The following is a 72,089-nucleotide window of genomic DNA, read 5'->3' as shown; positions in this document are numbered from 1 at the left end:
GATGGGAAAAATTTAACAGAAGTCGGGGGTTAGAGCAAACAAGAAGATAACACATGGTGTGTTGCAAGATATGGTACTGACCCCATTAGTTTGCAAGCAGCTCTGGATTGGGCCTGTGGCCCTGGTTATGCAGATTGTGGCCCTATACAACCTAGTGGGTCTTGCTATGTGCCCAATACTTTATTCGCCCATTCCTCATTTGCATTCAACAGGTATTAGCAAAAAAACATGAAGGCACCGGGGTCTTGTGATTTCCAGGGTGCTGCAATGCTAATAGATGTCAGCCCAAGTAAGCCCAATAATATTAATATTCCCCCTTCCCCAATCTGAAACTCCAATGTAAAAAAATGGAATGTATGTTCATTTTATTGTATAGTTTGTTTATTGTTTGAGCAGTTGATTTTTCTGCAGGCTTCTTCTAAAATGCTTGTGCTTCTGTCACTGGCCACGCAGGTTATCCTGACTGCTTCTACGCATTCAGGTAAATTCCCACGCTCAAGTTTTATTGATATAAACCATTTAGCGTTCTCTGTCAAGGTACAGAGTACTTCACTGGAACGGCTCCTGTAATTCTGCATGCATGACAGTATATTTTGCAACCCAAGAACAACTGGTTTTAGGGTGCAAAATAATGTGTTCGGTATTTTCTTGTGTTTTTCAAGGTCTGGAGGGCCAAAAAAGAAATCCTGCACTTCTGCGCTCGCGCTGCCTTTGTTTCTATGGTTGTCTCTTATTATCACTCTTCTTGTGCCTTAAGAGACTAGACTTCCATGAATGCAACTTGGTTGCAGATTTTATGCTAAATTTGTTAAAAGCAGTTGGCAAAACAACCTGGTTGAAGATGTTATGGTAAATCTGTTTGCTAGCAAGTGTGGTATTTTGGAAATACTGGCTTGCTCAAATTTTGATTGTGATTATCAGGCTATTATACCAATGAGGTGATAAAATTTGGAAGGAAATGAATATTGTAAAATATTAGGCTTGATTTTCTTCTTGTAGTATGGCCTATATGAGAGTCAAGCATGCCCAAGGCTTCAAATTCAAATGAATTCGACTGTAACTTTAATCATTAAATATTGTACTTTTTCCTTCCTTTCACCTCTACAACTTTTGATGTCTTTTAAATGATAGTAGCAGTTCTCTGTTCTCATCAACTTTGCAAAATTATAAATCACTCATAATTCAAAATGGTTTTAGAAGACAATGCAAACAACAATATTCTGGGCACATTATGAATTTAATTTTTGTGAGCACCTATCCTTATGAAAGAGAAGGGCCTTGAATCAGGGATCAGTGCAAAATATTTACACTGGGTTTCAGGAAATGATATCTCATTTTTCACAACTTTTAAGAACTAGGGATATATTATTGTTATCCTATAATTTTAATACCAGGTAAGAAATGGTGAGCCAAAATCTTATGTGAGGTGAGCCAAAAAGTTATTGAAGTGTTATGAATTTTTTCCTATGTTGTTGTGAATAATATAAAATTGCAATGAATTGATAAATATGTTTGAATGGGAGAGATGCATCTCAATGGTTATAACCTATTGGTACGTTGCCTGTAAAAGGTGCAAGGCCTATACACAAACCCTTAGACTGGGAATGAGTTGATCACTTCACTAATTGGTTTTAAAAAGCAATTCAACTTTTTTATTTGGACTGGGAATGAGTTGATCACTTCACTAATTGGTTTTAAAAAGCAATTCAACTTTTTTACTTGGACTGGGAATGAGTTGATCACTTCACTTTTTGGTTTTAAAAAGCAATTCAACTTTTCTTCCTTGTCAAGTAAAAAGTAAAAGATAAAAGATTCTGCATAGATGTTATTAGAAGTATGGATAAATGTTGTTAAGAGCATAGACATGGTGTATCAAAACTTTTAATAGGATATAACTTTTAATACTTTTAATATATGGCTCTTAAATTTTATTATTATTATGCCAAGCTTTTATTAAAAATGAATTATAGGTTGCATTTTTTTTATATTTTATTAATAAAATTCATATTAAAAAAAAAAATGTTTTTCATGACATTGTTTTCAATTATATATATATTATATATATATATATATATATATATATATATATATATATATAATTTTATTTAATTTATTTTTTATTATGTAAAAAATTAATTTAAAAATAAGCTATATATTATTACTATTATAAATTAAATCCCTTCGCTAATTAGTTTTGAAAACAATTTAACCTTTATATTATTTTTAATTAATTTTTTAATATTTGTGATATTATTTTTAATTAATTTTTTTAAAAGTTGTGTGTTTAGTTTGGAGGAGATATACATATTAGTTTTGAAAAGCAATTTAATCTTTGTATTATTTTTAATTAAATTTTTTAATATCTCTGTGTTCTGTGTTTAGTTTGGAGGAGATATAATATTTATAAATAAAACAATAGTTTGGAAGAGATATAGTATTTGTAAAATGAAACAATGTTATTTTGGTTTGAAATGTGTAGGCTTAAATTTATCAATGTGATTTCTTCCAAAATTGTTTTCAAACATTATTAAAAAATTAAATTAAAAAACTATAAAACATATTAGAAAAAGTTCTTGGGTATTTAAAAAAATGTGAAATTTTATTATTAAGGTTTAAAAAATTAAAAATAAGAATGTTTTGTATTATCAAGATTTAATATATATTCAAATGTGAAATTTATATAAATATAAATAATATTATTAAAAATTAATATAGATTTATTTAAACTTTAGAGTTCCAATTGTTTGGAGGAATCAAATGTCTCTAAATAAAAACCTTTCTACAAGTTTTGCATTCAAAAAAGGTTAGTGACCATAAAATATTTTATAATACACTATTGAATAGATATTATAGTAACAATAAAATGGAGTATCAAATAAATAAAAATAATAAAACATAATGTCAACACAATTAAAAATTAATAACAAGTAAAAGTAGCAGTAATAATAAATTGATTGAACTCAATTTGTTATATTGTAATCTTGTTTTTATTAATAAAATTAAAACAATTTTTCACAATACATATCATTGTAAAATAAACTTAAATAATAATGATTCATACAAAACATATAATCAATAAACATATAAAAACTTAATAAATTTAACTGATATAATTAGAAATAAAATTATTTTTAAATATCTAATTGTGAAATATATAAATATAAATAATAGTTATAAATTAATATCCATTTTATCATATAAATTAAAATAATTATCCATATTCACTTTAATGGAGTGTTGGAGCATATATATAAAGAGGAAGGAGTGAAGAATTCTCACTTAGCTGCCATCTGAGGCATTAAATAGGGAGCTAATTATCCCATGCAATCACATATTTTTATTATTATGACTATATAAAACATTAAACTAGAAATTTATCCCTAATATTGTTAGAGTTGCCTTATTGTTTTCTAAAGACTAAGAGTTTCCCTATTGTTTTCTAAAGACTTCATTACAACCTACTTGTGGGATATTTCTTACGTTGCATCCCCAATTGTGTTATGCTTGTGAAGGCCTAAGCCCCCTTGGTCGAGATTTCCAATGTTCTTCCATTACAGTTGATTGGATTCTTTGCATAGTTCAAATGCCCATGAGTGTGAATGTGGTTGGTAAGAGCAATGGTTGGTGGGAGGGCCGACACTAAGATTCCATTGTGGTCTTCTGGAATGCATTTACACCAACACTGTTTGTAAATTTGTTAAATTTCTAATACTCTTTAGTATTATTATTACAATGTTATGGTTTTGGTTTAGGAAATTGGTCTTGTTATCCTAGTTAGAGGCTTCTTTCATATGTTGTTGTTTGTGGGGAGAGTATTTGGTTCTTCTTTAGTTTAAGAAGGACCTCTGCCAAATGCAGTTCCCTATCCATTTTCACATTTTTTATAAACTTTATAGAGCTTAAGAATATGTACTTATTCATAAGAGGTTATTGTTCAAATTTAGAGGGGGTAGAATATGGACACCTCCACTGAAATCCTTGCAATTTGGTGTTTGTTGTAACTTTAATATTAGATTATTATTATTATTTATAAAATTTTGAAATATATATTTTTTCTTATTATATCCAAAAAATAGCTCAATCACATAATCAATACAATAATTAAATTAATTAAAAAATATTTTATATTAAAATAGATTTGTTACTTAAAACTTACAATAATATTATTTAAGTAAATACATCTTATACACCACCGATTTGGTGTGCATCCTTGCAACTTTAAAATATGATTATACTCTTTTACCTGGTTTTAAATCTTGGGGTCCCTATTGAGTGACATCTTTATTCTGTGTGATAAGGCTCAAAGAGTAAGCTCTCGTGCGAGTCTAGACTTTTGCTAAGTCATAAATTCCTAATATATTTAGCTTACAGTTATTGGATATACTCTAGCATTATAGTGACAATTTCTAAATTTAGCATTTATTTTTTATAATTAACAAGTATGAAACTCAACTCATTTAATTGATATTTTTATATTCATTTTTTTTTATCTTTTTTCATTTGAGTACTTTTTTGCTTTTGCCATATAATGAGACACATTAACATGCTTTTACTTTTAAAACATGTTTCTTCTTTTCTAAGTAAGAATAGTCAAATGTTGACTTGGAAAAATGCACGGCTTACAGTGTAAGGGCATCTTTCCGGTATGAGATCATCTCATTCTTTTTATCTTATTAATATTATTTTTAACATGTTTCTTCCTTTCTAGGTAAGAATAGCCAAATGTTGACTTGGAAAAATGCACGGCTTACAGTGTAAGGGCATCTTTCCGGTATGATGTCCCAATTAGACTTACACCGTCTCATTTTGGATGGGATTCTAGTCCCAAACAATGTGAAGTCCAATTGGGACATCATATTTTTTTAGTATGATGTTCCAATTAGACATTACATCGTCCCATTCCGAAGGGGACTCTAGTCCCAAATAGTGTGAAGTCTAATTGGGACATCATATTTTTCGAGTATGATGTCCCAATTAGACTTCACACTGTTTGGGACTAAAGTCCCATCCGAAATGGGACAGTGTCCCATTTCGGATGGGACTTTAGTCCCAAACAGTGTGAAGTCTAATTAGGACATCATACCAGAGAGATCCCCTTAGACTGTAAGCAGTGTATTTCACCTAGTCAACACCAACTGACAAGGATTTTCTCTTGGTTAGAAGAAGTAACTCACATGGGTTGATATATGAAAATGTAAGATGGGAACAATCAAGAAATCATAGGATGAATGGTTATGTGAGTGTGTAGAAATAGGAGGTAAAAAACAAAAAGCACTTTCTCATGCAATATGTGACATACTTAGAAAGGTGCATATTAAAGACTATGACTCAATATTTTGGAAGAAACTAGTAATGGGAATGGGGGAAAGTACCATTTTTGAAACACTTGGAAGACCCAAATTTGAAAAAATAAAAATAAAAAAAATTAGCATGTGTGCATGGGGAGAGGGCAAGAGGAGAGAGACTTTGGGTACATAATTTTGTAAATACAAGAAGGACAACCAATTTAGATACCCAATGGAATCCTATGTGAAATTCATCCAAGAAATTGCAATTGGGCCCTGAATGGAAATATCTGTAAACATGTATTGAAAGTTGAGATGTTAGTGAGTAACACTATTTTGGGTGAAAATGTAGCACCTAGTGTCAGTGATCCCACTACAGAAAGGCCTAGAATTTTATTTGATTTGAATGAAACACCTATATTGGGCCCAGAAATCCAAACAGAGATTTCGCCATGCTTTGATTCTCCTCCCAATCTGAATTATCATAATGAAACAAGCATTGATAATTTAGAGAATTTCTCATATAATGTTGAATCAACCAATGTACGACAAGATAGTGCATTCTCTGAAGATGATGAGATGAAACGTGTTAACTCATCAACTCATGAGAAATTGAGATCCATAATACCTACAAATTTGGAACAGGCATATGCATTGAACAACTTGGTAGACAAAGCATGTCAAGAATACAACAAAATGTTTTTCAATACTATAACTCCATCCAAGATCACTACCAAGAGAAAACATAGTTTCTTGAGTCTAGTAAATAAAAAGAGGCGATGTGGTCGCAAGTCAAAATCAGGGACAGATAAACTACAATTTGAAAGGGTTGGACGAGTTCATGCAAGGAAAAAAAGAATGGATGAACAATTGGAGTCATCTTCTCAAAAACAAAGAAATGTGGACCACGCGCCTGAGATAATGCAAGATTCTATTATACCCAATATTGGTATGGAAATTTCATGCTATGCATTGTTTTACGTTAAATGCGATATATTATCATGTTCAACACATTTGCATAACTATATGAACTATTTTTATTGTTACAGCTGAGGGACCCACATCTCACAACATTCCAAATTGTCAAATTCGTTTATTTGATGAACATGCTATTGAAAAAAGATCTAGCATTGGGAACACTGCTTCAACCATTAACATCCCAATATCCTCCCCAAGGGTGCTCCCCCCTATTGTAGAACCAATTAGGATGTATCATCACCCACACCCACCACCTTTTTCCTTCATAAATTCTTCCATGCCTATAACCACCTCTGTAATACCTTCCCAATGCTCACCCCTACCCTTCAGTCATCCATCATTCTCATTTTTCAATCGTCCACCCTTAACATTCCAATTTCCCCCCTAGGTTAATTCCCCGGCCTACAGTGATTCCCACTATTGTACAACCGGTGGGGGTGTATCGTCGCCCACACCCACTACCTTTTCCCTATTTCACTTCCACCATGCCTTTATCCAGCACCCCTGAACCATGCCTATATCCGTCACCAAGTGCTCCACCATCTACCTAGGAAGGGTTGTCTTCTCCATTGCCTCAGATCCTCACGGTGAGAATGAGTATTTGATCAAAATATCATCATGAATTAATGAAATTGATTATATGCCTTTCAATTTTTACAACTAATTGATTATTGTAATTTTTGCAGAGATATCAATTTGGAAATCCACCTGGGAGTGCCAAGAGGGACGAGGGTGACTTATAGACCCATACTTTAGATCGAGCATGATGTTTTTTTTCCATTATGTCATTTATGGGCATGAGATTCCATTATCTATGTTGGAAATGAAGTTCTATTTTGTAAAAAAGAAACATGTATAGTTGGACCTATTTTGAATAAAAATACATAAATTTAGACTTGTGTTTATGACAACATCTTCATTGAATTTTAAATCCTTATGTGGATGCGATGTTATATTCTATCAATGTTACATTACTTTTGATGAATGTAGTTGTAATGGATTTTGCTTTTATTATTTACAAATTATCAAGTTTACAAGTTAAGTTACTTTTATATTTATATCTTATTTCTGTATATGCGCAATTTTTGTATATGGAAGTTGCGCATATACGGTAGATGCACATACATAAAAGACGTGCATACACGGAAAATATGCACATATAAGAAATTTACACATATACGGAAGATATGTGAATATACGGAAGTTGTCCATATATGGAAGATATGTGCATATGCGGAAGTTGCGCATATACGAAAGATATGCGCATATATTGCGTATATGCACAATTTCCGTATATGCATAATTTCCGTATATGGAATTTGCGCATATACGAAAGCTATGTATATACAGAAGATATGTGCATGTCTTCCGTATATGCACAATATCCGTATATGCGCAATTTCTGTATATGGAATTTGCACATATATGATGCAGATACATAAACGACGTGCATATATGGAAGATATGCACATATAAGAAAGTTAGGGATATACGGGAGATATGCGCATATCTTCCGTATACGCACAATTTCCGTATATGCGCAATTTCTGCATATGGAAATTGCGCATATATGGAAATTGTGCATATACGGAAGATATGTGCATATCTTCCGTATATACATAACTTTCTTATATGTGCACATTTCCGTATACGTGCAATTTCTGTATATGGAAGTTGCGCATATACTGTAGATTCACATATATAAAAGACATGCATATACGGCCAACTCCAGATCGTAGGTAGAGTAGCGTTGCTCATAATCCTTCAGTTTACGTGATTCATAAGCTATGACCTTCCCTTCCTGTGTTAATACTCCATCGACACCCTCCTTACTTGCATCTGTACATACTACAAAGGATTTTTCTAGATCTGCTACTTTTAGCACCAGGGCGGTAATAAGAAGTTGCTTTAGTTGCTCAAAACTTTGTTGACATTCCACTATCTAGTGGAAAGCAGGCCCCTTTTTCTGAAGTGAAGTCATTGGAAAAGCTATTTTTGAAAAGCCTTTAATAAATCGGCAATAATACCCTGCCAGGCCCAAGAAGGATCTTATGTCGACAACATTTTTCGGTGTGATCCATTCCATAATAGTTTTGATCTTTTCTTGATCCAAAATCTTTTGCTTATAGATGTGTTAAAGAATTACATGCATAAATTGTAGCTTAACATAGAAAACTTAATGTGCACATGAGACAAGAGGAGAAACACATAAAGCATGAAAGAAGACAACAAGACTTGATAACAGAGTTCGTCTGACTTGGATTACGTCTTCGGGCCTTGCTCAATCAATGGGGAGGCCTTTATTCATTAAGTGGCATGAGAAAGAAGAGTACAAGTATCAATTAGAAAAAGGAGTCTTATACCTCCATACTGAAAATGGCCAAAAAATGCATAACTCTGATGGAGAAACAAACAGTGCCATTGTGTTCGTGGCATCGAGAAGAGCTAAAACCATATAAAATTTGTCAAATTCTAACAAAGTGAAAATTCGGCCCTCCTGCAAAATTTTGCCTCGAACTGCGTGCACTTCCTCCTCTACCTAGGCACACTGACAAACTCCGTTTAAGTATAATATGGGTGGAATATTTCTCAATAATTCTATTGGTGGAGTTGGTTTGATATCTGTTTAATAAGGAGGAGGTCGGGCAGTCAAACCCTGCCTCCTCCTTTTTTAATACACCGAATCTCTTTAAAATTTTAAAAACCTTTTTTTTTTAAACTATGGATTGGTTCGGGCCCACCTTGGGCAGCCCACCCAGCTTACCCACCTTTGCCTTTGCAATAATTTTTAATGATCTATTGTTTTGTTTGTTCAGAGTGGGTGTGGTTGGGTCTATGCCCCAAGGATCGGCCCACCACCCGTTGTTGGTTACAGTGTCAAGGTGTGGGGTGGCGGGCTCATGGTTGCCCACCCCGTGTTAATTGTTGCATGCCGTGGGTTGTGGGGAGGGGTTGGGGGTCATGGCCCGCCCCTCCATATTTAACATTGCAGTTACGTTGGGGTGGCGGGGTTGGTGGCCTGCCACCCCCTTTTTTTAATTTTTTTTTTTGTTAAATAAAAACAAAATGGCATGTTTTTGAAAATTTGGTTTTGGACCGTATGAGTCTTTTTAACTAGGCCACGATTTCACTCAGAATCTAGCCGGAGTTGGTTGGATTCCATCTGCCAGAAAAGTGCAAATTGTGTCCTCGTTAAACCTGCCCAGTCATCAAAAGTCAACCCAACTTTGACTGCTTCTATCTCCTTCAGCCAGACTTGGATTGGAGTGTCGTTCACACTGTTGGAATCAGGGCAACAAGCACTTCGATTTGATGTCAAGTTCATCACCTTTCCACCACTTTGAATTTTGAGCTTTTCCCATGCCAATGTGTCTGAAGATCCACCTAGATCAATCCTCCCCATTGAGGAGCTTTTGGACTGCCAAAAGCTTTATCAGTCAACTGGCAAGTGAGGGAATTGTTCCCTCACTCTTTCTTTTTCCATCCATTTTTCCTTGCTAGGGTGCATCCCCTTGAGACCAACTCGAAGGTATTCCACGTCTCCCCGTCATGAAGTCCTAGTTCTTCTGTCAAGGGTGATGTCTTGAGGTAACTCATCGAGATACTCTGGTAAAAAGTCATCAACTGTAGGAACTGTGCCCACCTCTTCAATGTCCATAATCAATGGTGGCTCATACAGCTTTAAGTTCTCCACATTCACTATGGAGTACGTCTTCATATATATCGGCAAATCGAGATGAAAGGCATTATTTCCAATCTTCTCCAAGATGTTGAATGAACCATACTGGATTGATCGCAACTTCTTCCCTTCTCCCTTCATCCTATCCTTGCTGATGTGGAACCACACTTTGTCGTCCACTTGAAATTGATGGTCAACTCAGTGTTTGTCATGTCGAGCCTTGTAACGCGCTTGACTTTTCTCCAACTGCTCTTGTACTGCTTGGTGAATAAACTGGATCCGCTGGATGAACTACTGTGCTTTGTCCCTATCATTACATCCACTAGAGTCATCTTCCCTTCCAAATACCATATCAAAAGGGTCCTTTGGCAGGTAACCAAAACATGTCTCAAATGGTGAATGTTGCGTAGATGAGTGCACTGCTCGGTTGTAGGAATGTTGCACATATGGAAGATTCTCATCCCACAACTTAGGATGTTTTCCACAATAGCCTCGCAACAAGTGTACCACAGGGCGGTTGACAACCTTTGTCTGTCCGTCAGTCTGTGGATGGAATGTCGTGCTTCTTTTCAACTTGGTGTCCATCATCTTCCACAAGCTGGTCCAAAACTCTTCGAGAAAGCGAGAGTCCCGATCTGACACAATCGATGTGGGCAACCCAAAATGGACCCAAACATGCTGAAGGAAAAGATAAGCAGTTTGCTCTACAGTGATCTGCTTTTTACAAGGCATTAAAATACACATCTTACTAAAACGTTCAACGACAACATACAAATAGTCGTGACTTTTTCTAGACAAAGGCAAACCTCCTACAAAATCCATCGACACACTTTCCCATGGACGACTCAGAATAGGGAGTGGTGTGTAGAGCCCGAGTTTTCTATTAGAGGGATTTGAAACAGAACACATCACACACCCCTTTACATAGCGAGTCATAATGTTTTTCATATGAGGTCAAAAACAAAATCTTTGTACATGAAACAAATATTTTTCAATACCAAAATGACCAGACACAAGGGAGGTGTGGGCCTCCTGGATTACATGTACCCTTTCTCCTATGGGTATGCACAATTTTCCAATGTGAGACAAAAGTTTCTCCTGCAAGTGATAGTTCTCCGCCTATGAAGCATGGGTTAGTTTTGCATAAATCTCCTTAAAGTCATCATCGTTAGCATATTGTTCAACATAACTTTCAAAAGATAACGAAGCATTATGCAAAATAACATAAGCAGAAATAGGAGGGCGAGATAACATATCGACAACTTTGTTACTAGTGCCCTTCTTATACTTTATTACCATATAAAACTGCTGAAGAGAACCCATCCACCTGAAATGACGAGATCACTGCAACTTGGTTTGGGACTGAAGATATTGCAAGGGTTGATGATTCATATGGATGATGATCTCCTTACCGATCAGGTAGTGTTTCCACTTTTTCACACTCTGGACCAAGGCATATAATTCCTTGTCATAAGTGGGATAGTTTATCACAGCCTGAGATAACTTCTCTGAATGGTAACATATCGAATTCTTTTGCTGCATCAGTACAGTTCTGTTATAGACATTTTTGTGCCTTGCAACACAGAGCATGGAATGTCCATAAACCAAGGGCTCCTAAGTCCCTAAAAGTGTTGTTCCAACCCCTAAAGGAACAAGGTCAACAAATTACAGCTTCTCCCAGAAGTTCTCCACTAGAAAAAGCTCAGAATCAGTCAAATCAGGATCATTTCAGCTGCTCCACTGGCTAGCTACGTTGCATAGCACCTAAATACACTAGCTAGGTGCGTTGCAACGCACCTAAATGCACTATCAGGGTGCGTTGAGCGGGAAATGACAAATGGAAGTGCCATTCCGCGAGGTGGAAAGACAATGGAAGCTTCCAGAATCTTCTCCAATGACACTTGCCTCACTGAATTCGACCAAGGATGAGTAAGAGGCTCTCAGTCTCCAAGTGGAAGCAAGAACTGACAGAGAGAAGACACTAGTCAAATCATAAGTTGACTCATCCTCCTTGCATACATCTATATATGGATCCCTCATCCCAGAGATCCGGAGGCTGGAATTTTTTACATTGCAAAGAATTGCTGTTGGTTTTGAGATAGATATCAGAGTATTGGGTGATTTATGCTTTGTTGGAGGTGAAGAAGGGCCTTCTTTGCTGGGAGGTTGATGCTGGATCAGGAATCATCGGTTGTAACTCCTCCTGAATCTTCTTGTTATATCAATAAAACTATTTGAGTTTCTCCTACATGCTTGTGTATCATTGATGCTTGTTACATTTGTATGTTTAGCTTAAATCTGATCCTAAGCTTTTTATGAATATAGATCCATGTCTTTGTGTAGTTTTCTTCTTCTGTGATCTTACAGGAACTTGGTGAAGCTAGGCAAGTAAGGGAGCAGGTAGCTAGAAGCTGTCAAAGAAGAGAGGGATTGGATCAAAGGACTAGCGCAAGACACAGGTCGGTTCTTTCTATCCCCTTCTATCTTTAATTCATAAAGGAAATACAAAAGTAGTTTTCTCTGTTTGTTTCTAAGGCAGCTGTCACACCTTAGTGGGATAGAGAAGTTCTAAATAGACACTTTTCCCGGTAACAAAATGGCGACTCCACTGGGGACGATTGTCTAATTAGTTTGTTTGTGTATATTTTTGTTGTTTGTTTCATAAGCTTATAAGTAGCATTCGAACTGCATTTGCCATAACAAATGCAAAGTAGACATCTGCTACTTCAATCCATTCACTGGATCTGTTTATGATTTGAACAGCTGATTCACAAATGATCTGATTGCCCTTTGTGATAGCTCTTAGACCCTCCTTAGATCTACCCTCTGATTGTGCATTACTGATTGCTTTTACTCGGCCAAAAACCAAAGACTAAACTGTAAACCGTGACCCAGAACCTGGATAGAATTCTCGTTTCTGCCCCAGCGTAGGTACTGTGAAGAGTTCCTGCATTTCAGCACAGATCCCATGAGGGCAACCTGCGCTGCAATCCAGTTTCTCTGTGTTACAGGTGCGCTGATCAGACTAGCCCTGTGCAGCTGAGGTTCTTGTGCTTCATTCTTTCCAGTTTTGTCTCTGATTTTTGCAGCCTGTGATCAGTGTATGTGTCTGTTTAAAAACCCCTTTTCCTTGCTGTAATTCCGCCTCCTTTGTACAAAAGAACTGTAGATGTTTTTATGTGTTTGTTGAGTCATTTACAGTTTTCCATTGCAATAGTAGAATAGTCGTACTGTCGTCCTTTGATTTAGATCTTTTGCAAGTGTCCATTTCGATCATAGGAGAAAGTTTGATTGCTGATGATAGTTGACTATACTTTTACTTTTGCCTTTGGTCTGAATTTGTGATTTTCTAGTGTCAAAAACAAGTATTTATTTCTAAATCGTAAAACGTCGTAATCGTCTTTATCTTTTGATTTCGAAAAGAAGCTTGTTTGTGTTTGTCGCTTGAAAGCAAATTCAGATTTGTACATCAACTTTCCTTTTAGCATCAATATTAAGAAAGTCGAAAACAAATACATGCACATGTGCATTTGCATATTGACAGTCTGTTTGGCTTGATTTAGGAAAGTGCATTTACAGTGTGCTCTTTGCTCTTTGTGAAAAGATTGTGTCTTTCTTTTCCACTAGTGGCTAGGATTTTCATTGCTGAAAAGAGATAAAAGTTTGCTTATCATCTTTAGATTGCATTTTAGGAATTACATCTACATCTCGTGGTGAACCCAAAAGGCAAACTTCGTAACAAAGATCAACTTAAAATAAATTCAATGAATCTAACAACGCTTTGGAACTTAACGCACAACATTTAGAGGTCTAGGCTAGAGACGTATTCTGGTGTCGTAAAGCCTGGTAACTATTGTCCTCACTGATGGTTGGGTGATTCCTCCACTTTGAGACGATAAGTGCCAGTACGGACTTGTGCTCCCACGTACCGTCGAGTATATATTGGGAGACCCCTATAAGGTTAAATCCTTTATCCATAGGAAGCCGTGTTTGCCGCCCTATCGATCGCAATGCACTGAACACACCATTCGGGAAGATTGACTGTCGTACCGTAAAAAGTATTCTGCAGTTTTGCGATTGGTTTGGTACTCCCTCACCTAGATCTCCAGAGCAGTCCCTTTCGTTCCTTTTGAGACTCCTTAATGGAAAAGGTCCATCTGAGCACTTGTCACTTCAGGCTCATTAAAGATCGAAGGAGACTAGAGTCATCTTTTGTTTTTTCTCGACTCTTAAAAACTGAAAAAACAAGTTGTGTCAAAGCGTCTAAAATTTATTTTAAATGGAATAATCGTCACCATTCCCTCGCTGGTCTTCGAAGTTAGTCTCTTTTCATCACAAGTTCTTGTAGAATCGCTAGAAAATATTTTGGATAGACTACATATGTCTGAACAACCGTCGACATCCAGGACTGTGTCATCCGACGCAGTAGCAGCAGAGCCTCCTGCTGCTACTCCAACGATGTTCGCTGGTGTACCATATGTCCCGGCAAGTTATCAACAACAAGCCGGAGTCCAATTAGAGACTGTTTCGACGACATGGTCAGTTCCTATTTCTTCATCCAGATTATCATCTGGTATTTCTTATGTTGAAACTCAACAAATCGATCCAATGTGTCTTCAAAGGCCAATATACCCTTTAAGTACTGGATTTCCACCATATGGAGGGCAGTATGCCTTTTCATTGTTCCCTCCTGGAGAACAACTATATGGGAGTTTACAACAAAGTTAAGGTCAAATTGGAATTACATCCAGCGGTTGGGTACCAATACTGCCTCAGCAACCAAGGGTTGTATATTCAATGCAACCAGTCCACCCTGTGTCGAATATTCCCACTATACCTGCTATGGTGACTGCATTGCAAGTACAAGCGCTACCTGTTGTATGTCAAACCCAACAGCCTCAAGTTGCAATACAACAGCCTCTTGTCTCAACGACTCAATCACAACCTCAGGTTAGTGCCTCCTTATTTGGAGTGACTCAGGCTCAAACAAGTACTATGACTTCTCATCTTGGTCAATCATCCAGTACTGGACAACAGCCAATGGTCCAACAACCATGGCTGATTCAATCTCAACAACCGCCATTCCAACAATCATATCAAGGACCTGAGCAACAAGTCTTTGTAAGTAACGGGAAACCGCATTTCCAAAGCGGTTATCAACAACCATATTATAATTGTTATGCCCATCAACCTTGTCAAAGTTGCCAGCATCAAATACATTATGCTGGTATGCAAAGACCCACTGCTCAGGTGATTCCATCTTATCCTGGGTATGCTTCACCTAACCTGAATCAACAGTTGCCCTTTGTAGCAACTCTAGAATTACCAAATCTAAACCAGCTGACGAATGATCCAATTGCTTACGCCCCTTGGTGGCCGACGATTCCACATAAACTTCCGTCAGATATTCCTAAATTTAATGGAAATCCGGGTGAAGACCTGTCGAATCATGTGATGACATTTCATCTATGGTGCTCATCAAACACCCTAAATGATGATTCGATATGACTTCACCTCTTTCAGAAGACGTTAACGGGCCCGACGGCAAAATGGTACATCGAATTGCCTAGAGCTTCGTTCGACAACTTCAGTACCTTAGCCACAACCTTTTTAAATACATTTTCAATTACCGATAAGGTATGAAACGGGAACAGAACTTCTTACCAATTTCAAACAGACAACGGCCACTCACATATCTGATTATATACATGAGTGGCGACGTCGTCGTAGAATGGTAAAAACATATGCCCGATCAGCTTTTAGCTGAATGGTTTATCAAGTCATTACTACCTTCCATCACGGAAGATGTGGCAAAAGGGGGAGTCGTCACTGAAGAGCAAGATATTGCTCATGCACAATATCTAGACTTGATCTATACTCAGTCTGGCACGCTCTATGATAAAATACCTGATGCTCCTAGACCAGAATTTTCCGTTCCTCCTCTCCTAAATCAAACAATGAATCTCATGCCGACGATGGCGTGATTGGCACAACAGACACGAAATCGACAAAGGCTACATCTAAAAAGGTCTGTAAGATTTCCAGTCAAAATGCAAATGAGGAACTTCTTGCCTCGGAAGTAAATGTTGTGTCGACCGACAAGCGCAAACAACTGAAGCAACCAGCGGGCAAGAAGAAAAAGAAAGGGAGAAAAAAGAAGCAGGATGAGTCATCTCCTGAAAAACCTTCTACAAACCCTTTTGGGCAAAGGAAACCCCCTGCGGGGTGTCATATATGCGATGAGGACCATTGGACGAGAGATTGTCCACATAAAGCTGAAGTTAAGAAACTCTTTAAGAGTTCAAAAACCTCAACAGTATTGATTGATCCGTTTCCAAACCCGGGAACCAAACTGGTTGCTAATCAAAATGCTTCCCGATCCCAAGTGCTTATGTTGTCTATCTCAAAGCAGCAAAATGATGCTTTGACAAGGAATAAAGATTACGGGAATCTGCAGCTGTCGAATAACAAGGCTAATGAACAACCTAGTAGTTCGACAACAACTTTGACCGAAGTTGTGCCACCCATCATTCCTGAACAAATGATAAAGTTGCCAAAGGGAGTAGTACACAAATCGACATTTAATCCTCATGCAAAAGTAGCACAGAATTATAATATAATAGAGGACCTGGCCCAATCGCCGTCCGCTATGTCGACACTTGAGGTACCACAAAATTTCCCCTCCCAAAAGCAAGATTTATTATCAGCAATAGGTGGGATTGGCCCAATGGATTCCAATCTTGTGGCCTTTGATCATAAAGGATATGACCCTCAGTTACCAGCTCAACTAGCTTTCCTTATTCAAGTGAAAGCCCTCAACAAAACTGTTCATCGAACAATTATTGATGAGGGGGCATCTACATGTATTATGTCGATGAGTTGCTGGAAAAATTTAGGCTCACCACCCTTGTCGAGATTGTCAACGACGTTAAAAGCATTTGATGGACGATCATACACTCCATACGGGATTTTAAGTAACTTGCAAGTTGAACTGGGGGGCAAGACAGTAGAAATTGATGTTGAAGTAATCGACGGAAACCTCGATTACAACATCCTACTAGGAAGGCCCTGGATATATGCCATGGCCGCAGTTGTGTCGACCTACTTCAAGAAGATTGCATTTCCCTTTCAAGGAGGAATTACAATCGTCGACCAACAAACATTTCTCCCCAACAGTTCACAAGTTACGAGAAGCATTCCAATGATCCATGGAAGCAATCATACGCTTCAAAATATTGGAGTAGGCCTCCTAAAAGACCCTGCCTTAATGGGTACTTTTGCCCTACCGCCTCAAAGTAATCTGGCGGAAGTGGCCATAGTGGAAACCTACAATATGAAATCTTCTATATCTAATGGATTTAGAAGATTCCTAAACATTTTGTCAGCATGGATCATCGCCATTTTAGAAATATTCTAGCAATCAATTTTCTTGGCCTGGGGGTCAAACCCAAATCAACGCTCATCGAGTGTTTGGATAGATAGGTCTAAGGAATATGGCACCTCTTCAGATCCTTGGTCACATGTACATTCTACAGACAAAGGAATCATTCAGTCAATGATGTTAGGGGAGGCACCATGGGAAGATTACCACAATCGTTCCCATCTCCCGGATTACAATAAAGATTATTCCAATGACCTTATTCATCCTTTAGTTTTTGATTTTCTATCAAATACTATAAATACAGTGGATTCTGAGGATAGTTCTTTTACTGTGTCAACCTCATTAAAAAATGGAACAAATCCCCTTTCCAAATCTCAAAGGTAAGCCTTCATTCCAACCACCGAGTTGAATGCAACGAAGCTTGAGGGGCATGCACCTCGATTTGCGTTATTATGCTGGGGGCATACAAACTTATCTCGAGCAGTGTTTACCGCGAGGTTCAAGCTCGTTAAAAAATAAACTCGGACCGAGCAAATGTTTCCACCCGCATTTAAGCTCGTTAAAAAATGAACTATTCCCCAGTAAATAACCACCGTGAATGTAGTACTTCAGCCATTAAAGCCTTGGTCGTGTTTGCACCGTCACCTCCACTTTTCCATTGGCCGATCATTCACCTCCATTTGATTGTTTACCCATTTTGAGGAACAGTTGCGAAGAGTGATTTCACTAGCCATCCTTGTGACACTATCGTGATTGGAAAATTCCAAACCTTACCTGGAATCAGCTGCTACCCATTTTATCACTCGTTCCTCAAAAGACGAGTCTCCTTTAAGCTCTTTTCAACTAACTCGTAAAATATGAAAAGATTGCCGAGTCCTTGGCCTTCCAACTCGTTAAAGGGATAGGAAGTGCTATCCCTCCTCTGGATTTTAATCTTTTTGGACCTGAGGGATTATTGCACAAAAAGATCGAGCGCTTGTTTTCTTCGGCCCGTTAAAACTATCGAAAATTCATACCTTCTGTATTGTTTTATACTTTTTCGGACTTAAGGGATTAGATGACGAAAAAGGAATTTTGGAGTTACCTTTATGTACCTTTTCAGACTCTCTAAAAATGAAAATGACCGAGTTATCTTTGTCGTTAAACTCGTTAAAAAGATTAATAGCGACAAACTTGTGTTTAGACGAGAACGAGTTTCACTATCGCTAGGCTCGTTAAAACATAGCGATGGGTTTGCCCGAAGGGAAAATTATAGAACAAGCATATGTTATCCTCCTCAAGCTTGACAAAAATAAAGAGGTACTGGTCAGCAATGACTGGGGAAAAATTGGGAAGAAAAGTCAAAGAATCTTTATTAGTAGCAAGTCGCTCTTGAACATGACACTTCCACTCCGTGTCCAAGTCGGGTTGGGTTGTTTCATTCACCGGTCACATCACCATGGTCATGCCATACCATCCACATTTGGGGTAAATGCTACCAATCCATCACATAAGTGTCGCCGCCATGTTCAAGAGAAGTCATCCAGAGAGGTCACCTGTGTCCCATCCACTACCATACATTATACTTCATTCTTTCATGACCGCCATCCTGAACCGTATATCATCAGTTTGTTTTCACCTCCATCAAAATCATTTGCTCCGTTCCGTGTCATTGATGTGGGATTCATTAAGGCCCTCCTTTGACGGATCGCTTCTTGTTGACATCAGCTCATTATCCAAGAAGTTGATCTAGGAACACCCCATTCAGTACTTTGAAGCTTGCATGCCTTAATGGCAAGTTTCTCACTTTCGGCGACAGGTTTACATCAATGGCTTTCGACCGAAAGATTTTGCGTGGTGTTCGACGCCATGTCCTTTATTCACACCACGTGAATTGTACTGTAGTACCTTGAGGGTCTTTATCATTATCGGTGATTCCTCTCGCGCTTGTTAACAGTTTACATCATTGACTGGTAATCAAGCGATGTCTTTCCATGTTCGACTTCAGAACATTTCTCACATGGATCGACTTGTACTTTGAGTGAAGATCGGACGAGACTGAAGACCCCGGATCTAATTTCATCCATCCGGCCTGCGATATATATTCAGGAAAATAAAGACATTAAATGTACAACATTGCAGCACAGATAATCATCCTACCAAAAGGATGATGGCTCTATCAGAATCATCAGTCTACACTCAGACGATTGTCTGTCCTATGTACATGAAAATGAATTTATAAAGCTGAACATGGGAATGCCCACCTCAGCTAGATCATAATGTATTGTATTGTATCTTATTACAGGTCTCCTCCGAGCATTGAAAGAACTTCGGATCCTCATAATAAAGCATTTCACCCGATTAACGACCTCATACTTTAGGGGGCAACTGTTATAGACATTTTTGTGCCTTGCAGGACCGAGCATGAAATGTCCATAAACCAAGGGCTCCTAAGTCCCTAAAAGTGTTGTTCCAACCCCTAAAGGAACAAGGTCAACAAATTACAGCTTCTCCCAGAAGTTCTCCACCAGAAACTGCTCAGAATCAGTCAAATCAGGATCATTTCAGCTACTCCACTGGCTAGCTGCGTTGCATAGCACCTAAATACACTAGCTAGGTGCGTTGCAACTCACCTAAATGCACTATCAGGGTGCGTTGAGCGGGAAATGACAAATGGAAGTGCCATTCCGCGAGGTGGAAAGACAATGGAAGCTTCCAGAATCTTCTCCAATGACACTTGCCTTACTGAATTCGACCAAGGATGAGTAAGAGGCTCTCAGTCTCCAAGTGGAAGCAAGAACTGATAGAGAGAAGACACTAGTCAAATCATAAGCTGACTCATCCTCCTTGCATACATCTATATATGGATCCCTCATCCCAGAGATCCGGAGGCTGGAATTTTGTACATTGCAAAGAATTGCTATTGGTTTTGAGATAGATATCAGAGTATTGGGTGATTTATGCTTTGTTGGAGGTGAAGAAGGTGCTTCTTTGCTGGGAGGTTGATGCTGGATCAGGAATCATCGGTTGTAACTCCTCCTGGATCTTCTTGTTATATCAATAAAACTATTTGAGTTTCTCCTACATGCTTGTGTATCATTGATGCTTGTTACATTTGTATGTTTAACTTAAATCTGATCCTAAGCTTTTTATGAATATAGATCCATGTCTTTGTGTAGTTTTCTTCTTCTGTGATCTTACAGGAACTTGGTGAAGCTGGGCAAGTAAGGGAGCAGGTAGCTGGAAGCTATCAAAGAAGAGAGGGATTGGATCAAAGGACTAGCGCAAGACACAGGTCGGTTCTTTCTATCCCCTTCTATCTTTAATTCATAAAGGAAATACAAAAGTAGTTTTCTCTGTTTGTTTCTAAGGCAGCTGTCACACCCTAGTGGGATAGAGTAGTTCTAAATAGACACTTTTCCCGGTAACAAGTTTCCAGGCATATCTACTGGCATTCGTCACGATCTCGAATCGCTGTTGGAGATCTGGTAAGGCCAAGACTGGTGCGGTGCTGATCTTTTCTTTCAATGTTTCGAAGGACTTATGCTACTTTCCTCCCCATTGAAAGACTTGCTTTACACTTGTCAATGCGTGTAAAGGTGCTAAAATAATAGAGAAATTGATAATAAATCTCCTCCAGTACTATACTGCACCCAAAAAGCTGCGAACCTCGGTTACACTTGTAGGTTTAGGCCAATTTACAATTGCTTCAACTTTAGAAGGATCAATTTTTAATTGACCATGACCAACAATATGACCTAGGTAAACCAAAGAGGTTTTCCTAAACTCACACTTTGACAATTTTACATAGAGTTTTTCGTTTTTCAATACATCAAACACTTTCTTCACATGACATACATGTTCATTCCAACTTTTGCTAAAGACAAGGATATCTTCTAGATATACAAGAACAAATTCATTAATGAAAGGCCTAAAAAGATCATTCATGACCCTCATGGAAGTGGTTGGAGCGTTGTAAAGTCTGAATGGCATCACCATCCATTCGAAAAACCCATGTTTGGTCTTGAAGGTGGTTTTCCACACATCCTGCTCTCCAATTTAGACCTAGTGATAACCACTACGCAAATCCAATTTGGTGAAATAAATAGCATTCTTTAACTGATCTAATAAGTCATCAATGCGTGGAAGAGGGTAACGATTTTTCACCGTGATTTTGTTTAGTGCTCAATAATCCACGCACATCCGTATATACATAATTTCCGTATATGCGCAATTTCTGTATATGGAATTTGCGCATATACGATGTAGATACATAAACGACGTGCATATACGGAAGATATGCACATATAAGAAAGTTAGGGATATATGGAAGATATTCGCGCATATCTTCCGTATATACATAACTTTCGTATATGCGCAAATTCTATATACAGAAATTACGCATATACAGAAATTGTGCATATATGCAATATATACGCATATCATTCGTATATGTGCAACTTTCATATATTGTATATGTGCATCTACCGTATATGCACATATCTTCCGTATATGCGCAACTTCCATATATTCACATATCTTCCGTATATGCATAAATTTCTTATATGTGCATATCTTCCGTGTATGCACGTCTTTTATATATGTGCATCTACCATATATGCACAACTTCCATATACAAAAATTGCGCATATACGGAAATTGTGCATATACGAAAGATATGTGCATATCTTCCGTATATGCGTAACTTTCTTATATATGCATATCTTCCATATATGTACATCTTTTATGTGTGTGCATCTACCGTACATGTGCAGCTTCCATATATGAAAATTTTTCATATACGGAAATTGTGCATATACGGAAGATATGCGCATATCTTTTGTATATGCGAAATTTTTCTATATGCACATATCTTCCAGGTATATGTGCAACTTCCGTATATACACATAACCTCCATGTATGTGAAACTTTAGTATATATAACTTTTGTATATATGCATCTTTTGTATATGCGCAACTTTCGTATATGCACATATCTTCCGTATATGCGCAACTTCTGTATATTCGCATATCTTCCGTATATGCATGTCTTTTATATATGTGAATCTACAGTATATACGCAACTTCCATATATACACATATCTTCCGTATATTCACAATTTCAATATACATAAATTGCGCATATACGGAAACTTTGCATATACGGAAGATATACGCATATCTTCAGTATATCTCTAACTTTCTTATATGTGGATATCTTCTGTATATGCGTGTCGTTTATGTATCTGCATCGTATATGCGCAAATTCCATATACAAAAATTGCGCATATACGGAAATTGTGCATATACGGAAGATATGCACATCTTCCGTATATGCACAATTTCCGTATATGCGCAATTTCTGTATATGGAATTTGCGCATATACGATGCAGATGCATAAACGACGTGTATATACGAAAGATATGCACATATAAGAAATTTAGGGATATATGGAAGATATTTAGGTATATCTTCCGTATATGCATAACTTTTGTATATGCGCAAATTTTTTATACAAAAATTACGCATATACGGAAATTGTGCATATACGCAATATATGCGCATGTCATTCGTATATGCGCAACTTCCGTATATTGTATATTTGCATCTACCGTATATGCGCAACTTTCGTATATGTGCAGCTTCCATATTTTCGCATATCTTCCGTATATGCGTAAATTTCTTATATGTGCATATCTTCCGTGTATGCACGTCTTTTATGTATGTGCATCTACCGTATATACGCAACTTCCATATACAAAAATTGTGCATATACGGAGATTGTGCATATACGAAAGATATGTGCATATCTTCCGTATATGCGTAACTTTTTTATATATGCACATCTTCCATATATGTACATCTTTTATGTGTGTGCATCTACCGTACATGTGCAGCGTCCATATATGGAAATTTTTCATATACCGAAATTGTGCATATACGGAAGATATGCGCATCTCTTTTGTATATGCGAAATTTTTCTATATGCACATATCTTCTAGGTATATGTGCAACTTCCGTATATACACATAACCTCTATGTATGTGAAACTTTAGTATATATAACTTTTGTATATATGCATCTACCGTATATTTGCAACTTCTGTATATGCGCAACTTCTGTATATTCGCATATCTTCCGTATATGCATGTCTTTTATATATGTGAATCTATAATATATGCGTAACTTCCATATAATAAAATTGCACATATACGGAAATGTGCACATATAAGAAAGTTATGTATATACGGAAGATATGCACAGATCTTTCGTATATGCACAATTTCTGTATATGCGCAATTTTCATATACAGAAATTACGCATATATGGAAACTGTACATATACGGAAGATATGCGCATATCTTCTGTATATCCTTAACTTTCTTATATGTGCATATTTTCCGTATATGCACGTCGTTTATGTATCTGCATCGTATATGCGCAAATTCCATATACAGAAATTGCGCATATACGGAAATTGTGCATATACGGAAGATATGCGCATATCTTCCGTATATGCACAATTTCTGTATATGCGCAATTTCTGTATATGGAATTTGCGCATATACGATGCAGATACATAAACGACGTGCATATATGGAAGATATGCACATATAAGAAAGTTAGGGATATACAGAAGATATTCGCGCATATCTTCCATATATACATAACTTTCGTATATGCGCAAATTCCATATACAGAAATTACGCATATACGGAAATTGTGCATATATGCAATATATGCACAACTTCCTTATATTGTATATGTGCATCTACCGTATATGCGCAACTTCCGTATATACACATATCTTTTGTATATGCGCAACTTCCGTATATTCGCATATCTTCCGTATATGCGTAAATTTCTTATATGTGCATATCTTCCGTGTATGTACGTCTTTTATATATGTGCATCTACCATATATGCGCAACTTCCATATAAAAAATTTGTACATATACGGAAATTGTGCATATACTGAAGATATGCGCATATCTTCCGTATATGCGTAATTTTCTTATATATGCATATCTTCCATATATGTACATCTTTTATGTATGTGCATCTACCGTACATGTGTAATTTCTATATATGGAAATTTTTCATATATGGAAATTGTGCATATACGGAAAATATGCGCATCTCTTTTGTATATGCGAAATTTTTCTCTATGCACATCGCTTTTGGAGAAGGACTCTGACATCAGTTTTGACTGTCAATTCGTGGACATAATTTCTCCGGCAAATACTTTCCGGGGATTGGGTTGATGTCTTTGTAAATCATCCATCCATGACTTATGCCAATGCGAGATGCATCATCCCCATGTGCATGATACATGTGAACTGATCCATGACTTATGCCAATGCAAGATGCATCATCCCCATGCGCATGATACATGTGAATTGAATTAATTTAAACCACTACCGAGATTTGAATTTTCCCAACAAGTTTTGAAATTTTCCCGCCCACATTATTTTGAATTTGGCCGTGGATGAAGCGGCTGAATCCACAAATCGATGCCTGCCCACATTATTTTGAATTTGGCCGTGGATGAAGCGGCTGAATCCACAAATCGATGGGGTTACCAGCCAGGAGTCGAATCCCATATCCACCACTGATCCCAATTCTGCGAGTCTTTTCTTCAAAGACGAGGCAGAGTATGTGGATCCGGATCTGGGGCACTCGTTTCAGGCCATACGAGACCAGATTTTTGGCTCCGAGAACACCTCCGCGGATCCTGCACCCATGAACAGATTCCTTGGGGGGTCCCAACATGTCTCAGACTGTCATGAATGGCTTCAGACCCGAGGTTGTTCCCGTATATAACACTCTCGTAAGTGAGTTCGCAGTATTCGATCGGTGGTTTGCTTCGGTACCGGCCTCGACTCAACCCAACAGACTCTACGTTCATTCTACGACTTCCCATGGAGCCACCAGCAATATCCCCAAGTTGTTGGCCAACGGATACCCACAGAAAACCATCTTTGAATCAATAGACGAGTCGGGTTTGTCGTTCGGGATTTATTACCAGAACATCCCGGCCACTCTGTTCTACAGAAATCTCAGAAAACTCAAGTATATTGGCGATTTCCACTCCTACTCGGCTCAATTCAAGGCCCATGCCAGGAATGGGAAGTTGCCCAATTATGTGGTTGTGGAGCAGCGCTACATGGATTCCAAGCTCTTCCCTGCCAACGATGACCATCCTTCGCACGATGTAGCCGAGGGCCAGAAATTCATGAAGGAGGTGTACGAGACGCTCAGATCCAGCCCTCAGTGGAATGAGACGTTGTTCCTTATAACTTATGACGAGCACGGCAGATTCTTCGATCACATTCCCACGACATTATCGACCCTGACCCCTTCTTTTTCAAATTCGACAGGTTAGGGGTTCGAGTCCCCACTATCATGATTTCGCCATGGATTGACAAAGGAACAGGTTTCGACTCTCTTGGCGCTATCTTCTTCCCTTCATCCATAATTCGATTATTTTCCATAACATTGAGTATTATATTAAATAAATTGTTGTTGTAGTGGTACATGGGGCTAACGGACCATATCCATCGTCTCAGTTTGAGCATTCATCCATTGCTGCAACAGTCAAGAAGTTATTCAATCTACAGTCCGATTTCCTGAGCAAGAGAGACGCCTGGGTTGGAACTTTCGAAGTTGTCGTACAGAAGCGCAGCAGCCCAAGAACAAACTGCCCAGGTACTCTAGGACCTAACAAATCTTCTTCTCACCATAACTAATTGTTGATCGAATTAGGCTCTGCCCAAACTTAGTAGTTTCGATCTAGTTTTTTATGGCCTTGCAGAGACACTGTCGGACCCTCCAAAGATAAGGCAGAGCGAAGCGAACGAGGAAGTGAAGTTAAGTGAGTTTTAGGAGGAACTGCTGCAGCTGGCAGCTCAATTGAATGGAGATTATACTCTCAGGAGTCATCTAGAGGAGATCAGGAAGAAAATGAATGTGAGAGAGGGTAACAAATACATTGAGTATTCTTCCGTATATGCACATATCTTCCGTATATGCACAATTTCCATATATGTGCAATTTTTGTATATGTGTTATAGACATTTTTGTGCCTTACAGCATTGAGCATGAAATGTCCATAATCTAAGGGATCCAAAGTCCCTAAACATGTTGTTCCTACTCCTAGAGGAACAAGGCTAACAAACCACAGCAATTCACAGAAGTTCCCCACCTGAAACTGCTAAAAAAAAAGTCAATTCAGGATCATTTCAGTCGCTACACTAGCTGTTTGCACTGAATGTGAAAGCCAACATTGGCTACCTGCGTTGAATGTCAACTGGAACAAAGGCTACCTGCGCTGAACGAGAATGGACAAGTGGCAGGCTCATTTCTCAAGGTGTCAAAACCCAGGAAGCTTCCAAAATGACACTTGCCTCAGGGAATTCGACTGGTGATGAGTAAGAGGTTCCAAATCTCCAAGTGGAAGCAAGAACCTCCAAGTGGACTCAAGAACTGATAGAGGGAGAGGACACTAGTCAGATCTCAAGCAGACTCATCCTCTCTCCAAACATCTATATATGGATCTCTCCTCCATGAGATCCAGAGGCTGGAATTTTGTTATTGCAAAGAATTGCTGTTGATTTGAGACTGGAATCATTGGGTGCTTAATGCTTTGAAGGGGCTGAAGATAGGAATTCCATTTGCTGGGAAGGAGATGCTGGATTGGAGCCCTCTGGGTTGTATCTCTTCTTGAACCTTGTTATTCATCAATAAAGCTATCTTGGTTTCTCCTATATGCTGATGTATTTTGATGTATGAATGTATTAGTGTATTTGGTTTATTTCGAATCCTAAACTAGTTATGAATGTGAACATCTGTCTTTGTGTAGTGTTCTTCTCTTGTCTCAAGTAGCTGTTCTCTTGTCGCAAGTAGCTGTTCTCTTGTGATCTTGCAGGAAGTTGTAGCTGGAGAAGCAAGAAGGCAAGTAGCTGTGAACACCCAAAGAGAAGGGAGATTGGATCGAGGGACAAACGGAAGACACCGGTAAGTCTATTGATCTCTCTTCTTTCACATTTCATAAAGGAAGAAACCAGTATAGCTGTACTCGTTTGTTGCTAAGGCACTGTCACACCTTAGGTGGATAGGATCGTCCTGCGTAGGCATTTTTCCCCACAACAAATTGGCGACTCAACTGGGGAAGATCTATTTAGTCATTTTATTTGTGTTTCTATCATTTGTTTGTTTCATAGACTTGACAGTAACAATCGAATTGCATCTTTCCCGGATGCAAAGTAGACAATTGCTGCTTTGATCCAATTGTTAGACTTGTCTATGATCTTAACAATGGATTCACAAATGATTTGATGATCCTTGTGATAGATCTTAGTAGCCCCTCAAAGCATCCCTTTGATTGTACCTTGCTTGTTGCTTTTATTTGGCCTAAAACAGTGAATTAAATAGAAATTTGTGACCCAGAACCTGAGAGAAATGAGAGTTTCTCCTTCAGCGCAGACCCAGTGAAGGGATTCTGCATTTCAATGCAGGTCCCGTGAAGGCTACCTGCGCTGAATGTCAAAACCCCTGTGTTAAGGTTGCGTTGAACCAGTTTGTCCTTGTGCAGCTGGGGTTATCTGTTCTGTTTTGCCTTGTTTTGATCTCTGATTTTTGCAGCCTGTAACCAGCATAGGTACCAGTCTGATAACTCCTTTTCTCTGCTTAGATTCCGCCTCCTTTTGTACAAAAAGACTGTGAGTGTTTTTATGTGTTTGTGGCATCATTTACAGTTTTCCTTTACATGAGTGAAATAGTCATCCTGTAGCCTTTGATTCAGATCTGTTGATTGTGATCTTAGAAGAGAGTTCATTGGCTGTTTGCAGATTGATTATACATTAGCTTTTGCTTATTGGTTTGAATTTGTCTCTTTTAAGTGTTGAAACAAGTCTTTATTTCGAAAATCGTTAAGTGTTGTAATCTCTTCTATCTTCTCTGATTTCGAAAAAGTAAACTTGTTTGTATTGATAATTTAAAAGCAAATTCAAAGTTGTACAAAAAGCTTTCTTTGTAGGCATCAATACTAAGAAGGCGGAAAACAAACACCTGCATTGTGCATTTTTCATTTGATAGTTTGCATGTTGGATTTAGGAAAAGTGCATTAGAGTGTGCTGATTGCTCTTTGAGAAAAGATGGTTTCTTTCTTTTCCCTTAGTAGCTAGGATTTTCAAAGTTGAAAAGATATAAAGCTTGCTTATCATCTTTAGACTGCATTTAGGAATTTGTATCATACATCTCGTGGTGAACCTTGAAAGGCAAACTTTAAAAAGATCAACCTAAAATAAATTGAATGAACTTAACAACGCTTTGCAACATAACGCACAACATAGAGGTCTAGGCTAGAGACGTGTTCCGGCGTCGTTAAGCCTGGTGACTGTCGATCTCATGGATGGTGGGTGATTCCTCCTGAGGGACGATAGCGCCAGTACGGATTGTGCTCCCACGTACCGTCGCATATATATTGGGAGACCCTTATAGGCATAAAACCTTTATCCTTAGGAAGCCGTGTCGGCCGCCCTACTGATCGCAATGCACTGAACACAGCATTCAGGAAGATCGACCGCCCGTACCCTAAAAAGTATTCTGCGGTTTTGCGAAAAGTTTGGCACACCCTCTACCTAGAACTCCAGAGCAGTTCCTTTTGGCCTTTTTCAGACTCTATAACGGAAAAAGTCCATCCGAGCATTTGTCACTTCGGGCTCATTAAAACATCGAAGGAGACTAGAGTCATCTTTAGCTTTTTCTCGACTCTTTAAAATTGAGAAAGCAAGTTGTGTCTAAGCGTCGTTAAAATTTATTTTAAACGGAACAATCACCCTTTAATTCCTGCGTTGATCTTTAGGTTGAAAAAATGGAGCACACCAACCAAGGAATTCCCCTTGGTGGAAATCCTAGTCCCTTCTCCTCTTGGGGAGATGTTGGTGCGCCCCACATGGCTACATTGTCGCTTCCAGGACTGACAATTGGCCTGCCAGTCTGGCTCTTTTCGACCAATGTCGTTCAGAACACCACCATTCCTGAACAGTCGAGTCAACAGTTAGACCAGACCAGAGTTGCCCTCCAGCCTTCTACTTCATCTTCCTCTCCTCCTTCCTCTTCTCTTGACGGAACTGGTAAAACAAAAAACCAAGTTCCTAAGGAGAAGAAGGAAAAGAAGAAGAAAGAAAAGAAGAAGAAGGAGCCAAAGGCGACTGGGGGAAAACAAGTGTCGTCTGACAAAAATCCACACACAGCACTGACCAGGCCTAAATCGCCATGTGTCATATGCAAGGGAGACCATTTCCACAAAGATTGTCCCTGTATCCCTCGAATACTAAGGGATTGGTCTCCCCGTTTGCACAATTCGGTAGCGTCGACCTCTGATAGCCATGTTGACAGCTCACCGTCGACTAGTGAAAGTGAAGTCCCAGGACAGAGAGGGAAAGCTAGATTTCCCTGCAAACTGTGTGAAGGCGATCACGCCATCCACCATTGTCCCTTCTTAGACGAGGCTAAAAGATTTCTAGAAGATCACCCGATTTTACGAGCGCAACTTCCTCCTGGATATCAAAAACTCCTGCCAAGTCCTTCACTAGTTGAGAACCCGGCTGACCCACCCAGGTGGTCAGCCGAAGCACCTATCATTGAAGATGAACCGTCTGGATCCATGCCTGACGAAAGTCAAAAGGTTGATACGGCAGTTGACCCGGTTTTGCCTTCAGAGGCTCTATCTTCGAATGATACCATCACAGAGGAGAATAAAGACGACACCGTCCAAATTCTCTTCATCAACACTGACCCTGATGAACAAGGGGGAAATGCCCCCATTCCTTTATCGCAGGAAGGAAGTTTGTCAGAGCGATATCCGGCCGTTTATTCGGTCCCACAACCAAGCAACCTAGTTTTATCCTTTGACTGGAACCAACTAGGCAGACCCCGGTTGCCAGCAAGCATACCATTCAGAATTATCGTTCAAATATACAGAATGGTAATGGCTAGCACTATTATTGATGAGGGGGCATCTGTGAGTATCCTTTCCTCTATTGCTTGGAAAGCGCTTGGCTCGCCAGCGCTTTTGCCTGAAATGAGAAATCTATCAGGCTTTGATAAAGTAACCAGTCGACCTTTAGGGATCCTCCCCAATGTGCCCATAACATTGAAAGGGAAGACCGTTCAAATGAACGTGGTGGTCGTTCAAGGACCCTTGGATTATAACCTACTCCTTGGACGAGACTATATATTGCATTGGAGCCATCATCTCCTCACTCTTTAGAGTAATGTGTTTTCCGCATGAAGGAAGAGTGCTCAAGCTCGTGGACCAACTTTCATTTCCTGGATCACGCATCGCAAATAGTCATGTACCATCCCTAAATGGTCTATTCACGCAAGAAGTGTCTCAACCCACGGTCCGTCCTCCTGATGAGCGCGAGTAATCCGGGAGGATATGACTGGAACCCAGGGGGCATGCGTCCTGGTCTGCTTCGGCAGGGAAGCTTTGGGTATAGAGTAGGTTTCCGCGGGAGAATATGACTAGTCTGTACCCCCTCCGTCTAGGAAGAGGGTTATTCTAGAATAAGATTCTTTTGTCAAAGTTATGTGAGTTGGCGGGCTACGTCGCTCACCTTTTTCTATTTCGGTAGCCATTGCCGAGGAAGTGTTTTGTTTGAAAGATTAACGAGACAATCTTTGGGTAACCTGAAAGAGGTAAGCCTCTCTCGTTAAAACGAATGTTTTGGCGGAAGAGAAGTAGAGGTAACCTTGAAACTCTGTTTTATACCTGGGGGCATGCAAACCTTTTGGAGTGCAAGCAAGGGGTGGCTATTTATTTTTTAAATTTTTAGGACCTCTAACCCTTTAAACTCGTAGGATTAGTCGTTTCTGAAATTGCATAAAGAAAGGATCCGGGGCAAAGCTTCGTGAGATGAAGCTCCATAAAAAATAGAATCTCAATGAGACACTCTTATCATATGACTGGTATATTGAGCAGTTTTAGCACAAAGTTCATGCTCGTTAAAAAATTAATGCAAGATCCGAGCAGTTTTAACGCGGACTTCATGCTCGTTAAAAAATAAACATAAGCAATGAGCAAGTGTTTCCACCAGCGTTTAAGCTCATTTTAAAATAAAAAATGAACCTACCCGGTAAATAACCACTGTGAATGTAATATCATCAGCCATTAAAGCCTTGGTCGTGTTTGCACCGTCACCTCCACTTTTCATTTTGCCGATCGTTCACCTCCATATGATTGTTTACCCATTTTGAGGAACAGCTGCGAAGACTGATTTCACCTAGCCATCCTTGTGACACTGCCGTGATTGGAAAATTCCAACCTGTACCTGGAATCAGCTGCTAACCCTGTTTATCACTCGTTCCTGAAAAGACGAGTCTTCTTTAAGCTCTTTTCAACTGACTCGTAAAATATGAAAAGATTGCCGAGTTTTGGCCTTCCAGCTCGATAAAGCGATCGGAAGAGCTATCCCTCCTCTAGATTTTAATCTTTTTGGACCTGGGGGATTATTGCACAAAAAGATCGAGCGCTTGTTTTGTTCGGCTCATTAAAACTATCGAAAACTCATCCCTTCTGTATTGTTTTATACTTTTTCGGACTTAAGGGATTAGATGACGAAAAAGAACTTTTGGAGTTAACTTTATGTACCTTTTCAGACTCTCTAAAAATGAAAAGGACCGAGTTATCCTTGTCGTTAGACTCGTTAAAATCATTAAATAGCGACAAACTTGTCTTTAGACGAGAACGAGTTTCACTATCGCTAGGCTCGTTAAAACATAGCGATGGGCTTGCCCGAAGGGCAGGTTATAGAACAAGCATATGTTATCCTCCTCAAGCTTGACAAAAATAAAGAGGTACTGGTCAGCAATGACTGGGGAAAAATTGGGAGAAACTAAAGAAAACTTTGATGGTAGCAAGTCGCTCTTGAACATGACACTTTTCCTCTGTACCACAATCGGGTTGGGTTCTTTCATTCACCGGTCACATCCATGGTCTCGCCATACCATCCATATTTGGGGTAATGCTACCGATCCATCGTATCAGTGTCGCCATATGTTCAAGAGAAGTCGTTTAGAAAAGTCAACCGTGTCCCATCCACTGCCATACATTATCCTTCATCCTTTCATGACCGCCACCCTGAATCATATGTCACAGATCGTTTTCACCTCCATTAAAATCATTAGCTCCGTTCCGTGTCACTGATGTGGGATTCATCAAGGCCCTCCTTTGACGGATCGCTTCTTGTCGACATCAGCTCATTATCCGAGAAGTTGATCTAGGAACAACCCCTTCAGTACTTTGAAGCTTGCATGCCACAATGGCAAGTTTCTCACTTCCGGCGACAGGTATACATCAATGACCGTCGACCGAAAGATTTTGCGTGGTGTTCGATGCCAAGTCCTTTATTCACACCATGTGAATTGTACTGCAGTACCTTGAGGGTCATTATCATTATCGGTGATTCCTCTCGCGCTTGTTAACGGTTTTCATCATTGACCGGTAATCAAGCGATGTCTTTCCATGTTCGACTTCAGAACATTTCTCACATGGATCGACTTGTACCTAGAGTGAAGATCGAACGAGTTTGAAGACCCCGGATCTAGTTTCATCCATCCGGGCTGCGATATATATTCAGGAAAGATAAAGACATTGACATGTACATCATTGCAGCAGATAATCATCCTACTCAAAGGATGATAATTTCATCAAAATTATCAGTCTACCATCAGACGATTGTCTGTTCTATGTACGGGAAAATGTATTTGTAAAGCTGAGCATGGGAATGCCCGCCTTAGCTAGATCATGAAAGCAGTATGAAAAATAATGTATTGTATTGTATCTTATTACAGGTCTCCTCCCAGCATTGGATGAACTTTGGATCCCCCTGATAAAGCATTTCGCCCGATAAATAACCTCATACTTTAGGGGGCAACTGTTATAGACATTTTTGTGCCTTACAACATTGAGCATGAAATGTCCATAATCTAAGGGATCCAAAGTCCCTAAACATGTTGTTCCTACCCCTAGAGGAACAAGGCTAACAAACCACAAAAATTCACAGAAGTTCTCCACCTGAAACTGCTCAAAAACAAGTCAATTCAGGATCATTTCAGTGGCTACACTAGCTGTTTGCACTGAATGTCAAAGCCAACACTGGCTACCTGCGTTGAATGTCAACTGGAACAAAGGCTACCTGCACTGAACGAGAATGGACAAGTGGCAAGCTCATTTCTCAAGGTGTCAAAACCCAGGAAGCTTCCAAAATGACACTTGCCTCAGGGAATTCGACTGGTGATGAGTAAGAGGTTCCAAATCTCCAAGTGGAAGCAAGAACCTCCAAGTGGACTCAAGAACTGATAGAGGGAGAGGACACTAGTCAGATCTCAAGCTGACTCATCCTCTCTCCAAACATCTATATATGGATCTTTCCTCCATGAGATCCAGAGGCTGGAATTTTGTTATTGCAAAGAATTGATGTTGGTTTGAGACTGGAATCATTGGGTGCTTAATGCTTTGAAGGGGCTGAAGATAGGAATTCCATTTGCTGGGAAGGAGATGCTGGATTGGAGCCCTCTAGGTTGTATCTCTTCCTGAACCTTGTTATTCATCAATAAAGCTATCTTGGTTTCTCCTATATGCTGATGTATTTTGATGTATGAATGTATTAGTGTATTTGGTTTATTTCTAATCCTAAACTAGTTATGAATGTGAACATTTGTCTTTGTGTAGTGTTCTTCTCTTGTCTCAAGTAGTTGTTCTCTTGTCGCAAGTAGTTGTTCTCTTGTGATCTTGCAGGAAGTTGTAGCTGGAGAAGCAAGAAGGCAAGTAGCTGTGAACACCCAAAGAGAAGGGAGATTGGATCGAGGGACAAACGAAAGACATCGGTAAGTCTATTGATCTCTCTTATTTCACATTTCATAAAGGAAGAAACCAGTATAGCTGTACTCGTTTGTTGCTAAGGCACTGTCACACCTTAGGTGGATAGGATCGTCCTGCGTAGGCATTTTTCCGCACAACAATATGAAAGTTGCACATATACGGTAGATGCACATATATAAAAGACGTGCATACACGGAAGATATGCACATATAAGAAATTTATGCATATACAGAAGATATGCGAATATACGGAAGTTGCGCATATACGAATGATGTGCGCATATATTGTGTATATGCACAATTTCCGTATATGCGTAATTTCTGTATATGGAATTTGTGCATATACGAAAGTTATGTATATACGAAAGATATGCGCGAATATCTTCCGTATATCCCTAACTTTCTTATATGTGCATATCTTCCGTATATGCACGTCGTTTATGTATCTGCATCGTATATGCACAAATTCCATATACAGAAATTGCGCATATACGGAAATTATGTATATACGGAAGATATGCGCATATCTTCCGTATATGCACAATTTCCGTATATGCGCAATTTCTGTATATGGAATTTGTGCATATACGATGCAGATACATAAACGACGTGCATATATGGAAGATATGCACATATAAGAAAGTTAGGGATATACGGAAGATATGCGCATATCTTCCGTATATGCACAGTTTCCATATATGCGCAATTTCTGTATATGGAAATTGCGCATATACGGAAATTGTGCATATACGGAAGATATGTGCATATCTTCCGTATATACATAACTTTCTTATATGTGCACATTTCCGTATACGTGCAATTTCAGTATATGGAAGTTGCACATATACTGTAGATTCACATATATAAAAGACATGCATATACGGAAGATATGCGAATATACGGAAGTTGCGCATATACGGAAGATATGTGCATATACGGAAGTTGCGCATATACAAAAGATGCATATATACAAAAGTTATATATACTAAAGTTTCACATACATGGAGGTTATGTGTATATACGGAAGTTGCACATATACCTGGAAGATATGTGCATATAGAAAAATTTCGCATATACAAAAGATATGCGCATATCTTCCGTATATGCACGTCGTTTATGTATCTTCATCGTATATGCGAAAATTCCATATACAGAAATTGCGCATATACGGAAACTATGTATATACGGAAGATATGCGCATATCTTCCGTATATGCACAATTTTCGTATATGCGCAATTTCTGTATATGGAATTTGCGCATATACGATGCATATACATAAACGACGTGTATATACAGAAGATATGCACATATAAGAAAGTTAGGGATATACGAAAGATATGCGCATATCTTCCGTATATGCACAATTTCCGTATATGCGCAATTTCTGTATATGGAAATTGCGCATATACAGAAATTGTGCATATACGGAAGATATGTGCATATCTTCTGTATATACATAACTTTCTTATATGTGCACATTTCCGTATACGTGCAATTTCAGTATATGGAAGTTGCGCATATACTGTAGATTCACATATATAAAAGACATGCATATACGGAAGATATGCAAATATACGAAAGTTGCGCATATATGGAAGATATGTGCATATACAGAAGTTGCGCATATACAAAAGATACATATATACAAAAGTTATATATACTAAAGTTTCACATACATGGAGGTTATGTGTATATACGGAAGTTGCACATATACCTGGAAGATATGTGCATATAGAAAAAATTCGCATATACAAAAGATATGCGCATATCTTTCGTATATGCACAATTTCCGTATATGAAAAATTTCCATATATGGAAGCTGCACATGTACGGTAGATGCACACACATAAAAGATGTACATATATGGAAGATATGCATATATAAGAAAGTTACGCATATACGGAAGATATGCACATATCTTCCGTATATGCACAATTTTTGTATATGGAAGTTGCGCATATACAGTAGATGCACATATATAAAAGACGTGCATACACGGAAGATATGTACATATAAGAAATTTACGCATATACGGAAGATATGCGAATATACGGAAGTTGCGCATAAATGGAAAATATGCACCATATACGGTAGATGCACATATACAATATACGGAATTTGTGCATATACGAATGATATTGTGTATATGCACAATTTCCGTATATGCGTAATTTTTGTATATGAAATTTGCGCATCTACGAAAGTTATGTATATACGGAAGATATGCGCGAATATTTTCCGTATATCCCTAACTTTCTTATATATGCATATCTTCCGTATATGCACGTCGTTTATGTATCTGCATCATATATGTGCAAATTCCATATACAGAAATTGCGCATATACAGAAATTATGTATATACGGAAGATATGCTAGAAAAAATATTTTTATAATAAATTTGGAAGAGATTTTAAAATATAATTTAATAAAAACTTTGAAAATTGAGTATAAAAAACCGTGCTATTTTTAAAATTTAATTAGAAATGAATCTCCACCCCACAATTTTTTATGAGATTCTTTTAAAATTTAAATAGAAATGAATCTTTGCCCTACAATTTATGTGACTCTCTATATTTTATGGATGATGGAGTCAACCATTTGACAATGTGTAGATGTTTTTGATAGGGAAGCAGGCAGAAAACTTAGGAGAGAATAGCTTCAAGGCCCACAAACATTAAAATTATTTTTTTTAAACAATTTTCCAATGAAATGGAATGATTTTTTTTTTTGAAATTTCATTCTTGTTCAAATTTCAATGTCAGCATTGTGGTAATATATGCACTACTCTGGTTCACTAGGATTTGTTATTTGATCTACTATGATTTTTTGAGAATAGGTAAAGTCTTATATAAGTGGTTTGTTATAGCTATATCGTGAATGGTTAAATTCATTCCATATAATTTTTTCTTACTAAGCATTTATATGATGAATATTTCTTGTTCTTTTGAATGGATTTGGAAGATATTTCCCCCATAAAAAATTATATAAATAGAATGAATTTATATCAATTTTTTCAACACTCACATGATTACTTCATATATTCCCTTTATATATTAACATTATAATAAAAATTTATTTATATTTGATAATATATTGATAATAAATAATAAATTATTAACTATGCATACACATACTTTATATTAATAAAAATATTGATAATAGGGATGTAATTGTGTAATTCATTAATGTTTTAACAATAATTACCATTATATAAAATTTATAGTATAATATTATACATTTATGTATAAATGGTTTGTTATAGCTATATGGTGAATGGTTAAATTCATTCCATATAATTTTTTCTTACTAAGCATTTATATGATGAATATTTCTTGTTCTTTTGAATGAATTTCGAAGATAGTTCCCTCATAAAAAACTTATATAAATAGAATGAATTTATATCAATTTTTTCAACACTCACGTGATTACTTCATATATTCCCTTTATATATTAACATTATAGTAAAAATGTATTTATATTTGATAATATATTGATAATAAATAATAAATTATTAACTATGCATACACATACTTTATGTTAATAAGATATTGATAATAGGGATGTAATTGTGTAATACATTAAGGTATTAACAACAATTACCATTATATAAAATTTATAGTATAATATTATACATTTATGTATTCCTGTTTATTTATCAAATTTTAATTTGGTTTGATATTTAAGTATTTATATTAAAAAAATGCTACTTGGTTGTATTTAGTTGGAGTGGTAAAGATAAACTACCAAAATTATTCTAAAATGATTCATCTTTATATGTTGGAATAAAATAACATAATAAAAAACTTAATATAAACATAAAAATAATAAAAATTTCTATTTAATAGAAGGTTTAAGGTGAAATTCAATTCATATGAAATTTCTAAAGATGATAGTTCATTTTATTTATAACACTTTTGAAAAAAATAACAATCGTTTTTATATATAAAGTTTACATTCAAATAAATAAAAAATGGATACATTTTTATCTTTATAATCATAATTATAAGGAAATTTTATAATCTAAAGATAAAAATATTTTTCACGTATTAACATATAAATTTAATTGAACAATTATTAACACTTTTTATGTAAAGTAATGCATTCAAGAAATATATGCATCTTTAAATACATGAATTGTATATAATATTTCGTAAATAAAAGTCATATCTTTTTGCATTTTTTTATCACTAGCTCTTCAATGAATCAAATTCTATCTTGAATATCATAGATTTATACCCATCCATAGTGCATAGAAACACCAACAAAAATGTGACTAAACTATATATAATATTCCAAAGATTGATAACCTTTTAAATAACATTTGTTATAAAACAAATTTTACTTAACCCAAGATCAAATTTAGCAAGATTTTGTCAAAACTTTTGATGTTAAAAACTGATAAAGATATATGCCTGATTGGAGGGAGCACATGTAATATTACACAAACAAAAACTCATACTTTATATATCTAAATAAAACGAGTTCTCATTAAACAAAATGTACCTTTTGTGTTTTAGGTGCCAAAAGTATTGGTATTCAAAACATTTAAAACAAAATAAAAGAAAGTTAATATATTAAAACTGTCCTTGTAGCCCCTTTATAGACAAAACAATGGCTAAAGTTCTATTTTTGTAGCCTAAGTCATTTAAACTTGGAATGTTTAGACTTCAAAGTAGCAAACCTAGTGGGTTTAGTGAGAGCAATGCTAGTTGAGCATATATGCTCTATGTATTGTTTGCGTGACTTGAACCCACATGCTTTCAAGTCCTTTGGCATGATTTTGGTCCTTTTAACCATAGCATCAACATTTATCTTTTTTGTTTTCTGTGGAAATTAAAACATTATCAATAAATATCAAAATCCACATAGATATAATGAAAATATGGGGACCATGTAACGAATATGAAAAGACAATGCATTAACTAGCTATCAATAAATATCAAAATCCATATAGATATAATGAAAATATGGGGAACATGTAACGAATATGAAAAGACAATGCATTAACTAGTCATAAAAAATATGTCAATGTTATTATGAGGTAAGATATATAGTTTATAACTTACCTCTCTTAAATTATCTTTAAGTCTAGATGAATGTCGCAATGGTTGAGGAGAATGTGATTTTTGCTGACTATCATGTCCACCATCATACATGTGCAAAGGTGTTTTAGGAGATGTATATTCATTACTTTGAACATTAGATTATACATAGATATAAGTGTGTGATGCAAATAGAATTAAATGTAAAAATATGATAAAATTATAGGAGTATAAATAAATATAATCTTACTTTGCATTGTGACATTGGATGTGAAGATGGTTGTAGAATTTGAACCATTTCATTTCCATTCTTCTTAAGGCTCCAACAATCTTCACGGGTTTTCGTTGATTGCAATGGTTCCAAAGGGAACACCTGCACCGTAAATAAGAAATAACACACACACACATATATAATAAAAACAAATCAAGGATAACAATACAGAATATAGAACATCCATTTCTCATCCCATCATTATGGTAAAACATAACAATTTATATATTAATGTTTTTTGTGGAATAGGTTATATCGATTAAAAACTTACTGGCCAATAACCCCTTGAAAACCTTGAAATCTAGGCAAGCGTCGTAATAGTTGGTAGCTTGAATTTAGGGAATTTTGTTGATTAGGCTATGCATATCAATAACAACGAGAAATTAGTATACAATTATAATAAATATAAATATTATTTAATGTTAAAATGTCTAAAAAATTAATATATGCAAAAAATAATTAGAGTCTAAAGAATTAATATATTCACCCTAGGGCTACCCCCCTTGACTTGTCTATGAGAGAGTCTAAACAGAGTGAGTAAGGATTAGAGTGACAACGCTTACTCTGAGTGTTGTCGCGGTGCCTAGACACTTTGTGTGACAACAGAGCTCACAAGAAGAAGCAATACAAGGTTGACTTAAAAGTCTGATGGCGAACTTTGGTAATTGTGGTGCCTCTGTGCCACAATCTATACACCAATGAGCTATAAAAAAATAACAAAAAAATTTATCAGTTTGCAATGCCAAACATATAAAAGAGAACTAGCAAAATTACAAGCTAAGCTCTAACAATTTGCACTTACGAGGCATTTTCTTGCCTTCAGACGTTGGCTTGAGCTGAATCCAGATATCACAGATGCTTCTTTGTACATATCTTGTTGTATGTTGATTTTGTCTTGAATATCTTGATCCGGAAACATCTTCTCAATGCAAATCATGACACCTCTTATCACCCTTGGGATCTTCGTGAATGTTAGATCCCTCATTATGGAATAATCTCAGATTTAGATATACTCCTACTACATGCAATGGTGAATGTACTTTCCTATCCCACCTGGAATCAATAATTTGTCATAAGGGAGATATTTAGATTCATTTCCCTTATAGAAAGTCTTGATGGCCTCTTTGGCCCTGTCCATGCCCTCATAAATATATCCCATTGCGAGTTTCTCTCCAACCATAAATCTCAAGAATTTCATAAGGGGCTCAATGAAGCTAACAATCTCAGTGACTTGTTCCACAATCTATCACCAAAGACTGATGCTTTTGATGAAAAGAGATTTTGGGGTAAGGCCAAAACCCCTTTTCTTTACAATATTCGATCCTGGGACCTATGGGTTATGAGCCCATTACTTATCGGAAGCGTTTCATAAGGCTTTAAGCCTTTAAAACCTGTGGACCATACAACTATCGGAAATACATAGGAATGCATAGAAACACATGGAAAATCTGCTCTGAACCCTTTGTTCGGACTTCAAAAACAATTCACCTGGATCTATATATCCGTCGGGTCCGCTCTTCGCTCCGACCCTTTCCGCTGCTCCGATCTCCTGAACTCCGATCACCGATTTATCGCTATCGGCGTATCGGCGTTCCACCACATCGGCACTATCACAACATCCATTACTGTTAGCCCTTTGACCTCTCCGATTGTGATCAATGATTAGATTTGGACTGTCGATCTGGCTTCCGATCCGACGGTCCATGTTCCATCGCATCATCGCGATCGCAATTATTCAAGACCCATTCCAATTAGTTCAATGCATCGGTCCGATATGTCTATAAAATTTCAGGTCCGGATCTCAAACTCGGACTATGTTTTTGCTGTTTCTTAGTGTAACTGGAATTCGGCTTGCCTTCGATGGATTTATGCACTTAACACAGTTTCTGCCATACTCTGCTATGACACGCACAACATTCATTAATATATATCTTTGAATCGCCATCGATCCTACAGTGATCAATGGTCGATCAACACGCATACAAACGGGATTCAAGACACCAATGCATATATACACAGTATAACTGGAAAAGGCGTAAAATACACAGACACGCGTAAATCCACACAACACACATATTTCTATTATACATATACAGACTTCTATTACAGCCTAAGGCATTTCAGCCTTGGAACAAGTCCCCCTTCAACTACATTGTGTCGATCTTTGTTTCTACAAATCTTTATCAATCGCTCTATATCCTCTCTGTCTCTGTCTCATTACATATATATAGAACACGTAGGTTCATCAGTTTCTAAGAAACATTGGAATGGATCACTGAAAGGATCCGATCAATCCTCTCCTTAATCTTCTCTAACAAATCACTAACAACTCCCTAATCTTCCGTTATGCACACATATGGCAGATTACCTTAAGTCTCCTCGAGACTTTTATCCATTCCATCATTTACTCTGTTTTGAACAGAATTGTCCCCTGTTTTTCTCGATGGTCCACATCTCCTCCTTCTCCGCTTTGGATTCCTCCTTTAATTAAGGGGGGTTAGATGCTCCTGCATCAGACTCCCGAGGCACAAAAATTTATGACCTCCTGGTCATATGCTTCTCCTTGTCCTTAGCAATTCTACCCACTTTTCAGTGGAATTGCCTTCATCTTCTGTGAGCTACAACTGACCTCTGCAGTAACAGTCTTCCTCTATTACATGATACCTCACCAAGCTCTCATCGCTCAATCTTTTGGCATCCTTCTAGTTCTCTTCTCTGGAACCAATTGAGCACACCTTGCTCTAGGTTGTTGCAAGTCTTCTCACCTTCCACTGCCACTATCTGCACGACAGTAAGATCACAAACTCTCCAGATTTCAACAACTCTACCTCCTTTCCCTTCTTCCTTATCGCAGGAAAACTTTCCCTGCTGTGATACCACTTGATGAAAAGAAATTTTGGGGTAAGGCCAAAACCCCTTTCCTTTACAATATTCGATCCTGGGACCTATGGGTTATGAGCCCATTACTTATCGGAAGCGTTTCATAAGGCTTTAAGCCTTTAAAACCCGCAGACCATACAACTATCGGAAATACACGGGAATGCAGAGAAACACATGGAAACTCCGCTCTAAACCCTTTGTTCGGACTTCAAAAACAATTCACCCAGATCTATATATTCGTCGGGTTTACTCTTCGCTTCGACCCTTTCTTCTACTCCGATCTCTCGACCTTCGATCAACGATTTATCACTATCGGCGTATCGGCGTTCCACCACTATTTCTGCATTTTCACCTCCTCATCATTCCATACTTCTACTAGAACTTGTTGCTTAGGATTCTGTGTTGTATCTAGCCCTTTGCATCAAATTCCCCCCATTCTTTCCTCCTCTTCATTTTTACTACAACGCCAATATTTAAGTTTCCTATTGTTGTGTCAGCCACCAGAACCAAGACCTTTCTCTTTGAGATTAGCCATATTTTCCCCCTGAGTATTTAGATCTATGAGTTTGCTTGAGTTTACCTTGTTGGAGGACAATTGAACCAAGCCCTTGAATTATCTCTTTTAAATTACGTGACATATGGAGTGCAGCAGAAATCCCTCAGATAATCTTCAAAAGAACTCCTCTCTTTAAGATGCCCTAGGCACTGGTCTGCTATCAACCCAGAGGTTGTCTCTAGGAGGCTTCTATATCTTCTGAAGAAATTGAGCGACAGGTGATAGAAAAAGTGACAACAGTACTTGCATGCAATTTTGTGTAACCACGACCTCTGGATATTAACATACACCTTCTGGTCTTCCATATTTTCTTTCAAGGTCCTTGCTGAGAAAATTTTATTCACCTTCTGCCATGTGAGATATGATTCCTTTTCTACATATAGTTGAGTGTCTGAGCATACTGGAAAGTAAACTAGTGTAATCTCAACTGCCTCCCTGGTACTTCTCTTTGTGGTATCTTTTGAAGCAACTCTCTTAGGTGCCATGATAACAGTGAATGATGAAGAGAAATGGCCAACACCTGTAATACCCAAGAGAGGAAAAAGCACTCATGGCAGACAATAAATTAGCTTCAACAAAACAACTTACAAAGCAAGATCAGGCACAACCACATGCATTGACTAGGAAAATTGTGCAATTCTAGAAGTGAAGGGAGGGAGATTGTTTGTGGGAACTACACATTGTGCAATCTCAATAGCCAGTGATGCAGCTTGAGGCTAGAGATGGAACAATTCACAGTCCAACCTAGGCAGATTGTGGGAGAGCCTATGCATCTCAAAGTCTCAGTGGCCAAGGTGGTAGACCCGAGCCTTGGAATATGCATTATTTTCGTATATGCGCAATTTCTATATATGGAATTTGCACATATACGATGCAGATACATAAAAGACATGTACATATGGAAGATATGCACATATAAGAAAGTGACAGATATATAGAAGATATGCGCATATCTTCCGTATATGCACAATTTCCATATGTGCACAAAAATGCAGCCTCTATATAGGCGCAACCTCTGTATATACACATCTTCTATATATACGCAACTTCCGTATATGCACATATCTTCTATATATGGATAAACTTTTGTATTTGCACATATATGAAAGTTGTGCATATACAAAAGAGATGCACATATATGGAAGTTGCACATATACAAAAGATATGTGATACAGAATATGTGCACATCTTTAGTATATGCGTAACTTTTGTATATGTGTATATCTTCCATATATGCACTTATTTAGTATATGTTCATTTCTTCCGTATATGTTCATATTTGGAAGTTTCACATTTATAATAGATGTGCATATACAATAGATGTGCATATACAGAAGAGATGTGCATATACGAAAGTTGCGCATATACGGAAGAGATGTGCATATATGGAAGTAATCTCTGCTTCCCTTGCGTCTTGTAGGCGAACCTGGGCTAGCATATGAAAGTCTTCTTACACACTTGTGTTTTCCACCTCCCTTTAGTCACACATAATGTAGTAGGAGAAAGAGTAAGCGGCCCATTATCCGCACATCATTTCTTTTTCATGCAAGGAACAATTGAAATATAGTGTAATTAGGAAGATCTCTCATTCTTGGACTTTGATACATCCCTTCAGATTAAGGGGGGAATGTTAGATATCTAATCCTCTGCTGATGGTTTGTGTAGTTTCCATCATCAAGGTTGGGTTGTCATCTAGAACTGTGCAGTTCTCAAGCTTAAGGTTGGCCTGCCAAGAGGGATTGCGCAATTTCTGGAGGCAAGGTTGGCCTGCCTCCCAAGATTGTGCAATTTCTGGAGGCAATCTCAGCAATGTTGCAAGGTGTAGTCAAAAGGTTGCTTGTAGCTGTAAAAGTTCAGATCAAGGTCGAAACAAAGAGTCACAATTACCATATAAAAAGATAAGTCTTGAACATACCATGAATACTTGACGACAATAGAAGATAAGCTTCTGTGGATAGAAATAAGGCTCCAAAATCAAAGCACAGGAAAAATTTTGGAGGATGGTTGTAGCAGCTACAATAGTCAGACATCACTAACACCAACCAGATCGGTCTCTACCCAAGTTTTCCAGGGCTCCAGAGCATTTGTCCCAACTATGGCTCCAGGAACTAATAACTCAACCCATAACCTTCCAGGGCTCCAGAGCGTTTGTCCAACCAAGGCTCCAGGACTAGTAACTCAACCCAAGTTGTTCCAAGGCTCCAGATCATTTGTTCCAACCAACGGCTCGAGGAACTAGTAACTCAACCCACAGCTATAAGGAACCTAGGCACCAATCAGAAACATGTGGAAAAACCCACAATACCATGGTTATCCAAGAAATGGAAAGGCTAGGAAAAAACACTATCAATCCAGGTAATCCTCCATGTCAATGACATATTATAACTAAATAACCAAATGCATATACCATGCATGCCAAAACTAACAAGGAAATCATACATGAAACTCGATACTTGCAAGGCAATCCCGTTGTAGTTGTTGATCCTTCTATCCCCTTGCCCTTTCTTACTTTTCCTTTGCCTTCTTTCTCCAAATCCATGAAAACTAGAGTGCTCCAAGCATGCTCCAAGATTTCTCTAAGTGTGCAAGATTATGAGAGAGAGAGAAAAAATAATGAGAGTGTCAAAGACTGAACTCACAAAACCCGTGAACTAATCCTCGGAATCCTTTTTATCATTGAGGCCTCTATTTTCTTCATTTTCCTTTATTTTTCCTTGAATTTTCCTCACATGCAATTCTATGACCTTTCATCTCCCTTTTCTCCTATTTTCCATTATTTTCATAAATAAATTCCAATTAATTCCACTTTGTCTTTGCCAATTCCCATAGTCATTAATTAATCACCAATGATCCCCATCACTATGTTTTACCAAAGATTCTGTTTGCAATATGTGTCGCGTGACCTTGGTTATTAGTTTTATTTATTTGCATAGGAAATCAACCAGGGGTTGTTACAGGAGCTCGGTCATAAGGTTAAATTACCCAAAGGATAAGACAATGGAGGTATGGTTAAGACGATAGTCAAAATCTATGAGGGGTTGGGTCAATGATTTGGAGAGATGTGGCCTGAGGGATACATGTTATGGAAAAATGGAACAAGTGGAAATTGGAAATGGCAGGAACATATTAATTGGACAATATCCATGGATTGGGTGTGATGGTAGGCATAGGATGTCTGCAGATCTAGTGGAATTTCTAAATTCTCACGATGTTTATTATATTGTAGTTGTGGCTAGATATGATCCCTCAGATGTTGATAATCATTTATGGGTGTCTACTCAAGATTTAAAGATCTTCCCTGTTTTTATAGGTGAATGGAATATTTTTTTTTATGAATTTGGGGAAAGCAGGTATTTTTTTAAATAGGGATGAAGAAGATAGTCTTTCTTGGTCTAAAAACAAGAAATGTGGGGTTATTTCAGCAAAGCATGGATACCATGCTTTGATTAAGCAAAATATGTCTTGTAATTCACAATGGTGGTTTGATTTAGTTTGGAAATGTCAAGGACTCCAGAAATGTCGTCTTGTTTATCGCTTCTCCTTGAAATGAATATTCTTAGTTGGGATTTTAAAAAGATGGGAAGGTCACGGATTTTGTATTTTATGTTGTCAGAACAGTGAATCTATTGACCATTTATTTGTTTTTTCCCTTTTGTTAAGACTATTTGGAAAGAGGTTTTGTTAGTCCTTAAAACAAAAGGTTGGTGGTTTGGAAATTCTGTTAAAGAAAGTTTGTGGCTTTAGGTTCAGAGATTTAGTTTGTCCTCTTTTAAATTTATCCCCACATTTATGATGTGGGGCATTTGATTAGGGATAAATAGTTTTTTTTTAGAATGATGTTGTATGCTCAACAATAATTGCACATAATTCTAGAGTTTCATTTTTGGAATATGTCAAGCCCTTGAAATCAAAGAAGATAAGAATTATAAGGGAGCTAGTGTTATTTGAAGGAAATGTATGGGGTTTCTTTGATGGTTGTTATCAAAGGGAGAATTGTGGGGTTGATGTTTCCATTCTATTCCCTAAGAATGTGGTTCTATAATGTTAGTTGGGCATTGGAAATGGAACGAACTTTGTTGCTGAGTTGATTGCTCTGTGGTGTGCTTTAAGGTTAGATTTGTGGAAGTAGGTGAAGGTTTTCAAACTAATTGGTGATTCTAAAATAATAGTGAGTTGGTTCAATGGAAAGGTGGATCTCCGAATCCTTCGCTTGGAATCATGGAAAAGGAAGATCCAGTTATTACAACAACGGTTTGAAGATCTTAAGATCCTTCACGATTACAAGGAGCATATTGTTCTTATAGATCTACTCTCAAAGGAAGCTTTAATTTTGGATGTTGGCATTTGTACCTGTTCTAAATTCCACAATAGTGTTATATTGTTAATTTTTTCCTTTAATCTCTTTAATCTTTCTTTTCCAATGACTAATTAGTCTTTTTTCTTTAAGTATAACTGAAACATAATTTAGATGTTAAAATAAAAATGTCTCATAAAAAAATCAAATAAACTACCATGTAACCAAAAACTTACACTTTTTTATTTCTATTCTAAAAATATAAAAAAAAACATATTTTTCCTTTTATAAAAACATAAATACATATTTGAATTTTAATTTCATTATTTTCATATATTAATTTTTAAATTTTTACATGGTAAAAGTGTTAAAGCTTATCTATTTCATATGGTTTGAAATATGGATATAACACCTAAGTTAAAATGCAATATACACCTATAGCAACTTACATACATTTTGAATTTTAAAAATGATCAAAAGAAGTTTTAATTTCTTTCCCTAGCTCAAAGTAAGGAGAAGAGATAATGAGCCCATGAGGCTGTGAAGAAATAATAACACTCACTGTAATTGAAATTTATTATTTTTTAAATTTAGTTACATAAATGCTTACATGTATTTCTATTGTTAAATAGAAGTTTCATTAACTTGACGTTAATGAACTCAAAGTTGTTATAGAATATCCAAGCTTATAAAAAATAAGAAATAAGTCTTCTCAAATCTATTTTAGGTAATTTTTCCGATCTTATTCCATTCAATGTATTTGGTATTTTTGTAACCTTCAAATTATTATATTATATTATATTTTTTATTTAATGAGATAACTTTCATATTTTTTTATTTTTAATTTGTTGTAAATATGATATATAAATATATTAAAATTTTTAATTGCAGTTATCAATAATTAGAAATATAAAATTAAAATAAATTATTTATATAATTAAGAGTTATTTTTATTTAGTTAAGACTTAAGTTAATGGTCCAAGAATCAAGGGTATCTGAGAGGAGTGAAAGCCTATCCTTTATGGACCACGAGTAAGTGGGTAATCCACGTGGTGTGGTTTTCCTTGAATAACAATGATGAGCTAGCTTGCATTCGTGGATAGCAAATAGTAACGGTTGTCCTCATTCTTGGTTTGACAATTCAGCTATAATAGGTTTTTCCACTATTTAAAAAGAAAAAATAAGAACAATAGAAATATGGGCTTGGAGTATTGTGCTGAAATTATTTTTTCTTGACTAAGAGCTACTCCGAACAATGATGAGTCAGCTTGCATTCATGGATAGCAAATAGTGATGGTTGTCCTCATTCTCAGTTTGACAATTCAGTTATAATAGATTTTTACACTATTTAAAAAAAAGGAACAATAAAAATATGGGCTTGGAGTATTGCCGTGAATTTTTTTTTCTTGGCTAAGAGCTAGACTTTTTCGGACGTAAGGAAATAAATTAAATGCCCAAGACCCAGAGGAAAGCCTAACCCTTTAAGGGCCACAAGTGGGTACTTACAAGTGGTGCGGTTTTCCTTGAATAATAGTGATGAGTCAACTAACATTTGAAGATAGCAACTAGTGATGATTGTCTCTATTACTGGTTTGACAACTAAATTAAGATAAATTTTTCCATTATTTAAAGAAAAAACACCAATAAAAATAATACAACAAAAATGATAATATCTCCATTTATGACTCATGTAAATATAAACTCATAATATTATCTGTTGCATAAAATTTGACACTTAAATTTCTGAATATGTACATGATTAGTTGAAAATCTATTTGTACACGACATAGTTTACAATCGAAGTAGACAGTAGTATCTAAAAGCAAAAAGACAAGCCCTGACTGCCAATATGACTCATATGTAAATATGAACTCAAAGATTTCGAATGTTATTGATACTGCCACTCATGATCTGGTTTGGAAAAGATTTAAAAATACAACTGAAGTGTGTAACAAGTACGAGGACAACAGGCCATCTTAACTTGATTGAACTTGTATAAATGATATTTGTGACGTAAAAAGCATATAAATCATAATTCTATTCGTACTACTAAAACATGAGTTTGCTGAATATGAAGTGATATAAACAATTATTCATTAGTCTCATAACATGAGTTTGCTGAAAATGAAGTGATATAAACAATTGTTCATTAGTCTCGTAGTGTCTCTTTCATGGATATAAATAATGCAGTTTTTTAGAAGTGTTTTTTAATTTTAAAAAACAACTCAACAATTAAATCCATAATCCATGGGATCGAGCGAAAGGATTTTAATTTTAAAAAGCAACTCAACAATTAAATCCATGGATCAAGAGAAAGGGTAAGAGGTACTGGAAATCTGCTATGTGCAACAAAATTTCTGATTGTTTTTGTACATGTCCACAATATTCATACAATTGACAATCAACGTGCTAATCACTACAACTAAAGCCCATTCATGATTTCATTGCCAAACCCAAAGGCAGCAAAAACAGTTTGAATAAAATATTCAAAAGAACTTATCGTACACTTTAACTCATCCTCTACATTTTGTACTTGTTATAGCCATCAACATGCAAATCACTTAATAAGCAGAAAAGCGCCGGATCTGCACGGATCCCCTGTTTTTCTTGCTTTCTGGCTCTTCTCAGGTTGAAAAACTGTTCTGTGGACGATCTTCTTCTTTGAAGTGTTGATCCGTAGATTTCAATGTTATCTTCTTAGTACGATCTGATATAATCCATGAAAATATGTAACTTTCTATGTTAAGGACGATCTGATATAATCCATGAAAATATGTGACTTTCTATGTTAAGGAATGAAAGTCTGTTTTTTTCGTCTGAAAAAATAAATAGAAAGCGTCAGATCACATACTATTGTAATGCAGTGATTTGAAAAAGAAAAATCATTTGAAAGGCCACCTGAGATCATGGTTTATATACTGAGAATATTGAGAAGAGGGTTTGCACAGTGGTAAGCAACACTACAATAATTGCCGCCGCCAGAGCTAAACTTCTCCACGGCGATGAGAAATGCTCCTTCATGAGCTCGGCAAACCAAACCTTGAATTTACTTCTGTACTGAACATTCACTTGTCGTTTCAGTTGCCTGAGTACATCTACCCGGCTAACGGTGACTCCCTTACATAGACCATTGAAGAGATCGGCAACCTCTGCGTCGCTCCCAAGGTAATTTGTAACGATGTTACTTCTTCTCATCACAGCCACGTCTTCATCAGAGTCGATCAGCTCGTCCATCAAACTCAGGTAACACGTCACATAATTGATTTTAGATGCCTTGCACACCTCAAATGCTACTAGGTTACGGAAGAGTACCTCTGTCTGGTCTGTGATATTGATCGGCGGAAGACAAATTGTGGCTCTCTTAGCCTCAAATCTAATCTTCTTGATGCCTCCATCCGATTGCTCAAATTTGATCCCAGCATTTCTTAATTCCACTGCATGAGGGATGCGTTTGACGTCATTTTCTGCTCCTTCGCCTAGGCCGTTGGTGTAAGGCCTCCGAGCGATGGTGCGACGGGCGTTGGGTGAAGTCGCTGTGCACGAGAGCGCGGGCGCGCTGGCAGGCACACGATGGGCGCGCGTCGAACGGACGTGCGACAATGTTGCGGAGGAAATGCGACGTTTGTACGAGTTCTATGCGACGAAAGAAGTGGCGACTTGCGACACTTATGAAATGCATGGAACGAATGGAGCTTTTATACTACGACTTGGAGGAGGCTTGCGTTGAGGCATGGCCGACTGTAAAAGGAGTGCTTTATGGGTGTGTTTGCCATGGTTTGGGGGTCGGCTGGAGTGCCACTGCCCAATATGGCCCCACATTATAATGTGTATATATAAGTGAGTGTTGGAGCTCATTTGCATCAATTCATCTCAAGCTACTTCGCTCTAAGGTAGTGCGCAAGTCTAGAGTGCGCAGATTTACAGGGGTAAAGCGCATAGCTCATGCGCTAGGCTTGTAGAACGCACAGAGCTACTTTGCACTTGATGGTTTAGATGAAGGTTGGGCAAGGTGTGCCCGGGGTTGATTCTGAGGTGCAAATTTTGTGTAGGACTTGGCAAGGGTGTTAGGTGGCTCGGGTGAGCACCGCCCTTCGTGCAAGAGGTGCACAATGTTGTAAAAAGGCAGGGTTGCCTCTCTTTGTAAATTTGGCTAAGTGTGAGACTTGGTTTGGCTAAGACACACTTGTATATTGTAACTGATATTCTTAATATATTATCGGGCAGACTCACATTACGGGGAGTTGCCCCTCCCCTTTATACTTGTTGCAATTGTTGATGTTCTTGTTATAATTTCTATGGATAATGAATGAGTATGGGCTTCATTGAGTATAAAGGATAAATGCATGTTTACTTGGTTGCGAAACACAAGCTAAGTAACGTTAAAGTGAAAGTAGGCGTAGTCCATGAATGTTAGTATTGGTGAAAAGAAAGCATTCGGTGGTGCCGCACTTCGCTATAAGCGGTTGGAAGACTACCGCAGGTGTAGGGGCGTGACAGTTGGTATCAGAGCAACTGATTCAGAGTATTGAAGGTGTAAGTTGCTACACACCTTAACTAAAGTGAAGGTGGTATCAGAGCAGGTTTGAAGACTTGGAGAAGTCTTGCAGGAAGCTAGGTGAAGCAAGTGTGCATACACTTGGAAGTTGATGACAGGTTATATTGAGACTTGAACAGGTTCAGGTGTTGAAGCATTTGAAGGTAGTTTCAAGACTCGGTTTGAGCAGGGTTGCTCGTGACAGCGAAAGCAGGTTTAGCAAGAGTGAAGCCTAGTGCTTGGGCCAAGCTGAACGACAAGGCATGGCAAGTTTGGGAGAAGTTGAAGGGAAGCTCTTGCTTACCTTGGATAGGTTAAAGAGGTTGAAAGAAGAGATTCCCTGGATTTGAGAGAAGCTTGCAGACTTGGAAAAGAATGTTGAGGACGAGCTTCTTCAACTTGGATGGACAATGGAGAAAGGTGAAGTTGCAGATTGTGCTATCAAGGAAGAGGAAGCCGTGATAATCGAAGATGTTGCAGACATGACAATGATGGAGGATGAACTTGAGATTGATCAAGTTGGACCAGGATCGTGCGGTTTGCAGACATGGATGGATGAGGAGACTCACATGGAGGAGCCTCATGATGATGATGGTGATGTAAGTATTATTGGTACTTGTGTTTCATTTGAGCATTTGGTAGATGGACCGTATGCAGAGAAGGGCAAAGCCAGTTTGCCAATGCTAGGGAGGATCTTACCATGGATGACTATGATGAGACCTTGTATGGAGAAGCAAGGATTGTTGATTGTTGCAGGACTTGTTGGGGTTGTTTGTGACCTTATGGTAGAAGGTGCAAAGGCCCTTGACAAGGGAGGAACATGATGATCGTTGTGGAGGAATGGGTCATGCTTTAGCCATGTGGAAGATTGGCTAAGTGCCCGGCATGACTCATGGACATATTGAGGAGGGCACACATTTGAGGTATGATGATGATGCTTGGGTGGACTTCTCATGGCCGAGACCGAGAGCAAGTCTTGGTGGACACTTTGGTGGAGGAGCTATGATGGAGGGACTCATGACATGATGATATGGTTGGGTGACCGAGTTCACTAAACCGAAGGTTGTAGACTTGGATAAGGATGATCGATTGTTGTGATGGGTCTACTTGGTTGGACTACATGGACAACTTAGTCATGGACATCAGGTTGGAGACATGGAGCAGGGAAGTCTTATGCAGGGACATTATGTGGGAGTACTTGTAGAGGTGTCACTTAGGGGCATCCAATGAAGAGTGCCAAAGAAGAGATGTTGTGCAGAGGGGTTTGCTAGTGTGACATGGAGACTTATTACTTATGAGCCGATGGAGAGGTTGTGCACTCTTGTACAACAAGGCCATGGACTTGGGTGAGCAGATTATGGAGCTCATGATGACATGAGATTGTTGTGACTTTTAGGGACTTCATACATGGTGGACTTGGAGGATCTGATGCATTGAGGAGCTGAGGTCAAGAGACTTTGATGCAGTATGGGATGCATACTTTCAAAGTACATGTATGGGCATGGCTTGGAAGAGTGACTTGATGTGGAGGATCGATATGAGACACTTTGGAGTGATAGAGTTACGATGATGATGATGCCTTGACTTGGGCATGGGTTGAGCCAAGACTCAACTACTTTGACACATGGGAGCTGATTGATCTATGATCATGGGAAGCACATGGATAGATGAGACAAGTGCATACTTGTTTCTATGGATGACTTGAGGGATGGCACATTGCGGATATGATGGAGGTTGCTTCATGCACCTGGATGTGGCAATTCGAGAGTCGATTTTTGAAGAGAGGGTATCTTCATATGGAGGAGACACACATGTGGGTGATGATGTTGGGATAGATGTGGCTGATTTCATATAGCACATTGACACCAAACATCATGGACAACATGTTGCAGATGGGATGGATGGAGTTCCATGGACCTGAGCATGGATTATGGAGATAGATTCTTGATGAGTCGAGGATGTGGCAGATGTTTGAGGAACAACTGATGATGGCATGAGGATGTTCACTCTCATGGTTTGAGCGTGATAGTTGGACTGATCACCTGACTAGTTCAGACATGAGGTCCGGAAGTGTACAGAGATGTGTTAGCATTATGTTGGAGTATCATGACAGAGGTTCACATGGGGACACATGATGAGGACAACATGAGATGTTGCAATGGAGATTGTGACATGGGGTCGGTAATCATCGATCGAGATGACATCTGATGGAGGTGCATACCTTGGTATGGTGAGCTTGGTGGCAATTGGTCACTAAGTCGAAGCATGATGGAGATGAGGCTCTACATATGTTGCAAGCATGTTTGCTTTATGTGGCGGGGTCAACATCATGGATAGGGATGATCTTGGTGGATGGCTACTAGGATGGTATGTTTTCGAGGACGACAACGATTTCAGATGGAGGAGAATGTAAGGCCTACGAGCGATGGTGCGACGGGCGCCAGGCGAAGTCGCCGTGCACGAGGGCACGGGCGAGCGCGCGGGGGCACGGGCGGGCGCGTGGGCGCACGACGGGCACACGCCGAACGAACGTGCGACAATGTTATGGAGGAAATGCAACATTTGTACGAGTTCTATGCGACGAAAGAAGTGGCGACTTGCGACACTTAGGAAATGCGTGGAACCAATGGAGCTTTTATACTACGACTTGGAGGAGGCTTGCGTTGAGGCATGGCCGACTGTAAAAGGAGTGCTTTATGGGTGCGTTTGCCATGGTTTGGGGGTCGGCTGGAGTGCCACCGCCCAATATGGCCCCACGTTATAATGTGTATATATAAGTGAGCGTTGGAGCTCATTTGCATCAATTCATCTCAAGCTACTTCGCTTTAAGGTAGTGCGCAAGTCTAGAGTGCGCAGATTTACAGGGGTAAAGCGCATAGCTCATGCGCTAGGCTTGTAGAACGCATAGAGGTACTTCGTGATGGTTTAGACGAAGGTTGGGCAAGGTGTGCCCGGGGTTGGTTCTGAGGTGCAGATTTTGTGTAGGATTTGGCAAGGGTGTTAGGTGGCTCGGGTGAGCACCACCCTTCACGCAAGAGGTGCACAATGTTGGAAAAAGGCAGGGTTGCCTCTCTTTGTAAATTTGGCTAAGTGTGAGACTTGGTTTGGCCAAGACACACTTGTATATTGTAACTGATATTCTTAATATATTATCGAGCAGACTCACATTACGGGGAGTTGCCCCTCCCCTTTATACTTGTTGCAATTGTTGATGTTCTTGTTATAATTGCTATGGATAATGAATGATTATGGGCTTCATTGAGTATAAAGGATGAATGCATGTTTACTTGGTTGCGAAACACAAGCTAAGTAACGTTAAAGTGAAAGTAGGTATAGTCCATGAATGTTAGTATTGGTGAAAAGAAAGCATTCGGTGGTGCCGCACCTCGCTATAAGTGGTTGGAAGATTACCGCAGGTGTAGGGGCGTGACAGTTGGGGTTGATTTGATCATCTGCATAGACAATCAGCCCGTACAACAAGCCCAGAAGATGCTGAACATGTTTATCTGGCTGCGGCCATGACCAATTACTCATATTTTAATTGAAAGGATAAAACTTGGACCTTGTAGCTTTTACCAACACTTTGAAAAGCTTTCTCTGGACCTCAACAATAGGGACTGAGTCGAGCTCCAGTTGTAGCAGCTTTCGGAGAATGGTTACGGGGATTTGATTCTCGAGCATCAAAATGTCATTCAGTATATCGAACCCAATGTAATCAATCTTATTTCTCTCAAAAATAGGTTCATAGTAATTACTCGCGCCCGCTACTGGGAATTTGTCGCCGCCCAGAGTCCTCAATACCTCTAAAATGAAGCAACCAGTCGAAACTGAGCATCATAGCGAGGTTCTCTCCGTCGCAATCGATTTTTTCTTCGTAGCCCTCCCTGATTTCGTCCTCCACCTGCAGGATCACATTCTTTGCTTCGGGAGAAATTCATATTATTTGGAACGTTGGCGAGGTTCCTTTTGATATTAAACTGCGTCGTCATTCTACGCAGGGCTCTTCCTTTGTGATTATCCATGGAAGGGAGCTCTGCTTTCCTGTGATGATACAGACCCAACGAAACTATTTTAGGAACATATGCTTCTTTTTTTTTAGTCTTTCAGGAAGTTGGGAACTTTAAATATCGACACAGCGGACGGCGATCGCAGGCAATCAACATCGCAATTCTGTTGAATAGTGATAGTCCATTCTTCCTCGCTGATCCATTCTCGGTGGCGATTGCCGCGACATCGATCTATCATCGTCACTCTCGGAACCAGATTCAGCTGGCAGAACAGAGAGAGGTCCGGCTATAATTAAGCATTCACCCATGATTGATTTATGGCTACAAACACAGGTTTCAGTTTCAGAAGAACACTAGTAGAGGGCAACCAATATTTCCGACCCCATTAATACATCGGTACAAGTTCAAATTTCGAATTTGGGCGGGGCGGGTCTTGTGTTTCGTATGAGGCCATTTCATGGCTATCAATATCAGAGGAATGGATGGGCCTATCTTATGCATGCTTCTGTGTTTCATGGCCATTAATACAAACAACCAGATGGATGGATGATCATATCATGAACATCTCCATAACTATTAACCAGAAAGTGTTCACCTGAAAATTAAGTATATCGATTGACTGGTAAATAGATGTCAGAGTTCCCATGTACCGATGTACTTAGAAGGTGCATTAATGGATCTATAGAGGTGGAAATAGGCTTTGCCCTTGCTACTTCAGGTGTCATTTGTACACATCTCCCTAACTACCCTGATGGGTTTATTTCTATAGCGAAAATAACTGTGTTTTTCCTATCTTCTCAATATCTGGTGCCGTTGCATAGAATGAACAACCTTATTCTTACTTCCCTCGAATTCCCACTCTGGGAAATCTTACACATTTTCATTATTTTTGTATCTCGATATACATACTTAAATGCATCATTAAGCTCCATTTCTTCCCCACATCCAATAGTCCAGTTGCACATTTGGAGTGATTCTAGCTGTTCCAATTCATCTTACTCTGAATGTTTACAGATGACTGATTATAGTTCTCTCTTCCTCCGCTGGAAAAACTCCTTCATAATATCTCGACCTTGCAGCTCTATCAGCTTCAAATTCTGTTCTTGCTGGTGGATTCTCCCAGGATGCTTTTGTTGTTGCTGTTGCGATGACATATTACATTCTCAAGCATATTAATTCTATCACAGCGTCTCCGCTCTCTACAAATCCACCATTAACCTACTTCCCTCCTTCGAGTTTTCTCTGGCGTCACCCGCCCGGATTCTGGCATCCTTCGAAAAATTCCGACATTCGAATTTTTTGCAGTGCATTGGAACTCTCAATAAACTCTATTTTGTCAGAGGTGACCCTATCTCTGGGGATCTCAGATCTTTCCCTTCTGACAGTCTTAACCATATTTTATTCTCCGGTTTCAAATCTCGTCTTAATGACCTGATCTGGCTCTCAACTGGTGGCGTCCGTTTAGGTTTTATTATTAATTTGTCAACCTTCTCGAGGTACTTTGATGCCCCCCCTTTACTATCCTGGGGAATTCCTAGACTTCCCCTTATTTGGAAGGATCCTAATCTTAACACTACGGGACACATAGTACATACCGTGTCCCTTTCTTATGGTTGCATTCTCCACAGCCATTTTCCTCATTCATAATGGGGATGTCAAACTCTGACCCCGCATATAAATATGGCCCTATATAAGAAACTCTGGAAGCTGAACGGTCATTTGGAATGACCACTCCTGCCTATTTTGTTGATGACTCGACAAGTGACACATCCGCTGACCTGGAAAACTACGCGGCAACCAGGGGTTCGGAGGGGACCACTAACTATGCCACGGGGAATGGCTCCCTTCCTACAAAAAGGCTGCCACATGGACAACATGCACCTCCCCCTCTGCATGCGCACCCACAATTGGGACAAAACTGACGTCCTCATCACCCTGCACATGCCATCAAAATATCTGAACCTGCCCCAAGCTTGTCTTTTGGCTATGAAGACCTCTCTTACAGAATCACCAGTCTGCAAGATCGCGCACTAGTCGGAAAATGGTATTTTTCTAAGATGGATGAACAGACTATGCGAGCTTGGTTAAAAACTAAATGGCATGCTCTCCTAGACTATATGCCAACAGTGGACAAGCTGCTTAATGGTTGGTATAGTTTTCATTTTTTATGCCACGAAGAGCTGGAGCTTATCTGCAACTCTCCATGGGTAAACGAACACAGCTTCCTTGCCCTGTATTCATGGTACTTTGGTTTTGATCCCTCAAGGGACACTCCTCAAAAAAATTTAATCTGGGTCAAACTACCAGGTCTTCCTATTGAATATTGGGCTCCCAAAACTCTACAAGATATCAGAGAATTGGAAAATTTGTTTATGTGGATCCCAACTACCTAGGAGCTCTGGACAAGAGAGTTGCTTGGATTCTCATAGAAAAGAACTACAGGGGTGGATTTCCCAACCACATATCTATCAGCTGGAATGACTCGATACTCACTTAGCGTCTGGACTATTGGGGAGTCCCATTCTGTTGCATAAACTGCCACCGAACTGGTCATCTACTGGCACAATGCCCCCGCCGATGGAGAGCCCGTCCTATAGTAGAAAATAAATCGCACAATTGCTCTCTAAATCGGAACATCTTTCAAAGCTCTAATGGTTCTTCTCTCGGTGGTTCGAAGACCCCTCCACGTGGGAGAAATCCCCCATTCCACTCAGGTACTCCGAATCCACACTCTTCTATTTTATCATTAAAAAATCATCCAAAATCATCGCAAATTCCTTCCACATCCTTCCCTCCTTTGGATGACGTGGACCTACTAACTACCTCCATGCCTTCTGTTTTTCCCTTCCACACCCCCGACTTTCCTTCCCCTCCAAAAAATGTGCCTCCTCAGCCTTCCATAAAATACCCTCTGACAACAAACCATATCTGTCATACGCAATCAATATCATCACCCCATACTACCCCTTCAAAATCGACCACCATCAACCCAAATCCTACCTCCCAATCCCCTCCAATCACATCGCCCTTTTTTTCGGTGGATAGTGATGTGGAATTCCTTCTGCAAAAGAAATCTCTGGACCTCCGATCCCTCACCATTCATAAACCTACAAGCCCCACCTCCCCCCATATTAGCCCAACATCTAGGGGCAATATCATTGTGAGAAAAAAGAAGTCTAAGGACAACCAACACTTCCGTGGCCATCTTCATAATACATTTGTCCCTCGTCACCCGAAATCATCCACTCCCATTGATATCCCCATTGCCAAAACAACAACATCTAGGGCCCTTGGAGCACAGCTGCCCAACAAGCGCCCCATATGACATTTATTCTTTCTCTTAATATGCGGGGGCTTGGGGCGGCTCCGAAATTTCTTGCCCTGAAGGAATTAATCTCCATCCACCGTCCATTCATCATTCTTATTCAAGAAACTATGCATCCCGTTGTCCAATCGACTGTTTATTTTCGTCGAATGTTTCCAACTTGGCACATGGCCGCCATAGACGCAGCTGGATTTTCTGGAGGTCTGATTGCCATCTGGGATCCAAACCGGGCTCAGCTTCGGGCTTTCTCTTGTTTTGCTGGCATATTTCTTGCTGGTAACTTGTGCGAGTTCCTGGGTAACATACATATTCTTAATATATATGCTCTGTGCCGAAATAGAAAGAAATTTTGGCATCATTTGGTGGACTCGGATGTACTGCTCCTGCCATCTATCATCTTGGCTAGAGACTTAAACTGTACATTTGGGGATCATGAATCTTGGGGGAAAAATTGTTGTGGCGATCAAATGGCTGACTCCCTTAAAGCCATCATTCTGGATCACAATTTGGTTGACATTTTCCCTAACCACAGTGCTCCCACCTAGGACAATGGAAGATCAGGGGACTCATATATAGGTAAAAGACTTGATAGGTTTCTCATCCACGATATGCTCATCGACAGACTCAGATTGGTATCATCAGAAATTATCAGCTGTTACATCTCGGATCATCGTCTGATCATTCTTCATTGGAGGCAACTAGATTTTAGAAGGGGATTGCCCTTCAAATTCAATCGTGTCTGGTTAGAAGACCCTTCCTATGTTAACCTTGTTAAAGATATTTGGACCTCCATTCCAAATTCCTCTACATCCTATATAGGTCTGTTCCTTGACAAACTAAAAGCTCTCCGAAATGCAACAAAAAAGTGGGAACGAGAGAAGAAAATACAACTCAGAAGTGAGCTCAGAGAGATTGATTTGGAGCTGGATACTATCAACAGAACAATGACAACTCACTCTCTTAATCCAAATGCTCGATCCAGAAATCTGTCCCTTGAAAAAAGAAAAGCACAAATTTTGCTTATTAAAGAAACGACTTGGAAGCTCAAAAATCAAGTCACTTGGCTAAAGGAAGGGGATCAAAATACAAAAATCTTTCACAGGTATGCAAACTCCCATCGACAAAATAACTCCATCTGGGAGATTTATGATTCGGATGGTACTAAATTACAATCACAGGAGGTGATTAGTAGGGCTGCCTTTTCATACTTTGAATCGGGTTTTGCTCAAACACCTTCGGGAGACCCGGAAGACTTATTATGGGGAGTTTCTCACTTTCCACTGATGTTCGAGGAAGAGGCAAACAACGATCTAATCCAGCCTGTCACTTCTGAGGAAATTCATGCTGTCATTCTTTCTTTCCAGAAAGACAAAAGTCCGGGCCCTGATGGCTGGACTGTGGAAATCTTTACACACTTCTTTGACTTATTTAAGCTTGATTTAGTCAACTTGGTTGAAGAATCACGCTACCTGGGCTCGGTCCACCCTCTCTTAAATTCCTCATTTATAGCTCTTATCCCCAGAAACAAATCCCCTCACACATTCTCTGACTTCCGCCCCATATCGTTGTCTAATGTTGTTTACAAAATAATATCCAAGACTATTGCAAATCGCCTGAAGCCAATTTTGTCTAATTACATCTCCCCCCAACAATATGGCTTTCTTAAAAACAAACAAATTCATGACGTTGTTGCCACAACACAGGAATGCATACATTCCATTCAGTCGAAGAATCTTAATGCTGCTATAATGAAAGTCGATCTTACAAAAGCTTTCGACTGTCTGAATTGGGCTTACCTGAGGCTGGTCCTTCATAAGATCGGTGTACAATCCCAGGCTATAAATTGGATCATGGCCTGTGTCACCTTTGTCCAGTACGTTGTTATCATAAATGGACTCCCGACCACCTTTTTTCGAGCAGGCAGGGGTCTTAGACAGGGTTTTTCTCTATCACCCCTCTTATTCATCCTTGCAATGGATGGTCTGAGTCTCCATATATCTGAAGTTGTGACCATGGGGCTCTTCTCTCCTCTCAAACTCGGCAGAAATATTCAGATCTCACATAGTTTCTTCGTGGACGACGTCCTCATTCTTGGGCTTCTTAACAGGTTTGCTTGGTGTTATTTATTTCAAATCTTTCATAAATTTGGAATTGTATCGAGCCTCAAAATGAATCATTCCAAATCGGTTATTATGTATAATTTGGAAATATCTGATACCATCGTTTATATTGATAACCTATTTGAAATTTCTTCAAAATGCTTCTCATCTGGTCCAAAATATCTTGGCTTCCATTTGAAACCATGCGAGTACAGGAATTTGGATTGGAATTGGCTTGTAGACAAAAATTTCTTGAAAATATCAGCTTGGGAGAATAAATGTCTCTCTTTGGGAGGACGATACACTCTCGTCCAAGCTGTTACAACACAAATTAGTGTGTACTGGGCACACTTGTATTATCTCCCAATTGCCATAATTAAAAAGTTGAACAGAATCATAGCCATCTTTATATGGTCCAGCATGAAGAATCGACAGAAGTACCACTTAACAAAACTGTACCACATCACCCTCCCAAAATCTATGGATGGATGGGGCATTCTCGACCTTCGACGTTTTGGATAGGCACTTCTCCTTAAATCCATTTGGAGGGGAATTTTTGGGATAGGAATCTGGAGTAACATCATCAACAGTAAATACCTAAACAATATCGACTTTAAAGTCTGGATGAGAAGTAGAGTTATAGGGAGAACTTCTGACTCTGCGATCTGGAGAAGTTTCCTTAAAATACAAAGAACTTTTTTAAATATGCTGGCTTGGAACCTGGGCTCGGGTCACCATATAATATTGGGTTGTGACCACATCAAAGGACTGTCCGACCATATCCTCATCCCGGATCACTTCATTGAGACTCTACATCGCTGTGGCATCCTCATTTGGCATCAATTAATTTCTACATGGACAAACGACAGACCGATTTGGAAAGAGGCTACTCAGATTAATCTTTTCGGAGCTGCTGCTGTTGAGTGGAAGCTCGTTTGCTCACAATTAAATCTGGCGGGTCTTTACAGAAATGAACTTGTGTATTCTATTACATGGTCAGGGTTATTTCTATTGCAGTTGTGGCGATTGTCGCGCAGCATAAATGGAAGGTGTAGACGTAAAATCAACGTTCTTGAATGGAGTGTTGAAAGAGGAAGTGTATGTTGCGCAACCGCCTGGTTATGAGGTTGAAGGCCAAGAAGACAAAGTGTATCGGTTTAGGAAAGATCTCTATGGGTTAAAGCAAGCATGCGTGCATGGTACAACAGGATAGATACGTACTTGTTGGACAATGGTTTCGATAAATTTGACGGTGAACCCACTCTCTACATCAAAGAGAGCGAAGGTAAGATTCTCATTGTCTTCTTATATGTAGATGATTGGATTTTTATAGGCAGTGATGATTTCCTCATCGCTGATTCCAAACAAGTCATGAAGAGTGAATTTGAAATGACTGATTGGGATTGCTAAGATATCTTTTGGGCATAGAAGTGAAGTAAACAGAAAATGACATTTTTATCTCTCAAGTGAAGTATGTGGTAGACATTTTGGAGAGGTTTAAAATGTAGAACAACAAGTCCGCACCAACTCCAACTGTCATAGGGTTGAAGTTGAGCAAAGAAGATTGCAGCAACAATGTCAATTTGACATTATACAAAAGTATGATAGGCAGCTTGATGTATTTGACCGCCACTATGCCAGATATAATGTATGCAGTAAGTTTGGTGTCAAGGTTGGAGTCACCCAAGGAGACACATTGGCAAGCAACGAAAAGGATTTTAAGGTATGTCAATGGAACAAAACAGTATGGTGTTTTGTACACAACAAAAAGTGATTTTAGGATGGTTGGTGACACTATTAGTAATTGGGCAGGTAGTGTCGACGACAGAAAGAGCACGTCAAGATATGCTTTTCATTTGGGTTCTGGAGCCATTTCATGGGCCTCCAAGAAGTAGCCAATAGTGTCACTGTCAACAGAAGAAGTTGAAGATGTCGCAGCAACAGGAGCAGCCTGTCAGGCAGTTTGGATGAGAAGGATGTTTTGGATGAGAAGGATTTTGAGGGATCTTCGTCGTGACCAAGAGGGAGCGACAACTATTTTCTACGACAACACCTCAGCAATTGCATTATCAAAGAATTTTGTCTTCCACAAGAGGACCAAGCATATTGATGCTAAATATCATTTTATTAGAGATTTGATTAACAATGATGAAATTGTGTTGCAGCATTGCAGGTCACAAGAACAATTCGCTGATATCTTCACAAAGCCATTGGCATGTGAAAGTTTTGTTTATCTCATAAAATATTTGGGAATTGTCAATGGCGGCAATTGTGATTAAGGGGGAGTGTTGGAAATAATAATCCCAACCAACGGAATAAACACTCTGACAACAGCCATACTTATCAGAAGTATTTTTGCAAGTTGCGTCTTTGTTTAAGATGGAAGGATTGAAGCCAGGCGTCAACCATTCTGAAACACAACAAGGAATTTAAAGCATTTAATGTATTTTTCTAAATAGATATAGGCAAGCATTCATTCAACGACGATTGCCCACACTCCACAAACACCTGCGTGATTCTGATCACACTCAATAGTGACATCATATTAATTATTTTGCTCTGTCATGAATTAGATGTAAAATCATATGTTGAGTTAAATATGAATGTAAAATTCATTTTGAAAAACAGAGGGTAAGAGAGTTAAAGAGAGAAAAGGAGTGAGGGTCTCCGAGGAAAAAATAGTGGAGTAAATTTTGGTGGGTGCGTGAAAACAACAGTTACTGTGTTTTAATGTGTGTTATTTCGTATAAGTGTAAATCACTGTAAAACCTTTGTTTTACTTGGTGAATGAGCCGCAGTCTCATGTGAATGTATTTTCAGTTTTAGAATTCAATACTAGTTTTTTAGTGTGTTGCTCCAAACCTACTTTGTTCTATTTTTCCGGTGAGTGAATATTTTTCTTAAGTCTTTGTATAGCTTCGTGAAGAGTCATAGAGCTGTGCGAAATTACCTCTGCGGTGCACGAAAGTGAGCTGCGGTAAAGAAGCTTCGCGAAAGTCATAGCCCTATGCCTCTCCGCGTAAATTCTCTGCACGTAAATTCTGTCAATTTTTTTAACATGTCTGACGGGACTACACAAAGACAGGGTCGGCTCCGTTTACAACATGTTGAACCACGCAAATGCAAAGGAGAGTTATTTTAGTGGTGGCTACCCTCTATGTGAGCCTTCTCCTTCTGGAATTGAAGTCGAACTTCATTTTGTTTCAACGAAAGTTCAACTCAACAAATTGATTATGCACCGAATCAGTCTCATTCAATTTTCGCACTATCCCTCGGTTGATAAGAACCTAGACGACTAAGCATTCACTTCATCGAAACAGCATTAATATATGGTCCTTAAACTAAGTATGTGGTGTTTTTTTAACAATACAAAGAAACAAAACACACAAAATAAACTTCAACAACAGTTCCAAAAGAAAACTGACACACAGAAATGACCCAATGCACAAAAATTAATAAATCCATTCCTTCATTCTAGCCTTCGTGCCCACGAAGCCTGTGTGTACATATTTATATACAATATTAAGGTAGAAATATCATTTAACAGAACATAGACATGCTGGCAACAGTAACCTTCCTAATTTTGACAAGCAGCCTGATTCTAGAACCGGAACATTAACAAATAGGACATTTGTCCAAAAAGGAAAACATCATTTAACAGTGAAAAGATATAAACTAATCTAGTTGTCCCTCCGGGACACATAAACGAAATCGTCTATGAGATATTTGCAGAATCGGTGTTAGAACAAATAGTGGAGTGATGCTCCTGCATCAAACTCCCTTGGAACAAGAGATTTCATGGACTCCGGTCGATGAGATCTGCAATAGTGTTTTGCAGAATCGGTGTTAGAACAAATAGTGGAGTGATGCTCCTACATCAAACTCCCTTGGAACAAGAGATTTCATGGACTCCAGTCGATGAGATCTGCAATAGTGTTGCCACTTTTCATGGTCTCCACTTCCATTTGTAGATTCTGAGTTGTAGGTAATTGTGTCTGCCACTGAATCTTATCTTCGTCATTTTATGTCTCTGCTTCACGTTCCTGATAAGGATACAAGTCTGCAACATTAAATAAAGGGGAAATTCTTATATTCAGAGGTAATTCAATCTTAAAAGTATTTGCTAAAAACTTCCTCAAGACCTTGCAGGGGCCAATATTTTTCAACTTTAGCTTATTTTACTCACTCTTTGGTAACCCCTCCTTCCTTAAATCAGATAAAACCAGATCCCCAACTTCAAAATTTACCTCCCTTCACATGAGATCAACCCTCTACTTATATTTAAGATTACAAGAATCAACCCTCTACTTATATTTAAGATTACTTTCTTGTAGTTGTTCTTTAACTTGCTCATGTAGCATCTGCATTGTTGTAGTGAACTCCTCTTCATCGACACTTCGATTTTCTACACATTTAAATATCAAATAAAAAATAATAATATAAATATTATAAAATTATACGAACTACTATTTTAACGAAGTACGAATATTGATTGGACTAGAAAGAATTAATTATTGAAAATTAAAGTTAAAGTTGAACCATTCTCTTTACCTACGAATCCCGAAACTTGAAACAGAACTCAACCAAGCCAAAAATAAAAAGAATAAAAAGAAAAGAAAAAATCATTTCCGAAGTTTACATAACAATCCTTTCAGACAGAGAGGCAGCATCGCCCATGGCTCCTCCCCCAGGTTCGAACACAGAACGTCCGCAGTTCATTACAAGTTCGGGAATGGCCGAGGAGCGCAACACAAACACAATGCTTCTTATGGACAATGTCGAATCCGAATCGTGGTGTCAGAATTGTATGACAGTGAAATAATTGCAAAACAATTATATTGGAGAAAAATGATTTTAAACAATGAATCATGGTTAGTTAAATTAAGTATTGGCTAATAACATGTTTGAAATAAATAACTAATAAAATAAATCACATAAAATTAAAAAAATAGTTTTTAAAATTAAATTTCAAAAAATTAGATTAAAACATTTAGTATATTTAGACATTTAATATATTTGACTACATTAATGTCAAATCACTTGCAAACTGATTGCCTGGCCCTGCCAGGGGGCAGGGACAATAACATGCCCATATAAACATGGCTATGTTATGATACATATTAACATTGTATTTTAATAATCGTGGGTTGTTAATATAAAGAACCTCTCGCTAATTGTGTGGTAGTGCACCTCCTCCACTTGGGATTTCTCAATAAGCTTTCCTCATTTTATATTAAATTTAGAGTATTGGGATTTTATTGATGTTGTCTCTTTAAGTTTTGACTATGTCTTCATATATCCAAGTGAGGATTTATATACTCTATGCACTTAAGAGTTTTGGATCACTTTTGTAAAATTTTGGAACCCTTTAATCTAAATTGATTGAAGCGATTAAGTTATCCCAGGAATTATCACGATGGATTTGTTTAGTAACATTATTTCCATCGTTTTTTTGGGTTGTAAAAGTGATGATTTGTAGAACATTAAGATGAGAATTAAAGTATAAACAAAAGATTTCTAGGATATTTACTTGAATGAGTTTGCAAAATCTTGCTCTGGAGAAGTAAGAGAGGCCTATAATTTAAGGTAAAAAAAGACTCTTTCTATGCAAGAGTCTATAATTTAAGGTAAAAACGACTCTTTCTTTGCAAATAAGAATGATATGTAATGAGAAGCATGAGAAGCTGTAATTTAAGTTAAGAAAGACTTTTTCCTTGCAAATGAAAATGATATGTAATGTTATCATTTAAATGTTAAAACATTATAATGTTTTATTATTTGCAATGTTAATATTTAAATGTTAAAACATTATAATGTTATTGCAATATTATTATTATGCTAAGTTAATGAGAATGACAATTATTGATGAACTGAATGTAGAAGTAGAAGAACTAGAATATATCGATGCCATAGAAATAATTAGAGATAATTTTGAAGAGTATCCTGAAGTAGAAAAAGATAAACAAGACACATAGACTACAATTGTCCTAAATACTATAGAGAGGCTTGTTGAAGAAATTGTGGAAGAAAAATGTGACTTTTGTATGAGATTCAAAGTATGAACATGATGAAGAAAGTGATTCCCACTATGTAGATAAGCATGTGAAGGATGAAATTGAAAATGCTTTTATAGTATTAGCAAAATGTGAGGAGAATATAGCAATGATTGTTGAATTTGATTATGGGGTTGAATTCAAATGATCAAAGTTGTTGAAGCTATTGGCACAATGGCAGAGTCGAGGAAAGAAAACAAAGATATTGTTTTTGATCTTACATAGGTTGATAGAAAAGTGTAATCAATAGTAATAAAGGTACAATCGTATGTAATGGAAAAACTAAATGAAGATGACAATAAAGATCCTCGAATATTCAAGAAGCTGAAAACTAGAGTAAAGATTAAACCAAAGAAGAAGAAATTAGTATGTAGAATCTAAAATTTGGAGCAAAGAAGAAGAAAAATCTTGTAAAACATAGATCTTAGGTCATCTTGCAACAAAATGTATAAATAAAAGTTTTTTTTGAATTTATTTCAAGTATTGTAAGCTTAGCTGAGATGTTGACTAGTATACAATATTGGTTGTAATTAAAGGGGGATGTTGGAATATTTTAGTTACTCCCACTTTAGTGTTGTCTATATGTAAATGCACGTGTTCCATGTAGACTCTAACTTAGAAGAGTTTGGTGTGCATAAAAAATATATATGGTTATTATTAACATACAAAGATCATTTAACCTTCATAAAAATTCCATATCTATTTATTTTTTCATTCTCAAACAATTTAATAAAAATATAAATTTCAAAACTATAACCCTATTATAGAGCATTCTTGAGCTATTTATACTATTGCAACCATATAAATTAAATGGTTGGTAAATGCTTATAAGCATCAATTCATAATAAATTTCAAAACCCTTACTTCATCATACATCTCAAGTTGCTAACATTAAAAAAAGAGTAAGAATTAATAAAATTATATGTTTATTTAAAATAATAATAATTATTGTTAGTGATAAAAATAATAATATATAAACTAGATATATATATATTTTAAGAAAACATGTAACAAGGTTATTAAACATGAAGATTCGATCCCATTTTATCATGGAGATCATTAAGTTTTGTTACAATACCATGGGTCAATATGATAGGATCCTTAAACTTGGAATAGTAACATGGAGGGAGATTGCGAGATTTCTATGACTAGGTATCACAATAATACACATACTCAATGGAAGAAACACATACCTTAGGTCATAAGAAAGCCATATAGGGTAAACAAAGATGAATTAAACCATGAAAGGATACCTTTTGAGGGTATGTTCCACAACCAATGAATGCAAGTACCATTAGGTATTAGACATGGGATCCTTCACATGGTAGGGGGAAGAAAACTAGGTCTCATGCCTTTAATGGAGATTCTAGTAGTATAGGGATAATGACAACACCTTCAACCACCACATGTGACCCATTAGGGGTATTATGTGGCTTTGGTTTCTTAACATGTCGTCAGAAGAAACTTAGGCCTTAGTCCTGAAAGAAAGCTTATAGGAATTGCGGGTTAATACCAACACCTCAAACCACTATGCATGACCTCCCAAGGGTATCATTGCTCTCTAAGTGGCGATGTTTATAAAATTAGAAGGTTTTTCAATAATAGGTACGCATCTCAAGCCCTTGGACATGGATATGGGAGGAACTGTAAGGCTTAGGTCCTAAAGAAATCTCCTAAGTATCTAGGGATAAGAAGGATTACTTACACTACCATATACCACATTTAGAGGGAGTTTTTATATTTGGAATAACAATATTGGATAAATTATGATTTTTTTAGTAGTGGAAATGGGTCTAAAGGATTTTTACATGGTGTGGGGAGGAAACATTCATACAAGACCCTAAGGAAAGCTTCTTACCATCAATTTCCATAAACAACAACTCAAACCACCATATATATCCTCCCAAGTTCATGCCTACCTTTGAGAGGGTATTTGAATGCCATAAGGATATTTAGTATATTATGTATGAGTATTTGGGCCTTAAACATGGAATCATAAGTCTTATTCCCTAAATGAATCTTTTAAGCATTTAGGCCCAGTAACATCTCCGTAATAGATCACTCCCAACATATCCTTGGGCTCTATATGGGATATTGATTCCATTAGGATATTTTATACACCAGGTAAACAACTTTAGGCTCACATCATGGTTGGGGGATAAAACTAGACCTTTAGACACTAAACAAGAATTATATGATTTCAAACCAAAGAATCATGCCTTGAACCAAAACACATGAAAAATTGAGATGATATTAATCCTCTAAGTGGGGATATGGGCATCATTATGATGTTCCAAGCACAAGGAATGGTTCAAGGTGCCTTGAAAATGGTTGAGGAAGGAAATTTGTACCCTAGGTATAAATTAACATTTTAGACACCTAGGGCCAATAACAATTACTTGAACTAACCCACATGACCTCCAAAGGATATGCTTCACCTCTAACTGATAATATTAGTGGCATTATGGGTTTTCAAGAACTATGTATTATTCCCAAGGTATAAACTAAAGTCAAACTGTGAAACTCAAGAATTAAGCCTAAAATGTAGCTTATAAAGCTAAAGGGATAAGAGGAATGATTCTCGCTACTGTACATGACCTATTTTTATGTTATTTTTCCCCAAAGTGGTGAAAAGGGCACCATTAGTAGATTTTTAGTATTAAGGATAGGGAATTGGCCTTGGACATGGTTGAAGGTGGAAGCTAATCCATTTAAACTAATTCCAACTTCTAGGCATCCAACTTCAAGAGAAATTCCTCAAACTAGACCATATGAAACCCCAAGTGTAACAATTTCCTTTGAGGTTGAATATGAGTGCCATTTATGAGGTTTTGTGCATGAAGCTCAAGTTGCAATGCCTTAGCAATGGTTGGGGGAGAAAACTTGTTATTTAATCACTAAGGGTAGGTTTCAAGGATCAAGGGCCCTTAACAAGTACTTAACCAACATATAGGACTCTTAGTGGGATATTTGGCCTCTAAGGAAGGATATTATAAAGCTTTTAGCATTAGGAATAGGTCATGTGGCCTTGTACATGTTCAAGGATGGGAACATGACCCTTAGGTGCTAAAGGAAATTTTTAGGCATGTAGGATGAAAAATACCACCTTGAACTCATCCCTTGAGGGTATTGTTAGCATATTAATGGGATTATGGGCACCGCTAGAAGTTTTTGAATACCCAGTATAGGAATTGAAGTGCTAAACATGATCGATAGAGGAATCTCGCCTACTAGGCTCCAAAGGTGGCTCCTAGGGCTCAATCTCCCTAGATGATGCCTTAGACCACCATAAATAAGTTACTTAAGGGATATTTTAGCTTCAAGTGGAGATATAGTTGCCATTAAGATATTTTAAGCATTAGGTTTGTGTTTTGGAGCCCTACATAGGATAACTAAAGGAAACCCAAGCCCTAAGGCTCAAAGGATGTGTTTAGGTAGATAAAGACAATAATGACATATTGAAGAACCACAACATACCTTTCTAGGGTATCCTTTTCCTTTCCTTGGGGATATTTAGCGCATTAAAGATATTTTTAGCAAAAAGTTACTCTTCTAACTTATAAAATAAAATTACTATTTTAAAAATATTTAAATTTGAACTCATTAACATGACAGGAGGTATCAATATCTAAATATTAAATTAAAATATTACATTGTAAATATTTTTTAATGATACACTAATAACACATATAAAAATCTTTTATTTCTTATGATTTCTAATTTATTTAATAAAAATAATTTAAAAGCTTTTATCATATGGAAAATAAAATTATTATCTTAAAAATATTTAAATTCTAAATACAAACATTAATGTATAATAAATATAAATACTTAAATATCAAATAAAAATATTAATCATTTAAAATAACATATCGAAATTATAAATTACTCACATGTTACATATATAAATAAAACATAAATATCATATGAGTAAAAGTGTTAATTATTAGAAGCAACATATTCAAATTATAATTCACTACCCATTTATAAACATAAATATCAAGTTAGAACTACTATAAAAAAAAATTAATTGAATCCATGTTATATGCTACTAGTCATATTCCTTTTCTCACGTGGACAGATCTCTGAATTCAGTGGCAGACTCCTTATCAAAGAAAGGACTCTCAATAGCTTCTGGTATATGGAAATTGGAGGTACAAGTGCAAGACACTACATATTTGATAGAGGATTTCTCCATTCCCGGTATCTAGCTATCTCTCTGATTTCTGTTTCTCCATATATTCTGCTTATTGATGCTCCACAAATAGAGGTATGTTGTCATTTCCCTGTCTCCTTTTGGGTGCACGATATGGTTCGTTCTGGTAATCTGTTTTGGATCCTCTATCTGTATATCTTTTGATCTGGATCATATTCCTGAAAAATGAAGATGATATGCCTATCTGAAGACATGTTGGATATGATCAATATATATCTTCAGCCTTCTCTACTACATATAGAATATGATAAATGCTCTACAGAGCAGCTTTATATGTATATATTGCACATATTAATATAAATCTTGCTTTTTTTCGTACTGGAAAAAAACTATTTTGAAATGCAGTTTTAGGCATCATGATTAAGGGACGTACTTACAGTGATCGTCAAAAAATCTTAACCAAGTAATTATTTTAATTGGTGGAGATGAATTATTTCTCTCAAGTAGAATTGTTCATGCCATCACTTCTAATCCCCGTTAAAGAACTTCTCTGACCCATTCATCTTTAATTATTAGCCACAAAACAAGAAACAAGAGATAATCACTCAATGTAAAATATTGAGTCAACGGATTACATGATCAATGCTCGGCCGTTCCTATTTCCACTTACATATCAAA

The 72,089-nt window shown here is 37.8% G+C and overlaps 3 pseudogenes across 1 annotated transcript; 2 read left to right on the top strand and 1 right to left on the bottom strand.

Annotated features, from left to right (window-relative positions):
• Positions 1–756, top strand: part of LOC149154261 (glucan endo-1,3-beta-glucosidase 13-like) — an 894-nt pseudogene extending 138 nt beyond the window's left edge.
• Positions 757–24,485: 23,729 nt separating this feature from the next.
• LOC149154260 (non-specific phospholipase C2-like) lies at positions 24,486–49,902 on the top strand (annotated as a pseudogene). The gene is made up of 4 exons (XR_016263347.1): positions 24,486–25,739; positions 25,835–26,011; positions 26,118–26,308; positions 49,780–49,902. The product of XR_016263347.1 is annotated as a non-specific phospholipase C2-like (transcript).
• A 239-nt stretch (positions 49,903–50,141) lies between these two features.
• LOC149154259 (putative UPF0481 protein At3g02645) lies at positions 50,142–56,016 on the bottom strand (annotated as a pseudogene).
• Positions 56,017–72,089: the final 16,073 nt, after the last annotated feature.

The sequence above is a fragment of the Pinus tabuliformis genome, chromosome 9, assembly GCF_031772625.1.
Source record: "Pinus tabuliformis cultivar Carrire ecotype Pingquan chromosome 9, CPIR1, whole genome shotgun sequence".
In the NCBI taxonomy this organism is placed as follows: domain Eukaryota; kingdom Viridiplantae; phylum Streptophyta; class Pinopsida; order Pinales; family Pinaceae; genus Pinus; species Pinus tabuliformis.
Note: the sequence above shows the minus strand (reverse complement) of the source record. Positions and strands in the feature narration are given on the sequence as shown.